This window comes from Protomyctophum bolini (assembly GCF_963924005.1).
Source record: "Protomyctophum bolini genome assembly, chromosome: 22".
In the NCBI taxonomy this organism is placed as follows: Eukaryota; Metazoa; Chordata; class Actinopteri; order Myctophiformes; family Myctophidae; genus Protomyctophum; species Protomyctophum bolini.
The window spans coordinates 30,193,470-30,265,558 of NC_137883.1; the positions used below are offsets into that span (position 1 = coordinate 30,193,470).

Below are 72,089 nucleotides of genomic sequence, written 5' to 3' on the forward strand. Positions count from 1 at the left end.
TGTGTGTGTGTGTGTGTGTGTGTGTGTGTGTCGCTCATGCATCTTTAACATCCTTAATCATTTGTTTTTCTTTTTTTACCAAGTATGTGCCAAGTATGCTCGGATTAATGTACTGTAATCTTTTTTCTCCTCTCTCTCTCACCGCTCACTGTCACAGTGATTTCATTTCTTTAACTGAACAACCTGTTGTTGACACAGACGTGGCTGAATGCCAGTGGAGTCAAGTGATCCAGAGACTACAGTCATGATGCCGGGGTGGTATGCAGACCGACTGCTCCAACCAGAGACTACAGTCATGATGCCGGGGTGGTATGCAGACCGACTGCTCCAACCAGAGACTACAGTCATGATGCCGGGGTGGTATGCAGACCGACTGCTCCAACCAGTACGCCTTCCTTCCTTCCCCCCAATCTCATAATGACTTCTGGCTTTGCTTTAGAACCACACTATCCCAAGAGCATCCATTTCCCAGCCCATTGTCATAACGAGACCCGTTGTCCGGCTGTAGAGCACAGAGTCTGTAATGTTGGAAGTTGCGACTATACCAGTTGTCCCCGCGTCAGAGTACCCGTTCCACCCATCTGTCTGTGTCCCTTTTATGCCCATATATGGAGATTTCTGTAACCGTCTCCCTTTATTCCTATATATGGAGTTCTATGTGTCAGGCATGCCCAAATATGAAGTGACGTGATGTCACTGAACAGGCCAGCTCCATATATGGAGATATAGGGGTGATCAGGTCCAGGGCCGGGGCATATTTGTAATATCAGAACAGGCCAGATCCAGATTTTGGGAGGAGGGCTGCCCTAGATGGATGCAGGACGAGGGGGCGCTAAGTGGGCTCCATGCATGTCAAATTGGCTATTTTGTTTTTGTCCAAAATGTTAAAACATTTATTTGAAAAATGGTAATGTAATGTTAAAGTATACATGATTTGAGCTTCTTGTTTTTGCCCCAAATTATTGGATACAGGTCTTGAAGCAATGTGCAGCTATTGTAGAAATATTATCACGTTCTAATCCTGTTTACTTTACATAATACCATTTTGATTATTATTTTAACTTTTTGGACAAAATTCGCCTTCTCTTCCTGTTACCATAGAGAATGCCTGGGGGACCCCAGTCAAGTATACAGGAGTTTAACCCATTTTGACCTGAGGACGATTCTACAAATGTCCAAAAATATATGTAATTGGCCGCCGACCCCCATCTGAAAATATGTTGTTCCAGGGACCCCCCCCCCCCCCCCAAGAAGCAAAGATTTGAGTTAAAAACCTTCGCTCTGAAGGAATATATTCAAACATTTGGGCCATGCACATTTTCACGATTTTTCAAAAAAAGCAGACCTACACAAGCTCGTAGCGCGGCACTCGGTGCCGCGCTACGAGCTTAAATAGCTAAAGTATAACCTAAAGGGGTTCCCGCCCAAAACGTTAACAGTAGAAGATATTGACATTATGTCTTGTTGACTGAACCCCTGGGGGGGACCCCTGCCCTGGGGGGGACCCGCTCAATGGACTTGCATCACAGTTAGAAAGACACATACAATACATAGACCTCCGGTGACCCCCCGGGGGAAAGTCAGGCCGCAGAAGCAGCATATCGGTTAAGAGGTACAGACACAGACTAAGAGAAGATATACACTATTACAGTCATCATGTCTCTTATCATTAGAACGTCACAGAAAGCAATGATGAACAGCTCTTTACGATGGTACACACCCTACAATATACTGTATACTAGTAGTGTAGTGACTATAGTCTGCACTATGCAGAACAGAATACACAGAAAAGTCCGTTTCCAGCTCTAACCAAGTGGTCAGACTTGAGCGCAGGGGAGGAGCAGAGAGGTTACTCATTTACAGTTTAATCATTTATTCCACTCATTGCAGCATCTGCAATTTGGGAGTTTGTTTAAAAAAAATCACACCTGTGTGAACTGAGTGGTGCAGTGTGTCGTGTCCCTCCCCCCCTCTCCTCTCTCTCTCATTAGCAGGCAACAGTGCAGCACTAATACTATCTCTCTCTCTCTCTGTTTCTGGCACAACAGCGCCCCTACTGGTACGGTAGTCATAGTCATACTGGTGCTCATGAACCAACACATACATAGGCACACACATACAGTAGGTGAACACGGACATTGTTGTTCCTTGGAGTGGTTGCACCACTCAAAAAGGAGGGATGAACTGGTGGTGAACATGTTGAAATCCTAAAGTGACACAACATGGTGGAAAACGGAAAAAAAATACGTTTTTAATTAGCCGAACGTGCAACTTACTAGGTTTAAACAAATGTAGTTTTTTTCCCCCCCAGTGCCCGTTTTTTCATGTTAATCTCATGGGACGTTATGTATGCAGAAGGGTACTCAGATGGTGCCCTGAGGTCAGTCAACACCAGTCAGTCAACAGAGATATATCTGTCAATATCCTGTACTGTTAAACATTATTGACTTTGACTCCTCTGCCACGCCGGCCCTGTTTCCGCTCTCCAGGGCGCCTTTGGGCAGACAGGTTGCTGTTTCCCATGCGTTACCTGGTGTGTCAACCAGCGTGTGAATGCTATAGTCTTGTAATGCTACTGTTCTCAAAGGGTTAGTTCAGATTATTGGACTTAAAGCTGTGTAGGAAATATAGTGGTTGCAAAGGTATTAATTGATCCTGTGGTAGGAGTTCTGGTCTGGTTTTAGTGAATATGAAGTAGTTCCGGTCATTTGGTGGGGGACACTGGGGGCCACACATTAAAAAATTGTATTGTTGACCCATTTCTACCGCTTTCATTCAACTTTGACTCCTCTGTCACACGGAACTATATGTTTTTGTGCTGCTGCTGGCATTATGAATGATGTAAAAATAGTTCCATGTAGGCTACATAACCTCTAAAGTGCCGAGTGGTCCACTTCAACAAAGCAGGGACCACCAGTCCCTGAGGACGACGAGAGGTTGGAATTCACTGGGTGAGACCTTGGTGGTGTAGATTAGAAGGGTTGGATTTGCTGTGGGGGATGGGGGGGGGGTAAATCCATTGCCTCTGCTTTTGTTATCCCTTCACTGTTATTCATTTTGAGGGCCGGTGAGGAATGTTTTGGTCCCCTGCTTCTGGTCAGTGAATAAATGGCGTGAAGTGAACGCTAGTCAGCAAACAACAGGGTAAAAAAATGGTCCTGTTGTAAGCCCTTTGCCGAGCCATGTGGCCCACAGGGCAGGAGCCTATCTCCTGTTTCTGTAGCCATGTGGCCCACAGGGCAGGAGCCTATCTCCTGTTTCTGTAGCCATGTGGCCCACAGGCCAGGAGCCTATCTCCTGTTTCTGTAGCCATGTGGCCCACAGGGCAGGAGCCTATCTCCTGTTTCTGTAGCGTGAGGCGCCTTGATGTATAAAGTGCATCCTCCCAGCCATGATGTACACCCGCTGGACATGATGCAGAGAAGCACACCCCCTGGGTGTACTTCATCATTTTTTCGACCGCCGGTCGAGATCACAGATTTCACAACGCCGCGCCAGACTTCCCGGTCCCTTCATTGCCATCCCCAGTTCCTGCCTACTGATGCATATATAAAGTGCCATCCAGCCGTTAATTTCGTCCATGTCTCTCGGAGCCATAGAGTACAAAGTATACACCCCTTGGGCATCGTGTACAAGTACACCCCCTGGACATGACGCTAATAGTATACAGTATGTCGCAGGGACTTCCCTCCAATCCAACCCTTGATGCTGAGTGCCAAGCAGGGAAGCATGGGAGATTTGGGACCCATTCATTCACACAGTCTTTGGTATAATATACTAAAGACTGTGTGAATGAATTCCCGATTCCTCGGCCGGGTCAGGGTCATATTATGACCCTGACCCGGCTGGGGAATGGAACTCTGATCTCAGGCCAGGGCAGACACTCTAACCACCAGACTCAGCTGGTAAAAGACTACTGTGTATTGTAGATAGTGAATTTACCGCTATACAAAGTAACTAGCATCGCAGGTAACTAAGCATCAAACTTAAGACTTGTCTGTCTAAAGTTGACTGCATGGATTCCCAAGGGCTCTACTAGGCCCCCCCCTCTTGTTTTTTTACCCCAAACTAAACCTTTTTCTATGGGTGGTGGGGTTCAAATGATGGCATTCTTCGTATCTCTGGACAACAAGTTAGTAAACAGTACATGTTTCACATGTTCTGTTATGTAAATAAGATATTGTCACTGTCAAGTGACAATCATACAGTAGGATCTCCAAAACGTTTCAGGAAATGTTACAAAAAAAAAGTCAGGTCAGAAAATCTTGTTTTCATTGGTTCAATAATTATAAAAATAGCCGATCTACAGTACACGCTCACAACGAATGTGCCACGGTGAGACGCTGTGTGTGTGTGTGTGTGTGTGTGTGTGTGTGTGTGTGTGTGTGTGTGTGTGTGTGTGTGTGCGTGCGCGCGCAAGACACTAATACGACGACGTAACATAACTCTACAAAGTGTTAGGATTGACCTTGAAAAGGGGCCCGGCTAGGTTCCAGATTTCACTATTGAGCATTATGTAGCCTACTGTATATATTGCGAGGCTAATAATTACATGCATTATGTATGCTTATAATATCTGCCCGTTTGATATCCTCAACGATACAAAATCCAAGAGCAAAAGGTGTCAATCCATACAGAACCATATGGATCTACAAGCTCACAACTTGATTCTTTTGATTTGATTTTTGACACCCCCATCACAAACCATTTTCAAATGGGGGTCCACAGCGAAATATCAATAATTTGAGGTAAAGTTGTGGAACCACTGGTCTACAGTTACTGAATGATGCGATCATCAATTAAAAAAATAAATAAACAATTATAACCATGAATGAATGCAGCAAAAACAAATTTCATATTTGCCAGTTGCCAGACATCTGCTATAGCAGTGTGAAGAAGAATAATAACAACAATGAATACAGTAGTCTACTATAGCTCTTACATCTGCATAAATGAAACATTCAAATCAAACATTTTGACAGTTGGTTGCTTGCCTCCTCCTTCTTTGTCACGACCCACTGTGGCGTGTGTGCGTGTGTGTGTGCGCGCGTGTGTGCGTGTGTGTGTGTGTGTGTGTGTGTGTGTGTGTGTGTGTGTGTGTGTGTGTGTGTGTGTGTGTGCGCTTTTCATGCACCAAAGATAGTGCATGAGTGAAGCACCACCTCGACTGGATGCATTTCAGTACATTTTCATTTGCCATCTGCCTTGTCTGAGGGGGAAAGGGGGGGGGGGGGGGGATGTATCCAAATTGAATGAATCATTCTCGTTTGCCACATGATACACGCGTTGTGTCTCAAAACAGCTGTCACCACCAGCATCTCTTGTTTAGTTTTCAGTTTAATTGCATTTTAAAAACCGCGAAGCCCATGTCACTGACTGAGCAATGTCTTGATCAAATTAGGAGCATTAATAATGACACATCTAGAGACTTGACTGTCTGGAGGGCACACCTGATGCCCCGATCTGCTGCTGCTGGCCATTTAAACTGTGCTGCCATCAACCTCCCATGCACAAGACATTCACACTCTCTAAACAAACATTGAAGCAAGGCGGAGAGTCTGCCCTTGCATTAATATATCAAAAACAAAGAACACAAAGGCATTGGTTGACTGTGGGAGGCTAAAATAATATGGTTAAATCAAACGTGAACATAAAGTGGGACTACATGGGAGCCTATATCCGTCATAATATATGCTATTCATCGCAATTAGGTGTGTCTGCAAGTCTGACATCCATGGCCATTTCCCACCAATTATGTCTTTAAATTGATCTAATCAATGTTTATGGTAGTAATAAGTTCTAGGCTATACTGTAGCCCAGTATACACCAGGCTCGTTTTATACATAAACACACCCAGGCTGTTATTGATCATGTTCTAACACTAAACACTCCCCTCCTCTCTGGTCCACCATCGATTCGTGATCAGAAATAAATTAGCCCAGCTTCAGCAGCTATTACAGGCAGGGCTGTAGCAGGGCTATCATTACCATCAGTAATATAATAACATAGCATTACAGTTGCAGCAGTGCGGGTGATAACTCATACCTCTTTGGGTGAAAGTAGGAATTCAATTCTGCCCGCTTTATCCCTCGAACATGACACAGTTTGTGAGAGAGACGCCACGATGTTGGTTCCGTGGAAACCTCCCGACTCCCGTGCGCGTTTTGGGAATATAAAAAGGACCCAAGTCCTCCTTCCTCCTTCCTCGGTTTAAATTCCGATCGATACGAGAGAGAAATATTGAGTGGAGGGAAAGAAAAAGATGAATCTACTTTTTCCTCATACAACGAACGGCTTTAGGCTGGATATTGACTGAGTATATCTTCATCAGATAGATAGGCTAATAATCCACCGCGCGGCTGCTGTGTGCGATCTCTCCTCCACCACCAACGTTCACAGACATCTGCTGCTGTTGCTGCTGTGTGTGAGTGAGTGTGTGAGACGGTCGCTTCCCCCTGCCTAGTGCCTGCCTACTTACTACTAACCACCACTCTTCCCTTGAATTTAATGGGTGCGTTTTTTTTTTTTACAGTGAAGAGAGAGAGGAGGGGGAGGACCATCACCTCTCTGGGATGAAGTGCGGAGGGTGGTGGTTCTCAACCTGTGGTCCGGGGCCCACTGGTGGTGGGGTGGCGTGGGTGGGTCCACCGCGTCCACACCCATTATAATAGGCAAAACGCTAAGATTCGAATGATAAATATAACATGTAACATGTTTATTTTTAATTGATGGCTGCCTATTTTGTCTTTAAAACATCGGAAAAATTACTTTTCATTCTGATGATAGCCGTATTTGATTCATCGTTAAAATGAAGAAACGGTTGCTGAGGCTGTGTGGTTCTCAGATGTTGTCATGTCTGTCTAAGTGCATGTGTGATGATAGATCTATGTAGGCTGTTATTTGGGAGTGGACCCTAATCTGAAAATATTTTGTGCCAGTGATTTGTGTTTAAAAAATATATCAAGATTGTTTTGAAAATAGCAGATCTACAAGCTCACAAAGCATCGCAATGTGACAGAAATATTCAAATGTTTTTTTTTTTTTTTAATATTTCAAATTTGTAAAAAAACAAAACAAAAAAAAAACTGTTATTTTCAAATAGCCAATGTTCTAGCCTATAGGTTTAAAGGGGTTAAACTGATGCGATATCAACTCATTTTCCTGCGCCCCACGCCCCACTTTGAGAGCCACTGGCCTGTTATGATTCAGGTGAATCATCAGGAAGACATCAAGGGCATTCCAGGGCATCCAAGCGACTCAACTGCAGGCGTGTCTACAGCGTACACACACACACAGCACACACACACAGCAGCACGTGGGCCTTTTATAGGTTTATTGGAGGATCCCTGGGGTCCACATAAAAAGAAAAGCACGTGCATGTTTTTAATATAGGCTTAAAGTACAAAGAGTGCTCATACATACACACCTATACAGTAGTTGTGTGTGAGTATAGGCTTCGGCTATACCTCTCTGTTCCTCCCACACATGATGTGCAAATGAGAAATGATTTCACGACTAAAATAGTCTGAAACAAAATTACATTTTATTCAAACGACTATAGAAGTAAAAATCATCAACACTGTCCTCTCTCTGTAAATATTCCTGTTGACGCTATACTGAGCATTCTACCAATATGTACAGTATTGCATTGTATTGTATTGTGAATTCAGTATATGGACCACAATGCAAACAAGACCCCTGTTGTTGTTGCTGTTTAATCCTTTTATAGTATAACCCTTGTGACAGTATTGAGTCAAGGGATTCACATGTCTTAATGACTGTTGGTAGGGCGTTTCACATTTTGGTGGCATAGGAGCGAAAATAATTTAGTCCCTTGTTTGTGCTGAATCTGGGTTGTACATGGTTTGTTGCACTCCCTCTGGTGTTGTGGGTGTGGACTTCGTTAACATTAAGGAAGTATTTAGACAGGTACATGGGTATCTTGGTATAGGCTACCTGTACTATCAATCAATCAATCAATCAATCAATCCCACATGATTCAAGGACCCCCAGTTTGACGGACCCCTAGCCCTGCTCCGGTGCTTACAGCGAGACTCGCTGTAAGCACTGGACCAGGGCTAACGGACCCCCAATACCATCTCTTATCTCTGGGACCCCCATAGTGAAATCCTCTGTGTAAATTTAACTCAGACTATACACTGTTTGAGCTACAGACAGACCCTTATATGGGACCATTTAGTTAGGAACCCCCTCATGATCTTTCGGGGGTCCCGGACCTCACTTTGAGAACCATGGCATTCACTAGCCCTATGGCTAAAATAAGAGAGCATATTGTATATATCATCTGATTTGCTGTATATAGCATCAAAGATACAATCATTTAGATATTAAGCCTGCAATAGTTGTGATTTGCGATAATGATGCAGCTTTAGCCTAATTAGGAGTAGGCCTAGTAATTAGGCTACTGTTTTGATTAGGCTATATACTGTTCCAAAGGCTGCTGCTATTTCTGTTCCATTGAGCCTGCCTTGGCTGGAACTATAGCTGTGGATGTCGAGTCCATCTAGCCTATATTCATTCCCTTTCATACTGAGGTTTTTTGCATCTTAATGGTTTTGGCACTTTTGTGAGAAGAGATTCAGCTTTCTGTTAATTCCAATAAGTTCCTTGTGGGTTTAGCTGAGACTCGTCATTAATATCTGTCAACATGCTCAGATCATCAAAGAGTGAGAAAAACATGTAGGCAGGAGACATGGCAGTGCTTAAGCCTTAAATCATCAATTTCATGACAACAGGGCCCCCTAGTGTACAAAAGGCAATCCTACAGAAAGCAAAGGGAATGGCACTGTGCTTTGCAGTAAGTTACAGTAAGTTTGTTGTTGGTGTAAGTACGCACGCACGCGCGCACACACACACACACACACACACACACACACACACACACACACACACACACACACACACACACACACACACACACACACACACACACTATAGTAGACAGAGTGTGGGGGGAGACAGAGAGAGAGAGATGAACCATTTTGAGAACAAATTAACTAGCAAGTCTAGCATGGTAGGCCTATAACATGGTCCAGTTCTAGGTAAAGTATTTTATTGTCAGTTCACCTTGCACAGGTGTAGTGAACTGAAAATAATACAAAATAAAACATGCTATTTGAACAATGTACAAGCCATGCAGTCTAGAACAAAGTAAAAATGTAAATGATTTTGTTTCTAACTTGTAAAACCAGTGTTATTGAGTGTCAAGATACACAATACAAGAGATATAGGTGGACTGGTGCTCAAATAACAATCACCCCACACAGCCATCACCACCAGACAGACTGGCCCACACTACTAAGTTGACGAATGACGCCACTCACAAGTGTGAAAATCAACCAGCTGTTTTAAACACCGGAAGAGACACCTGGGCTGGGTGTTTTCTTGACGCGCCTCTTGACGTGACTGTGTGGTTAAAGTATCTCATGGCAGCATGTCCATCTGCTCTAGCTGGCTTGTAACCTCTTGCCACTCTCTTGAGAGACAGTGACACAGACTTGCAACACTGAACAGGGACCTGATGACCAGAAGGACACAGAAGGACAGAAAGGCCTCCTAGGAGGGGGATTATAGCAGTGTCCTTTTGAGGACCACACACACAACACTATAGCCCCCCAACTGCCAAGACCTTCCCCCGGCAATGGTTGAAGTGAAGTCAATGGAGGCCTCCGTTTTCTGAGAGTCACAGGGAGGGAGGGGCCGGGCCTACAGGGGTTGGCTGTCAATCTGGGGACTCGCATCGGACCAGGGACGTTCTAAGGCTCTCATCATCATCATTTATTTAAGCTATAGCTGTGCGGTGACCGCACTACCCGCATTTTTTTTAATCAAAAAGTGATTCTGATTATAACATGACAAAAGAATATCATATTGTTTTGTCGTGTAAAATATCACTTTTATTGTCACATCACATGTTTACATGGAAGTGGGTGAAATCCTTTTTTTGTGCAAGTTGAATCGTCAGTAGTTTTCAGGTGGGAGCAAGGAGAAAACAACAAATATATGTACATTTATACATAGGATCATTAAAAGCAGCAGTACATGAGATTATAGACTCCAAACTTGTTCTTGAAAGAACCTTGAGGTTCTGCATTATATCCAAGGAATCACAGTTGCTGGAGGGAAAGTGAAGAGAATAATTCTGACCACATGCAAGCAACATATTTTGGTCGGTCCGATATTTTGCACATAATTGAACAACTGTTTTGGAAAGTGTTTAACGTAGGAAAACAGTATGCCTATGGTGTTGGGAACAAGACAATGTATTTTCTGGATCTTGACTCAGCACTTAAAAGGTGTTGGAAGTTGGAACCACCCAGGCACTGACAGATGGTTGCTAAAAGTGAAGGATATGTGACCAGGACCATGTCTTCATAAAATGATCTAATATTTAGAATAAGGGGAAACAAATACAATAATAAAAGAAGCTGATCTTTCCCCTTTTTTTCTAATTTCTTTAATTGTTATATTAAAAGATTATTTTATGTGGGATGAATACTGTGTGTGTGTGTGTGTGTGTGTGTGTGTGTGTGTGTGTGTGTGTGTGTGTGTGTGTGTGTACTTGTTGTAGAGTTTTCTCAAGTTTGCGCATCCACTATTGTTTGTGTTCATTTCTTGTAAAATGTGAATACAAATAAAGATGTTAAATGTGTGTGTGTGCGCCTGCGCGCGTGTGAGATGTAGTCTTTCCAGGTCAACTCTGGAAAGACAACATCTCCCACAATCCATTTTTGCAGCGTCAGCTGCGTACTGCGTTAAAACATGGCGGATCACGGTATGAATGTACAACTAAGGAATGGACGCGACAGCTTTGCTTTGAACAAATAATGTTTTTTTAGATTCCCTGCTTCACCAAACGAGACAGTCTTCTGCAGGTATGTTATTAAAAGAACGGTTTATATATAAAAGACAGAGTTACACAGGCACGTACGTGTATTAGTTTATTATCACTGCGTCAAAAAAACAAAAACATTAGCCTGTGGCTAAGCGAACCTAACCTGACTCTGCCAGATGGGGGCGGTATTGATTCATAAGTTGTAAAACAAATGTGAGTCAGGTCACGGGTGTTTAATGATTGATTGATTGAAATATTTATTATCAGTTTGCAGAATTACAGTACATTTCCAGCACAACTCAATACAAAGACTGTTAACTGTGAGTGGACGACCCAATGTAGCATTACAATTGTTTACAAGAGGGTCCACCATTTGTACGTCTCTAAATGTTTTGATTAATTGAACAATTAAGGTGGACTCCGCCTTAATTGTTCAATTCATCGAAACATTTAGAGACGTACAAATATACACTTTATAGCAAAGTGACCCTTGCTCAGGAAGAGAAACGTATTCAAGTACAGTCAGTACTTGAATCTTGTAGGTTTAGTTGCTCCTTTGGTTACTTAACTTTGTTTATTACTTTAATAGACAGACGCACATGTCCCTGACGGCCTGACCCGTCTCCCTGGAACAAACGTCCCTGGCCCATTGCAGGCAGAACTGCAACCTTTTCAGAACCACCCAACATATAAAGCATATTTAAACTGGGGAGTCGGGACCCCACCACCCTGATAATCACGTAGAATTGTAAGAGTTATGAGGCATTACATTTCCACAGATAAATATTGTGAAAATAGCAGATCTACAAGCTCACACCGACCTCACAAAACGTGAGGTGTTGTGAGCTTTTACGTCTGCTCTTTTCAAAATGTTCGCATCCTCATATGTTATTATTACATAATGTAATGTAAAATGCACCAAATTTAGCAAAAATATGCACATTTTCATCTGTGGTCTCCACAATAACGGTCAACAAAACATGATGCATTACAAGAAGAAACACTTAATATACCATTATACAATATATGGTCCAGACAAGTAACAAGTTGCATTACATTTCCATGTCCTCTCAGGTGACAATGCTTCGCAGATCTAGGATCAGTGTCAGGCCAAATGTCCGGCCAAATCCATGCAGCGCAGCAGGCAGAACTGTACCGGCGCAGCCTGTGTCCCAAGATGCACCTGGACCGCAGCCCGTGTCCCAAGACACACCTGTACCCCTCCCTATTTCCCAGGAAATGCCACAGCTAAAACAGGAGGCTCGGTGTGAAATAAACGAGGACCATTCTGTGGCTGTTGTGACAGACGCCGGATCACCTGGGTCTCCGTTAGGGAAAAGCACTGTCCCAAGGTGAGTTATGCCGGAATGCTACCTGGTTGTGCGTGGGTGACGGCGACGCACAACCGAAAATGGGCGATCTACAGTCCTGCCGCGCGTCAGGCTGCGATGCGCTGTGTAGCTTATACATTTTGCTCAGGCTTTGCAAGCTAAATATAAGTGTGTTGTGTCACTATAGTGTCCTCTCATACCATTTGACTTCTAGCTTTTAATGTCTTGAATGGATTCCAATTCTCAGTCACCACAACTGATTACAGTATTATTATTTTTTATAAGAATTAACTTTGAAGAGTTTTAGGTCAAACTAGTATATAATACATGGAAGCAACTGCCATTAAAACTCTTCCTGCTCTTTCACAAATCACAGATTGGAAATAGAATTGTCATGAGATTTGCTTTAGCTTTAATCCCTGTTGTGTCTTGTCTCATTTAGGGATGCAGGTGGCGAAGGCACCTCCCCCTCAGCTGGAAGGAGGAAGCGTTTTTCCATCAAGCCCAAAGTGGCTCTGGCGCTGAACCGCGTTCGAGCCCCAAAGTCTCCGGTCAGGACGGCGGTCCCGGAAGGACCTTGTTCAGACAGCCAGGATGTGACTGCCTCCAGCCAGACTGATGCTACGCTCTCACAGGGAACCACGTCCCCACGCCAGCAGCGGATGCTCTCTGGAGGTCAGTCTGCTGCAAATTAACACATAATTACTCGTAAATCATGTTGCATGACTGTTAGACTTGTTTGCAATAAACAATAAATTCAGAAAATAGAGGAAATGGAAAGTTTGGGAAGTATACAATTAGTATATGACCTGTTTTGGCCAGAGCACATAATTCATTATTTGGAATAATTATTACGTTTGGAATTGGCCATTATCAGTCATTATTTTGTATTTTTAAGTGAATTGTCATATCTGCGATATCTGCTGAAAGACAAACATAAATGTAAACATACCAAATTCATTAATCGTGACAGGCCTCTCTGGAGGTGACACACGGCCCACAACACCCTTAGTTCCTGCAGAAGACGATAATTCAACAAACAGTTGGCTTGGAAAAAGCCAACTGTTGGAACTTTCGCCAACAAGTCAAGCCAAAGACGTTCCTCGCAAACCACCGAATCGATCATGTCCCTCAGACAAGGAGGCCATAGAGATGTCAGAGAAGGCCAAGACTCTGGTGTCAAGAACTGCTAAAGGTGGACAGCCTCCACCGCAAGACCAGTTCAGCTTAAGCAGCCTCCTGAATGATTCGTCAGACCTGCAGAAGTTGGAAAAGGCCCGCAAACTAAAAAAACTGCTCAAAAAGGAGATGAACAAGGATAAGGTTAAGGTAATGAACATTGAACATTTTGTTGGTGAAACGGTTAATTTTATATTTCATCCACCCGAAATACATTTTTGTTTATTAATTATTACCAGCTGCTGCGTATGTATGTACAGCTGGTCTATGTTCTATCTGCTTGGCTTTCACGCCCACTCGACCAATCTTTCTCATTGGCTGCCGTATTGACTGCCTATCGTCCTGATTGGCTGCCTCGTCTCTAGGCAACCAGACACTTTTCCTCTAGCCAACCTCTCAGCCAATGGGATAGCATTGCAGCAAGCAACAGCGTGCGTGCGTGCAGCTGGTAAAATATGACTACGTCATATTTATTTTAGTATTTTAATTGGTCAAACTAGCAAAAGAATATTCAATACATGTTCAGAAGCATATTCCATAAAACAGATCATTCATAAATGCAAAGGTTGGCTGCATGTAGAACAACAAGAACATACTGTAGGTTTAGATTAGAACAATATTATTAAGACATAATTTTAAATATTGTGCAAATTATTTTCATGCTGTTTCATCACAGATTAGGTCTTGGTCTAACAAACATTTTGAGATTGTATTTCACTTTAATCCACATGAAACCATGCGCCGACCAAGAGCCGAGCTGCTCGGGAGCAGTTAGTGGTTCAGTGTCTTGCTCAAGGACACTTCGACAGTAACCTGGGGGAGCCCGGGAGCAAACCAGAACCTTCTGATTTCCAAGCAGCTCCTCTATAGAGCGTCACAGTCCCTCCCCCTTTCAGAACGACGAGTGGCCAAGGAAATTATTCTCCATTCATTTTCTCCATAGGCTTTTCAAAACGTATTTATTTAAAGACCTGTTAAGCGTCGTACGAAGCCAACTCTTGTCGTGACAAATCATGACAACACACACAATATGTTGGACCAAACAAATAATTACAAAGAAGAAAAACAACAAAAAAGTGTTTTTTTCTACTTTCTAATTCTTTGTTTGCCCCGAAAAAATGTGTTTGTTGTCATGATTTGTCACGACAAGAGTTGGCTTTGTCCGCGGCGTAAACGTCTTTAAATAAATACTTTCTGAAAGGTTTATGAGGAAAATGAACGGGGATTTCTTTTCTGGATCTCTCGAGGGGGCGGGACTGCGACGCTCTTATTACCTGACTGAGCCACTGCTGCCCCCCAGAAGAAGTGAATTCAATAATAGGTTCAGTGATGCATCATGTAAAAAATTCAAAATATGTGTTATATATACAATAATGAATAGTTGCTGGGTAAACAACTGAAGTGATTTCAGGATGTCTGTTTGCGTTTACATGACCTCTGATTTAGCGTAATCATCTTGTAGTTTATTACATTATTCCAATCTACTGTACTTTATTACTGTCTACTGTATCATTCTAAACAAATTGTCATCTTGTATGTATCATCTTTGATTTTGTAGAAGAAAATGAAAAACATGACGTCAAAGTCAAAATATACCCCGGATCCTGCCAAAATGACCATGAGAGACCTCATCTACTATTTACCAGACTCTAACCCCATGAGGTAAGTGTCCAGACTGTCCACTATGGAATTATTTTTATCATGCTTCACTGCTTGCTTCTAGAAAATGTATTTCTTGAACACCGTCTTCCTGACTTGTAATTATTTGCTCTTTCTTATTTCTATCTCCAGCTCTTATTTAGCAGAGTCACAGTCAAAGAATGAGGATGAGATGGTGGTTCAACCGTAAGACCTTCTAATTTTGTCGAAGCTCAATGATTGAAACATAGGGCCGATTCATACTGCGCACGCACGCACGCACGCACGCACGCACGCACGCACGCACGCACGCACGCACACACACAAACAGACATCACACACTCACTATAAAGTCGGGTCGGGGGCCCTTCCCGAACCACCTTTATTTCTGCAACTAAATAGGACTATGAATAGGCCCATACTTCTGAAGTAAGTATAGACAACCGTAAGACTGTCAGTGCTATATCTTACCCCTTATCCCCCATTTTCTTTACTATTTTGAAATACATTTTAAAATAGCCAACATGTTTCGACTCCAAAAGAGTCTTCATCAGGGCAGGTAGGACATTTAAACCTTTACATAAGCCTGCAAGGTTGTCAAGACGGATGCCAGGTTCAATATTTGACTGGTGTACTAGTTTGTTTTTGAGGCACTGCATTGTTCTCTCTGCGCTCTACATAATTTATGTCATGTGACTAGAGCTCATGCTTACTCTGCTTTGGCACTCTTAAGAGCCCCTTCTAAATGTCTAAATTGTAACCACTTAATTACACTTAGTTGACCGGGGGGGCCCCAGGGCTCCGTACTAGTATTTCCCTTTACACCAATCTCTTTGCTAACATTGAAACTAAATCCTCCTGGATTCCGCAGGTCACCCAAGAGGGCCCCGAGCCCGGCGCTGTCGTCTCGCCAGGTGGGCGAGGACGACGACGGAGATGACGAACAGGAAGGAGAGGACGATGGAGAGGACGACGACCAGATGATGGTTCCCAGGGTGAAAGTGGCCGAGGACGGCTCGCTGATTATCGACGAGGAGAGGTCAGTGAGGTTCAATCATTGATTATATGAGTAGAACACACTGGACCAGGCTGTCTATGATGTGAGAGGAAGGGGGGCACGGTGGCACAGTCGGTAGTGCTGTCGCCTCACAGCTAGAAGGTCCTGGGTTCGATTCCCGCTGGGGGCGTGTTCCCTCCTCCATCAGTGCCCATACCCGAGGTGGGGTTGGTGAAAGGGCCTTTCTGTGTGGAGTTTGCATGTTCCCCCCTGTGTCCCCTAGGGTAGATAGTAGATCAAACATGCAGTAATCCTGGTCTCTAAACTACCTCCCCCTGGCCAAACTCTCCCCTGTCAGGAGACAAGAAGCAGCTTGGACTTCTCATGCATAGAAGGAAGCATGAGGTCAGTCCCCAGGTTGGCAGAGGAAGTGTAGCGCCCAGGATTAGATAATTGACACTGGGTGAAAAAATGGGTTACAAAATCGTGGGATGAAATGTATACATTAAAACATCCTGCTACCCCTAATAGACAGGGGGTACATAAGCACATGGCTGTTTATCCAAAATCTTTCTCCGACCGAACCACACTTTCACCACACATCTCTATATGCAAAATAAATTCGGCACGCTCCCAGAATATACATAGGCTATTTTCCAGCCGTTCAAGTGTCTTATTTACTGTTTAAATATTACTTTTGTCAAACACGCTATTCTTGCTCAACCTCAACAGCCTACGTCAAAATCGTCATGTTGGCGTCTACTACGCCAACTACGTTCACTTAACACATTGAGTACGCCAACGTGCATCAAAATAAAGGCCGCTATAGTGCCAGAGTAGTCTGATCGCTTTTACTCTGAAAGCCATGAACCGGAAATACTTTCTTAAAAAAATTGACTTGACAAAGTGAGCTCATAATCCCCGATCATCTTAATATATTTATATAAACTCCAAAAAGCGTTCATATTTTGCGGGAGAGACGGATGAGGAGCAGAAATGCAGCGCCAGCATATCGATCCATTCATCACCACGGAGAGCGCCCTGGATGAGGAGATACGAGTCATTCTTTCCGCCGCGCTAACATGGGAGTCAATGACAAGCTAATATTTGCACAGAGCGTTAGCATACGGCAAGCGAAAAGCGAAATGCCAAAAAAAAAAAAAGGAATAATTCTGAATATTATTATCTCGCCCCGCGTCGTTTGGACGTCGCTAGGACGTCCACAGACGTCTAAGGTATTACTCGTTTCTGATCCTTATGACGTTTCCAGACGTGTTTTGTACAGAATGTGTTAATGGGGCCAGTCCTTCACAGTGACACACGCGTTGGTTAGATGAACCACGCGACCGGGATGGTTTCTACCCCTCAATGTCGTGAATTTGCTGCGCCCTTCTAATGCTGCGCCACGCCTACTCTATACTGCTCCATACAGAGCGACTCGAAGTCGAACAGCAGCAGCAGCTCCGTCACAAAGCCCACAGCACTGCACAGCCCCACACCCAAATGAATCGAATGAATGAATAAGGCGCTTATATCGCCTTTGCTCAGTGGATGGGACATTTACATTAAAAGCTATCGGATGGACGCGTGGATAACGGCATGGTTGTGTGCAATCGGAGGGAAAGGTTCCATAATCCATATAACTTCCATGCTACTAGCTGCTTCAGACACAGGGGAGGGGATGGAGATGGCCCGGGTCACGGGACTCCAGTGCGAAATAGCGCTTATGCAACAATTACCCTAAAAACACAAACACCTCAACTCAATGTCATTGTCAATAAGAATTTCGAGCGAAAACATATTTTTTGGAAGGACACTTTCACCCAGTATGAAGCTAAATGTGGAAGCTGTGTGTGTCACACCAAAACTGGTGACCTATAGAATCCTGTAACGTCCTCTCGCACTGCCTGCGAGTTGGCTCCGTCTAATTAGCAAATTTAGAACTTCCTGTTTGAGAGCTATCTAATTTAAGACATCCGGTTGCCTTCAGAATAAAATAAGGTTATTTAATAATAAAGGTAATTTACATTATTAGTATTATTGTTACATTACAGTTATTGTAAAGACACACATTATGTTCCTGTGTAAAAATAAGTAATTAAATATATCTAAATGGATAAATGCTATTCACTAGAGTGCATGGACTTTATAAAGTGGAAATATTCACACTACTTTTGGATTTGCAGGCCTGGCGCCACGGGGGGGGGGGGGGAGGGGTGTTTTCCCCCCTAAATCAACCTCTCTGCCCCCTTAGATCAAAAGTGGAAAAAACTCTACAGTTACAGACAAAACAATGGTACATTTCCAGGCATTCAATTAAATTCCCTTGCTTGAAAGGAAGGAAGTAAGGATGCATCTTAATACAGGATCCAGCAGCATCTTAATGATCTCCCATCTAGAACTGGAAAAACAACATTCCTCACCTATAGGCCATCCTTGGGGTGGGGAGGGGTGCTAATGTAATTGTTGCAGTGGTCAGGGTGCTTAAGTGGGCAGCTACTGCAACTAGCCAGGGGTGCTAATGTCATTGTGCTGGGTGTGGTCAAGGTGCTTAAGTGGGCAGCTTAGCTACTGTAAAAGATGTGATCACCTGTAAACTCACTCATTTACAAACAAGCTCACATCACAACAATAATCCATGTAATAATCACAATAACAATACTAATAATAATAATCATAATAATAATAACAATAAGCTTCTTTGTAAACTCACTCATTTACAAACAAGCTCACATCAGAACAATAATGCATGTAATAATAATAACGATAATAATAATAATCATTATAAGAAAAACAACAATAACACTAACAACAGTACAGTACAGTACAGTAAAGACGTACAGTAAAGTACAGTACAGTACAGAGGACAACATTACAGTACAGTGCAATACTAAGGAGTGCATATTATATTATAATAATTTATAACCCATCCGTTACTACATGTGCAGGGCACACTACTGAGTTTAAAAACACAGCTGAAACATGAAGTGGAGTCTGTCAACTCCCGCAATTTCCTTCTTCCCATATTGCGCTGCAACGTAACTAGGATGAGCCCCCGAAGGGCGGCGAAATTCTAGTATATATAATGTGCGACGATGAGGGGAAACCCAAAGGCTTGTTTGTTTAGTGACTCTCTGCAAACTTGTGTCTCAGTTTGACAGTGGAGGTCAAAAAGGCGAAAGGACCGAACCCAGCGGATGGCAAAGACCCCGTCTTTGAACGTGGCTCCACCACCACTTACTCCAGCTTCAGGAAAGGCCACCACACTAAACCCTGGTCCACTGAAGGTACGTGCTGATTGTACTAGAATATGTTTAGGTGCACATCCACCTGCTGCTGTTATGGGTGCAACTGTCCATTGTTTTCTTGCTGATTATTCAATATTCTAGTTGTTATGGTTGCTGTGGGTTTGTCAAAATAATTCAGAAGAACAAGTCGATGGTGTCATGTTAAAATAGCTGAACTATAGTCAAGCTCACAGTGGGTTCCGTGATGTTGTGAGCAAATAGGGATAGTGTTGCAGCCGGATTGGATTTAAAAAAAGGAATGAAAATGAATCCACACCAGACTTTAACATTGTTATTTTCTTTCCATCAGAGACAGAAATGTTCTTCCTGGCGATCAGCATGGTGGGGACGGACTTTTCCATGATCTGCCAGTTGTTTCCTCACAGAGATCGAAAACAGATAAAGGTCAGTGGAGATCTGAACAATAAACGTGCCTGGATTTCTAGTGATTTTTCACCTACCTTTGAAAAATCACAGAATATTTTGCCTCTCTCCGTCATGATATCACGGATGTCATAGAATCGGAAAATAATCATGGTCTATACGCGTCAATCCCTTTGAACAATACAATGAAGCTGTGATTGAGAAGCTGTGATTGAGAACCTGCTCTGCACACATTGCCACCAATTCTTAGGTAGCATTGCGTTCATTTGAGTTTTTAACCTTTCAGCACAAGTTCAAGAAAGAGAAAAAGGAAAATTCCTGGAGGCTTGACAAGGTGTTCAGTAAGTATCTGAATCGACTGAATGTCAGACGTGCTTTTGCAACTCTTATCTCGTTCTGTTGTGGCAGGGATTTTTGTCTACGTATGCAACGTACGTATGAACCATAATTTATGTCAATGGTTTCCCAACCGGGCATCCCTATTTTGGCACAAAATGTGTTGAGCTTGTAGATCAGCTACTTTCGCTATTTGTTTTACTACTAGAAACATATTGTGTGTCTGTTAACGCCTTTAACACTATGCTGTAACGTTTCCTGTAGAAGAGACGCGTAAACTGGATATAGAGGTCTTCTCTAAGCTCCTAGACAGGGTCCTTCGAGTGCAGAAATGCAAGAAACTCAACGAGAATAAGACCTTTCCCCGCCAATGCAAGAAACCCAAGTCCTCGCCCAGCGAGGTGAAGACCACGAGGAAACGCAGCAGGAAGACCAAAGGTAACGGAAACAGTTCAACGTCACGGCACAAGTGTAAAATGGTGTAAAATGGTTTGGATTTAATTCAGTTAGGTTGTTGTTCAGATTTACAATATATGTATTTGAGTTGGAGCGAAATACTGCATGTCGTTGCAGTTTGGTTGAATAAGTATGTCCAAACTGTTAATTTTCAGGAAAGACGGCGAAGAAGAAAATGAGCGACGTAGAAGAGGAGGAGGAGGAAGAAGAGGAGAATGGAGGGGCTGACATGGAGGAGGTGGAGGGAGAGAAGGAAGTCGTCTCTGACGAGAGAGCAGCTCCTGCTTCTCCGCCAAGGACAAGGAAATGCAAGAAGGAAGACGATGACGAGTCAACCGAGAAACCCAAGGAGAATAAGACCTTTCCCCGCCAATGCAAGAAACCCAAGTCTTCGCCCAGAGAGGAAAAGACGACGAAGAAACGCAGCAGTAAGACAAAAGGTAACGGAACTAGTTGTCCACTAAGACGACGTGTGAAATGGTTTGGATTGAATTCAGTTAGGTTGGTGTTGAGATTTACAATATATCTCTGCTGTCAGGAGGAAACCTCATAACTCCAAAATGTTCATTTTTCAGGAAATGAAAAATATACATTTTTCAGGAAATGAAAAATATACATTTTTCAGGAAATTAAGAAAACCTTATATTTTTAAAACAAAGCAATACAGCCTCATCAAAGTTGGTGTTGTAACTTTATATATTGTCAATTACTTCCATGAGAGAGGGAGAGGTGGTGGAGTTGGTTTCTTTAGCAGACATTTTGATGGTCCAATGGAGTTAAGAGGTTTTGTCCAAAGCACTTTTTACTACTTTCCATTGGTTCAATATTTTTGAAACAACACGCAGACGTAAAGGGTGTTCAATAGCACTGATTTATGCCAAAAAATGAAAAACCTCAGAAATGGAGTTATGAGGTTTCCTCCCAATAGCAACAATATGTTTGTTAGTTGGAGTGAAATACTGCATGTCGTTGCAGTTTGGTTGAATAAGTCTTTTATGTCCAAACTGTTAATTTTCAGGAAAGACGGCGGAGAAGAAAATGAGCGACGTAGAAGAGGAGAATGGAGGGGCTGACATGGAGGAGGTGGAGGGAGAGAAGGAAGTCGTCTCTGACGAGAGAGCAGCTCCTGCTTCCCCGCCAAGGACAAGGAAATGCAAGAAGGAAGTCGATGACGAGTCAACCGAGAAACCCAACGAGAATAAGACCTTTCCCCGCCAATGGTTGGGGTCGTCTGTCAACCTGGGCGAGAATAAGACCTTTCCCCGCCAATGGTTGGGGTTGTATGTCAACCTGGGGACTCGCATTCAACCCGGGACGTTCTAGCTGTGAGGTGACAGCGCTACCGACTGCGCCACCTTGCCCCCCGCATTTCTTAAATCATATTGTTTTGTCATGTTACAATCATTTTTATTGATTTTATTATTGATTTGATTTTTATCACATGTTTACATGGAAGTTCTTTTTTTGTGCAAGTTGTTTTCAGGTGGGAGCAATTAAGGAGAAAACATAGGCAAGAAACGGGTCAAAGGAAAAATGTCATTAAAAGTAGCAGTATACATTAGATTATATGACTTAATTTTTTTTTTTAAAGAACCTTGTCGTTCCTGTCTTACAGCTGACTTTAGTGGTTCTACATTATATCCAAAGGATCACAGTTGCCAAGGCACTTCACCTTGATCCCGAGGATCTGTACCTCGCTTTGAATCTGGGCTGCCCGTGCGGTCCAGTCCTCCTGGGTCGTGGCCTGAGTCTCCGTCAGCTTGCGACGCTCCACATTCGACGCGGTGAGCTTGCAGCTCACGTCTCTCATCTGGAGAGAGAGAGAGAGGTCACCATTCTCGCTGCCCAGCTGCAACTCGTCAATTCTGCTCCCTATTCAGCTTGTCCAGCAGCTGATGCTTCAGTTTCTTGATTTCATGCTCTTTTTGAGCAAGCGGATCCTGGGTAGCAGCATGCTCTCTCCTCAAGGCATCCACCGTCCATAGAATCCTGGTCTTGGACAGCACCTTTCTAGCCTGATTATCATGCAGTCAACTCAGAGAGTGGGCGGGATCTTTGGGCTGGATCCAGGCTAGCACCTTTCTGCATGAGAGCTACACTATTATATACCATAATGACACAACAAAGCCTTATCTTTCCCCTTTTTCTAATTTCTTTCCTTGTCATAAGATTGTGTGTGTTAGGTTGGCGGAGGGTGTGTAGAGCACAGGATCACATTTAGATAATTGACACAGGGGTGAAAAATGGGTTACAAAATCGTGGGATTAAAATTATAATAAAATAATAAAAAGATTGTGTGTGTGTGCTCGCGCCTCGCGGCCTCGCGCACAACGCTTGTGGACGCCAGTGTTTGTTTTAACATCTAACACAACCTGTGTTAATGTAGTGGTGTAAGATCTAGAACGCATTTTGCAATTCTGTGGATACGTGTTTGATGATCACATCAACAGGGGAGGATTAGGCACTACTCTCACTCAAATGCTACAGACGCTACCTGACTGTCCCTCCCGTGAACAGTGGGTGGGTGGACGTCCAGGCCCATGAGAGCGGCACGGGCGATTTGTCGCCAGGCAACAACGTGGAGCGACCTCCCTGAGGGCTATCTGTCTGCTGTTGGAGCAGCGGTGAGTGGACTTCCAGGGGGGAGGGTGGGTGCTTTAGCTTTGTCACCCAGACAACGGTATGAGAGACTGGGAACTTTGCTTGATTTGGTGGTCCTCCCGCCTGGGACACCCACTGACTGGTTGTTGGGAGGGTTTCGGATGTTTGGGATGTCCAGAGGCGAAGTTTTGTATGGTCTGCTACGTTTGATGGCCGCCAATATGGTGGAGACGCTGAGTGACATTTACAATCGTGAAGACAAGACCATATGTTCCATGACTGTGTGATGCAATCTAAACTGCACCTATAATGTTTTATGTTCTTATGCATTTTATGTTCTTATAGTGTTGTGGACATGAATAAATTGTCTCACATGCAAAATGTTATATTTATTACCTGTTATCACCTGTGTGAACTGATCAGGCAGTTCAACAACACTTTAGCAGCTGTTCGTACTCCAGACAGACATACAGACGGCCAGTATGGCACCGCTCAAAAATCCTCTTAAACCCCCTTTGTATTCCTTTAACGGACGACTTCACCATTTTTCAAGCGATCTTCATATATACTGTAATTGGTCCTCTCATGATAAAATACTATTTTGTTTTACTAATTCTGTGTCTCGTGACGACATCGATGGGGAATCCAAGCTAATAAAAACAGCAGGCTTTTTATTCCTGAAAGGTTGCAATACGATAATGGAAGCCATCATTCTCACGATAATACAAATCTAAATATATAGACTATATATATTTTAAATCTGCCTAACGATGTCACTGGAAGACAGGTTTCTGAACTGCCCACAGCCGCCCTCCTATGATACACAGACCGAGTGAGGACCAAATATAATATAATTGCTCCATATTATGATTAAGATAGTTTGAATAGTGGTGAAGTGGTCCTTTAATAGCTTTTAGTTTAACACAGTTTGACTTCTTGAGAGTTTTACTTTGTTTTCATGAGTTTAGTTTTAGTGTTTGTATCCATTCAATAGTTTTTAAATGTGCTCTTAAAGTTGGATTGGATTGAGGCGACAGGATTAAATAATATTCTGCCCGCAGAGTAATATTTAAAACGGAACGTTCCACAGGTACTGTGGAAACTGGAAAGCGGTCGGAATGTATATTATATCATCTCGCGTTGCCAGACTGTTCCAAATGGGCTTCTGTCTGGCCAGAGCAATATAGTAAGAGAGTGGCGACACTAGCGTTAACAATGGAATGCGAAAGTGCTCACTCTATCTCAATGGGATAGTTCCAGTGTCGCTACTCCTACTCTACACTCTGTCTGGCCAGCAACAGGAAGTCCTTCTCGCGCCTGAAAGACTACATGTCCCACAATCCCTTTTCTTGCGTCAGTTTGTTAAAACATGGCGGATCAGTGTATGTCCGCCGTGGACCTTACAGTTTTGCCTTGAACAAATTATATTTTTTGGATTCCCTGCTTCACCAAACGAGCCGGTCTTCTGCGGGTAAGTTACTAACGGAGCGGTTTATAGATAGAAGAGAGAGTTACACAGGCACGTGCGTTTAGTAGCTTATTATCACTGCGTCGAAAAACAAAAACATGTCGCGACTCTGTTGCCTGTGGCTAAGAAGCGACCCTTGCTCAAGAAGAGAAACGTATCCAAATTCCAAAGTACTGCTATTTTCTCCCCCCACCACCCCGATTTCAGTTTTGCGTATTTTGTCAAATATATTCTACACTTCATAGTATTATATTTCTATTCTGGGTTGTCCAGGTACTTCACATATCATTAATGTCAGTTCGGTGGTGAGTGACCCCTGTCATTTGCATAGATAAGCAAATAGTTGAGGACCCTCCTCCCTAAAGCAGCCGCTATTAAAACTTTTTTAATAGCGCCTGCTAACTCTGAGAGTGAACAAATGGTTCCATTTGTATCTCTATCTCAGTTACATTCCTGGGTTCTCCTAGAGATGGGATCCCGTCCACTTGGAACTCCCCCAGGGACCCCACTTTTAGAACCACTGTTCATTTTTCAAATGAAAGTAGTTTCGTTATGATGATGAAGATGACAGAATGTACTGAGTTTGAGTGTGAATGGCTTCACCAGGCAGGCTGGCACCCGTTTTAACCGTCCATCTGTCTGTCCCATATGGATATCTCTGTATCTGTCTGTCTGCCTGAGTCTAAAGAGTGCAAACTGAATGTGAAAAGTGGACTGGTTAAGTTACAAGTAATCAAATGGCAGGTGTGGGATTGCCATGACAAACATTTGACTGAGGCAGAGGCTGGGAATTGTACAGGTGACTTTGGGTCGATTCATACTCCTATTTTAGAGCCGAATAAAAGTCGGTTCGGCTCTGTAGAGCCTACAATGTGACGACATTTGAGGTTCGGGGGGGGGGGCAGGTACCGTGCTAAAGTCGTCTCTTTGGTGCTACTGAAAATGTCTGACGAGCCAAAATCATTTCGGCACTACAGCGCCGAAACAGCGGTAAAATAGGAGTATGAATCGGCCCTTAGGCTTATTAAGTCCAGTACTGACTGGCAAAGCCTGACCACCAGAGCCTTTTGTGGTGTTTCTGGACAACGGTGCATTCCACAGACTCTAGGCCGGGCACTGCACTCCCTGTGGTGGTGTGGACTGTGGAACGTGTGTCAAATTTGAAGTTTGGTGGGGCAAACGGTTCTCGAGTTACGTGGATTACAGACGTACACGACACGTACAGAGACGTACATTTATAGTAGGATGTTATGCTAGGTTCATTCATTGTTTATCTCTCTATCTAGTTTATATATACTATAGTGTATATTGTTGTTTTTAGACTGAGCACTACACTGTCTCTTTGCCTTCTATGTGACTTATCTTGCTTATTGTAAGTTGCTCCGGTTAATGGCGCCTGCCCAATGCCCTACATTGTAAATTATAGTTGTAATGTTGGCTTTCACCTCATAATGGTGGTTTGTTTGTTGGTAGTTTTTTGGGTTGCTATGGTTGCCAATATCGCTGCTGTCCTGACAGCATGAGCAACTCCATACTTCCATCTGGAGCTCAAATATGGGCTGACATCATCATCATGATGATGCGAGCGTGAAACTCCATATATGGATATAGCTGACTCGACGTGACATCAGTGAGACCGTCGGGAGCATTCTTTACATAATGCCTGGCTGGGTTTTAAAGGGTTGCATTCACACCGTTGGCACAGAATGATACCTACCGTCAGTGTTTTCACTGAATCCCCAACTGTCTATACAATATGACTCGACTCGTATTTTATAATAGTACATAATGTAATGTAAATACACCGGATTTAGCTAAATATGGACATTGTTTTATCCGTAGTCCCCCCAATAGCAGACTAACACAGGCAACAAAACATGATGCAATATATGGTCCAGACGAGTAACATCGCATTACACTTCCATGTCCTCTCAGGTGACAATGCTTCGCAGATCTAGGATCAGTGTTCGGCCAAATGTCCGGCCAGCAGGCAGATCTGTACCGGCGCAGCCTGTGTCCCAAGATGCACCTGTATCGCAGCCCATGTCCCAAGATGCACCTGTACTGCAAGATGCACCTCTACCGCAGCCCGTGTCCCAAGACGCACCTGTACCGCAAGATGCACCTGTATCGCAGCCCGTGTCCCAAGACGACGCACCTGGACCCCTCCCTATTTCCCAGGAAACGCCACAGCGTGAAATAAACGAGGACCATTCTGTGGCTGTTGTGACAGACGGAACGCCTGTGTCTCCGTTAGGGAAAAGCACTGTCCCAAGGTGAGTTCTGCCTGAATGAAAAGCACTGTCCCAAGGTGAGTTCTGCCTGAATGAAAAGCACTGTCCCAAGGTGAGTTCTGCCTGAATGAAAAGCACTGTCCCAAGGTGAGTTCTGCCTGAATGAAAAGCACTGTCCCAAGGTGAGTTCTGCCTGAATGAAAAGCACTGTCCCAAGGTGAGTTCTGCCGGAATGCTACTTGGTTATGCGTGGGTGACGGCGGCGACGCACAACCGAAAATGGCCGATCTACTAGCTCACCGCGCGTCAGGCTGCGATGCGCAGTGAGCTTGTGTAGCTTTAATTAAGCTTATACATTTTGCTCAGGCTTTGCAAGCTGAAGATAAATGCGTTGTGTCCTCTCATACCGATTGACTTTTTGCTTTCAATGTCTTGAATGGCTTGAATCCATTCTCAGTCACCACAACTGATTACGGTCATTTTTGATAAGATTGAAGAGCATTGGGTCAAAACTAGTAATAGAATACAGCAGCTTCCATTAAAACTCATTTTGGGCGGAAACCTCTTTTGGTGTTATTGAAAAATAGCAGATCTACAAGCTCATAGCGCGCCACCGAGTGGCGCGCTACGAGCTTTTCGGTCTGCTATTTTCGAAAAATCGAAGAACGATTGACAATAGAAACATAGCTTTTTCCGAAAACTGTCAGGATGTAGAAGACATTTTTAGAATCTGATCTCGGGTCAAAATGGGTTAAAAACTCTTTCATGCTGTTCACAGATTAGGAATTGACATGACAAAAATCTTCAGTCACGAGAGCTGCTTTTGCCTGCGTTGTGTCTTGTCTCATTTAGGGACGCCAGTGATGCGGGTGGCGAAGGCACCTCCCCCTCAGCTGCGCTCCAGAGGAGGAAGCGTTTTGCCATCAAGCCCAAAGTTGCTCCGGCGCTGAACCGAGCTCGAGCCCCAAAGTCTCCGGTCAGGACGGTGGTCCCGGAAGGACCTTGTTCAGACAGCCAGGATGTGACTGCCTCCAGCCAGACTGATGCTACGCTCTCACAGGGAACCACGTCCCCACGCCAGCAGCGGATGCTCTCTGGAGGTCAGTCTGCTGCAAATTAACACATAATAATTGTTACTTAGACTTGTTTCCATTAAAAATAAATTGAGAAAATAGACTGATAAGCCTGTCGAGCGTGTGTGAGTTAGAAAGTTTGTGTATATGACCTGTATATACGTGACCTGTTTTGGCTTGAGCACATATTTATTTTGATTATTAGAATTGGCCATTATCAGGCATTCATTTGTCTATTGAATCGTCATATCTGCCGAAAGGCAAATGTAAATGATATACAAAATGAATTCATCACAATTTTGTGTATGACAACTAATGAACTTAAAATGTCATGATCCTGACAGGCTTCTCTGGAGGTGACACACGGCCCACAACACCCTTAGTTCCGGCAGAAGACGACATTTCAACAGAAGCGACCCTTGAAAAAAGCCAACCGTTGGAACTGTCGCCAATAAGTCAAGCCAAAGACGTTCCTCCCAAACCACCAGACAAACCATGTCTGTCAGACAAGGAGGCCATAGAGATGTCAGAGAAGGCCAAGACTCTGGTGTCAAGATCTGAATCTAAAGGTGGACAGCGTCGGCCGCAAGACGAGTTCAGCTTAAGCAGCCTCCTGAATGATTCGTCAGACCTGCAGAGGTTGGCAAAGGCCCGCAAACTCAGAGAAATGCTCAAAAAGGAGATGAACAAGGATAAGGCTAAGGTAATAATATATCATCTTTTTGAACATTTTGTTGGTGAAACGGTTCATTTTATGAATGAAACATGGTGCATTTATAGCGCCTTCATCCAAAGTGCTTTTACAGTTTACTGTTCAGAAGCGTCTTCCATAAAACTCAATTAAGAAATGCAAAAGTTAAAGCCAATTTCCTCAACAGGTTGGCTTGCATGTAGAACAAAAAGAACATAGGTTTAGATTATTACGGGGCACGGTGGCACAGTTGGTAGTGTTGTCGCCTCACAGCTAGAAGGTCCTGGGTTCGATTCCCGCTCGGGACGCTGTGGGTGCTGGCGGCGTGTTTCCTCCTCCGCGTCATCAGTGCCCATACCCGAAGGCGGGGTTGGCGAAAGGGCCTTTCTGTGTGGAGACTCAGGCATGAAGGAAGCATGAGTTCAAGTCTGTTGCTCTCCCCTTGTCCCCCATATATGGGGACTAGGTTGGTGGAGGGTGTGTAGAGCCCAGGATCACATTAGATGATTGACACAGGGGTGAAAAATGGGTTACAAAATCGTGGGATAAGAAATATATTATAAAAAAAAAAAAGTTTAGATTATTATTACAATATTATTAAAGCCAATTTCCTCAACAGGTTGGCTGCATGTAGAACAACAAGAACATGGGTTTAGATTATTACAATTATTAACAAGAATTTGCTGTTTCATCACAGATTAGGAACAAACATTTTAAGATTGTATTTGGCTTTAATCCATGACACCATTCAAAGCGCCAACCTGCTCATCGGGAGTAGTTAGGGGTTCAGTTTCTGTTCGACACTAACTCTGGGGGAGCCCGGGATCAATCCGGACCCTTCCGATCCCCAACCAGCTCCTCTATTACCTGACTGAGCCACTGCCGCCCCCCAGAATAATTTAATTCAATAATGGGTTTAGTGATGCATCATGTAAAAATGTCAAAATATGTGTTGTTATTATCATTATTAACTATAAATAATGAATAGTTGCTGGGTAAACAACTGAAGTGATTTCAGGATGTCTGTTTGGGTTCACATGGCCTCTGATTAGCATTTACTAATCACGTTAAGTGCTTTATTACGTTATTCATTTCTATTGTACTTTATTGCTGTCTACTGTACCTTCTAAACACATTGGCATCTTGCATTTATCATCTTCAATTGTGTTTCACTCTTTGATTTTGTAGAAATGCATGAAAAATTCCACGTCAAAATCTCGTGTGAAGGAATACACTCCGGACCCTGCCAAAATGACCATGAGAGACCTCATCTACTATTTACCGGTCTCTAACCCCATGAGGTGAGTGTCCACTATGGAATTATTTATATCATGTGACACTGCTTGCCTCTAGAAAATGTATTTATTTAAAATGGATTATTATTACCGTCTTCCTGACTTGTAATTATTTGCTCTTTCTTATTTTTTTTTAATCTCCAGCTCTTATTTAGCACAGGAGTCACAGGGAAAGAACGACGAGGAGATTGTGGTCCCACCTTCTCCAGTTAGACAACCGTAAGACTCTGTGCACCAGGGCTCCAATCGCTCCATAATAGTATTTCCCTTTTTACACCAAATCTCTTTGCCGAAAATAGCCTACCTCACTGGTTCCCGAACACTGGATCGGGACCCATTTGTGGGTCGCGGACACATTTATTTATTATTATTTTTTATGATATTTTGTTGTCTTTTTCTGCCTTTATTGATGAAAGTAGACTGACAGGAAATGGGGGGGAAGACACGTGGCCGTCGGGATCGGGAGTCGAACCCGCGGCACGCCGTCAGGCTGGCTCAGCAGCCTGGGTGCCCAGACGGTTCAGCTAACCGTCTGGGCCGCGGACACATTTTCATGGGTCCCACAATTTTTTTGTTTCCTACATGTTTTTTTATTATTCTTTCAAGACATTACAAAAAAAAAAACATCCTCAAAAAAGCTAAACGTTTCTTGTATTGATACCATGAGAAATTCCATAAATTAGAAACAAATGTTTAAGAAGTAGTGAAAAGAGTCGATCTTCAAGCTCACAACGTTAGCGACACGTTGTGAGCTTGTACATAGGCTCTTTAACCCATTCTGATCTGGAACCCATTTTGGTGATAGCATCATGTTATGCTTTAGCTATTGAAAAATAGCAGACCTACAAGCTCATAGCGCGCCACCGAGTGGCGCGCTACGAGCTTGTAGGTCTGCTATTTTAGAAAAATCGAAGAATGACTGACATTTTTAGAATCTGATCTCAGGTCAGAATGGGTTAATCAGACCAGTGTGTGTCCAGTGGAAACCTTGTATGAATCTGATCTCAGGTCAGAATGGTTTAACACTCAAGCGAGTGATCCTCAACAAAACTCCTGAATTCCGCAGGTCACCCGAGAGGGTCCCGACTCCTCCCACTCCCCCGAGCCCAGCGCCGTCGTCTCACCAGGCGGGCGAGGACGACGGCGATGACGAACAGGAAGAAGAAGCGGACGCCGACGACTGTGAAGCGGACGACGAGCAGCTGATGGTTCCCAGGGTGAAAGTGGCCGAGGACGGCACGCTGATTATCGACGAGTCCAGGTCAGTGATGTTCAGTCATTCATTATTCTTTCGCCTACACATGGCATGCGTCACGTTTCATTCAGGACGTGGTCTGCGCCTTTTTGAAATCAACGCTAAACAGTCAGTTGAGACCGTGAGAAGCAGTGCAGAAGTCGTCAAATGTCTGTTTTTTTGGTGAATTCCTAGTTTTCGTGGTTCGTGGGTTTTTTTTATCGACTTTTCGGTTTACTTTGAAGGGCTCGTGCCAAGCGTGTTAGCTCGGTATAAACAAAGGTTGGTGTTCTATGTTGGTCTACAGATCCACCCTGTGGACAGCAGACGTTACTGAACCTTCTCTCCGGTTCCTTGTCGTGGCTGTGGAACAAGGAAAAAGTCAATTTGAGCGTTCCGTTTTGATCTCTTATGTTGCTGCTGTAGTCGAGTTAATTAAACAGTTAATGCCAGGTATCTATATATATATATATAATGTGTGAGACAAAACACAAAGGCTTGTTTGTTTTAGTGACGCTCGGCAAACTTGTGTCTCAGTTTGACAGTGGAGGTCAAGAGGGCGAAAGGACCAAACCCAGCGGATGGCAAAGACCCCATCTTTGAACGTGGCTCCACCACCACTTACTCCAGCTTCAGGAAAGGGAACTATACTAAACCCTGGTCCACTGAAGGTACGTGCTGATTGTACTATATGTTTAGGTGGACATCTTGCTGCTGTTAGGGGTGCAACTGTCCATTGTTTTCTTGCTGATTATTCAAAGTGTAGTTGTTATGGTTGCTGTGGGTTTCTCAAAATAATTCAGAAGAACAAGTTGTACGACGTTGTGTCATGCTAAAATAGCTGATCTCCAAGCTCACAGTTGTGTTCCGATCCGTCGAAGCTGTGTAGCTTGTGGATTTGGTATTTTTTTAATGTATTTAATGTAAAACCGTTGTCTTTAATAAAATGCCCACATAGGGATAGTGTTGTAGCCCCATTGGATTAAAAAAATGTAAATTAATCCACACCAGACTTTGACTTTAACGTTCTTATTTTCTTTCCATCAGAGACAGAAATGTTCTTCCTGGCGATCAGCATGGTGGGGACAGACTTTTCCATGATCTGCCAGTTGTTTCCTCACAGAGGTCGGTCACAGATAAAGGTCAGTGGAGATCTGAACCAATGCTATGAACGTATTTAATTAACACTGTTAAAGTGTCTACAAGACTAAATATACATTGACGCACATTCGTACGTAGCGTTGCATTCATTGAGTTTTTAACCTTTTCAGCACAAGTTCAAGAGGGAGGAACGGGGCAATTCCTGGAGGGTCGACAAGGCTTTCAGTAAGTATTTGAATGTCAGACGTTGCTTTTGCAACTCTTATCTCGTTTTGTTGTCTTATCGTGTTCTGTTGTGGCAGGGATTTGTTTATGTCTACGTATGCAACTTTTCTGCTTTAGAGAGATTGGTTTAGGGAATTAGGGCAGGCGCGTTGGTTACAAGAAATGTTATCTATCGCTTTATCGAGAGATAATATGGGCAAATATTGAACCAATATGTTTCCCAACCTTGGCATCAAGATCACAATGCGTTGAGCTTGTAGATCAGTTATTTTCGCTATTTGTTTTACTACGGGAACCATGTTGTGTAATGTGTGTGCACTCCACTGCCTTATTCAATAGAGCTGATCTATCGAGTGGCCTTTAACACTATCCTGTAACGTTTCCTATAGAAGAGAAGCGTAAGTTGGACATCGAGTTCTTCTCTAAGCTCCTGGAGAAGATCCTTGAGGTGCAGAAATGCAAGAAGCCCAGAGCCCCCAGGCAGAGGAAGCCCAAGTCGCCCGACGAGAAAAAGACCACGAGGAAACCCAGCAGGAAGACAAAAGGTAACGGAAACGGTTCAACATCACTGCACTCCACTAAGACCAGGTGTAAAATGGTTTGGATTGAATTCAGTTAGGCTGGTGTTAGAGATTTATGTTTTCCTTGAGTTGGAGCGAAATACTGCATATCGTCGCAGTTGGGTTGAAGAAGTCTTGTATGTCCAAACTGTTAACTTTCAGTAAATGTATGTACCTTGTGCTTTCAGGAATTAAGAGTGCGGAGACGATACTGAGCGACGTAGAAGAGGAGGAGGAGGAGGAAGAGGAGGATGGAGGGGCTGACATGGTGGAGGGAGAGAAGGAGAACGAGGACGTCTCTAACGAGAGAGGAGATCCTGCTTCCCCGCAAAGGAAAGGGAAACGCAAGAAGAAAGACAATGACGAGTCAACTTTCTCAGTTGACTCGTCGTCACCCAGTGAGAAGAAGAAGAAGAAAAAGAAGAAAACAGATGAAGAACAATCCAGTGAGCAACAAGGTACAGGAGTTCCTTTCCTTTCCCCAGTGTCATTATTGACTACATGCACTGTTTTACAAAGTGTGGGGCGGCCGGGCCCTCTCTAGAGCCCTGCACGGGTCCAAAACCCCAGTCCTAGCCTTGAGAACGACAAAACATTTAGTTTTGTAACGGGTGATGTTCGAGTGACTGGCACACCTACGTCCTTCCATGAACACGGCCCTGGCCCTTGGTGTTCGAGCCCCGCCCGGTTCGGCACCAGCCCAACGAGGGTCTGCAATTTATTAGCCCGAGCCCGACCCTAAGGCTTACAAGTAATGCTCAAGTGTGTTTTAAAAAAGCATTGAAGGAAAAATAAATGCAATTCTTGCAGTATGTAGTCCTGTATGTAGTCCTGTAACTGTAACTGTAGGAAATTAATTGGTCTTGTGTCTTGTAGCGTCTCAATCTTTATTTTTTTATCCCACGATTTTGTAACTCATTTTTCACCCCTGTGTCAATTATCTAATGTGATCCTGGGCTCTACACACCCTCCGCCAACCTGGGGAGAGCAACGGACTTGAACTCATGCATCCTTCATGCATGAGTGTCCAAGTCGCTCCTTTACACCTGACGGGGGGAGTTTCCCTGGTTGGACGTAGCACGTGGAAGGAACACGTTATTCCAACCAGTTCCATTCCCCTCCATCAGGCGCCCCGGCTGACCAGGGGGAGGCAGTTTAGAGAACAGGATTCTTTCTATAATGGGGGTCATATTTCTTTCCCTAGTCAAAGGGTGACTACAGCTTAAAATGAGTTCTGCATTGGACTTCAGTCATTGAGTTTCTTTGTTTTTGTACATCCAGTCGAGGCATGTCTGCCTGAAGCTGGGGATGCAGCAGCGCTGCCCGAGGACCAGGCGCCTATGGACAGGTACCGACGCACCGCCTGCACTTAGAAACACCACCAACTCTTGCTTTCACCTCGTTTTTTTTTTCCAGCAGCATTTTTGCTAAAATACATTATCCCTTCCATGTACATGTACAGTTCTAGTAAGACTGAAGAATCTGTGACGACGGCGGCCGTCAAGAGCGCCGTTGTGATCAAACCGGCGCTGCTGTCGCGAGGCCGAGCAGCGAAGCCACTCGTACCGCTGGGCCGTAAGTGGGGCAAGAAAGGACCGGCGCCGTCCACCAAGGACCCCCCGGCCGCAGGAGGAAAGAGCTCGGCTGACGACAAGGTGGTCATTTGTACACACACACGGCCTTTTGGCTCGTACGTAACGTCATATATATATCGTTGCTGTCGGGCGAAAAACCCCTCTTATCTCCATATTTTAATTTCAGTTTATTTTATTTATAGTACAAAATCACCCCAAAGGCGTCTCTTGCTGCACTTCATAGCATTAATACATCAACAAACAAAACAAATCAAAGACTTGATTGTGTTTTCTTTTTGTAAATGAATGCCCTACTTGGTCATAATAAATACAGTGTCACGCAAAAGTAGAAGATCTACAAGCTCGAAATGTGGCGCATAGCAACACGTTCTGAGCTTGTTTTTTCCTTCATTTTAATCCTGAAAAGTAAAAGTTTTGGTTGGACAATAGACGAAAGCTATGACGTAACACCAAAAATGGCCTCCAAGTCATGAATATGGTGAAGCGATAAAGCGGCATAGTCTTACTGAAAGTCACCCGTTTTAGGTCGATGAAGAATCGTCACCTTTGAGGCCAACGGAAGAAAACAAGCAGGATGGGGACGATTCCTGTGAAGGTGAAGACGAGTCTACCGTTTCACCTCCCAAGCGTACCAGGTACAAAACTGAGGCCGATTCTACAAATGCCTTCTAAATCCTGACAGTTTTCTGAAAAACCCATGTTTCTATTTCAGTGATGCTCAACCTTTTTCATGTCAAGGACCCCCAGAATTATATGTATTTGAACGATTTTTCAAAAATAGCAGATCTACAAGCTCATAGCATGGCACTCGGTGCTGCGCTATGAGCTTGTAGATCTGCCATTTTTCAATAGCTAAAGTATAACATAATGCTTAAAACACCAAAGGGGGTTGCCGTCCAGAATGGGTTGAGTGTATGCCCGTTTCCAAATTGCATCGTTGAGTCGAACACCTCAAATCATACCTGTAAAAAATAACTCGTAAACGGCCCACAGTATAATTGCCAGTCTGTGTGTTTTTCTGTAGATATGGGAGACTGCCCAAACCTGTCCAGCACTTGAACTATTCAACCAAAGAGGATGCTGCACTTTCCTCCGCGTCTGACGGGCCGACCCCCGAGTCTGCCTCCAAGCCCAAGCGCCTCGTCAAGAAGGCCAAGGCCAAGTCACGACCCAAGAAGCCACAGCTGGTGACCCTTAGGGCTTCTCAATCAGAGGGCAGTGACGATGACGACGACGACAATGGTAGGGATGCACAATATTGAAATGTTGGCCAGAATCCGTTCACCGATTAGTTTCATGGTCGATTAATTTCTCACTACAACCTGTTATAGATTTTTTTTTAAACTGTATGCTTTATTAACTGATTTATTAGTTCATGGTTAGTTCAAACAACTTAAATATATTATTTTTTACTTTTACTAAAAATGTTCCAACTTGTTGACCCTTTTGAAAGCTTCCCCAGAAAACAAAAATCTTCAGCCCTCATCATCACAATAATTTTCTAGCTTCACATTCAAACCAACTAGTAAGAGAGTGGCGACACGCTTTGATCTCGCCGCAAAGCGGGGTGCCATGGGCTATAGCTCCAAACATTGGAACTATCCCATTGAGACAAAGCGGGGTGCTATGGGCTATAGCTCCAAACATTGGAACTATCCCATTGAGACAAAGCGGGGTGCTATGGGCTATAGCTCCAAACATTGGAACTATCCCATTGAGACAAAGCGGGGTGCTATGGGCTATAGTTCCAAACATTGGAACTATCCCATTGAGACAAAGCGGGGTGCCATGGGCTATAGCTCCAAACATTGGAACTATCCCATTGAGACAAAGCGGGGTGCCATGGGCTATAGCTCCAAACATTGGAACTATCCCATTGAGACAAAGCGGGGTGCCATGGGCTATAGCTCCAAACATTGGAACTATCCCATTGAGACAAAGCGGGGTGCCATGGGCTATAGCTCCAAACATTGGAACTGTCCCATTGAGACAAAGCGGGGTGCCATGGGCTATAGCTCCAAACATTGGAACTGTCCCATTGAGACAAAGCGGGGTGCTATGGGCTATAGTTCCAAACATTGGAACTATCCCATTGAGACAAAGCGGGGTGCTATGGGCTATAGTTCCAAACATTGGAACTATCCCATTGAGACAAAGCGGGGTGCTATGGGCTATAGTTCCAAACATTGGAACTATCCCATTGAGACAAAGCGGGGTGCTATGGGCTATAGTTCCAAACATTGGAACTATCCCATTGAGACAAAGCGGGGTGCTATGGGCTATAGTTCCAAACATTGGAACTATCCCATTGAGACAAAGCGGGGTGCTATGGGCTATAGTTCCAAACATTGGAACTATCCCATTGAGACAAAGCGGGGTGCTATGGGCTATAGTTCCAAACATTGGAACTATCCCATTGAGACAAAGCGGGGTGCTATGGGCTATAGTTCCAAACATTGGAACTGTCCCATTGAGATAGAATGAGCACTTCCGCATTCTATTGTTACATTGGGAGTCAACGCTAGTGTCACCACTCTCTTACTAGATTACTCTGATTCAAACATACATATTATGAAATAATAAATATTGGCATATCGGCTAAAACAAACAGAATATTTAGATATTGGTTGATTCGGTTCGATACCGAAAGCTTTTTTTTTTTTAAGGCCGATATTGCCGATACCGACGTGATGACCTATTAACCGTGCGTCCGTAGGCCTTTGCCTGAGTGAAGTGGACGAAACGGACCAGCAGCATCGTTCCTCCAGCCCGCGTAAGGACAGCAGTGCTCCTGTGTTTGTGCCAGTCGGCCTACGCTCACCACAGCCTGTGGTCTCTGTCCTGGAAGAGACCATGGAAGAGGTACCACATGACATGACCCATGACATGACACGACACTCATCCCATTTTATGTTTATGTTTTGTGCATTTATTTGATGTGCTCGCCCCGTCCTGACACCGTTACCCATCCACAATGTTTATAATATTAGGGCTGGTTGGTGAGGGTCGAAATGGGACAAAATCAAATATCACTATATTTTGGACAAAATAGTCCCGGGTTTCCAGGTGGTGGTATGCCCATTTCTGGGTTCCAGACAGTTCACTTTAGCTTAGTTTGATTGGCTCAGCAGCAGATTTGAACAGGAGGCACATTTCACCATCACGTGTTTTCAGTTCAAATCTGCTGTTGAGCCAATCAAATTAAGCTATAGGAAAATGAACCGGTACAGTGAATAATGTATGCCACACTTGCCACCTTCTGGAAGCCTGGGACTACAGTAACGCATGGAGCCTATATACCTAAATATTATTGTGTCAATAATATTGTATTGCACCGATGAAAAAAAGATTACATCCAGAAAAATACAACATTTGTGTGTACATAGAGTATATCACAATATTACGATATCCAAAATCACAAACTATCGTCTGTTCTAGTCCCATATCACAATATTGATATATTGGCCAGCCCTATTATTTATGATAACCCCCCCCCCCCCCCCCCACCATATTTCATCCAGTATTTGTGTTTATTTGTGTTTTGTTTTGATGCATGGTTGGTTTAAACGCTCCATCTCCTCCACCTCCTCCCTGCTCTCTGTTCCCTTCCTTCCACACACAGCTTGATTTCTCGGTCAATGTGCCAGACGTGCTGGGCTTCTCTCAGGGTGCACTCTGTTCTGATGCCTCGTGTGAGCGGGCACAAGACAGCACGGGCTCAGTCCCCTGTGACCACCAGTTGGACCTCCTAGTTGTAAGTGACATATTATTAGTGACCTAATTAACTGAAGCCACTTAAAGTAAGAGTGAGGGATATTTTTGTTTTGAATACGGTAGTTTGGATATCTCCAACTTGAAAATGGAGAGATCTGGAGAAACGAGGGTAACTCTGTTACCGAACAAACACTTCTCGTCTCTTAGTCTCTCTTAGTCTTAGATCAGGGGTTCTCAACGTCTCGCGACCCCCGTCCCCCCTCCCCCCTCCCCACCCCCAAAAATAACCTTAATATTAGAGAAAATATATCCTAAATGAATACTGAAACCAGGTGTAATCATTAAGGAAACTTTATGCATGTACTATGTCATTTCCATTCTTTTTTTGGAAAATAATTTGGGGACACCCGGCAGGGTGGGAAATCTGGGTGGGAAAGTGATTTGTCAGCACTCGCCCCACCCCCGCAACACCGCTGAAGTGCCCCTGAGCAAGGCAGTGAACCCCCGGCAGTGGCCAAACAGTATAATCCTGAGGTTGCAATGGTCACCTCCCAGGTTTTCGTGTGTGTTTGTGTGTATCTGTGTGCATCAGATGCAGTATTGCAGCGCAACTCATCAAGTGGCTAATGATGCGTAATGTGCTTGTCTTTCAGGATGTGATTGACTTAATGACGTGCGACCAGGTGGAAGGTAATGTAGGACAATAATCCTCAATATACCTGACATGTCTCATCTTTGTGTAAGAATATCAAAGGTCTTTATTTTTTGGTTTTTGGCTCTCCTGTTTTAGTTTCCTCCGATGAGAGCTACAATGAGGCGGCTCAGACACTGCTGACCATCGGCGCTGTAGCTCACCACTCTCAGTTGGCCCAGCCTCCTGCTTCACCGCAAAGTCATACAGCAGGTTAGAAACGGTGCTAAGACCATTCTTGTATTCATGTATAGTCATACAGCAGGTTCGAAACGGTGCTAAGACCATTCTTGTATTCATGTATAGTCATACAGCAGGTTAGAAACGGTGCTAAGACCATTCTTGTATTCATGTATAGTCATACAGCAGGTTAGAAACGGTGCTAAGACCATTCTTGTATTCATGTATAGTCATACAGCAGGTTAGAAACGGTGCTAAGACCATTCTTGTATTCATGTATAGTCATACAGCAGGTTAGAGAGAGCAGCTAAGACTTCTTGTATTCATGTATAGTCATACAGCAGGTTAGAGAGAGCAGCTAAGACTTCTTGTATTCATGTATAGTCATACAGCAGGTTAGAGAGAGCAGCTAAGACTTCTTGTATTCATATATAGTCATACAGCAGGTTAGAAACGGTGCTAAGACCATTCTTGTATTCATGTATAGTCATACAGCAGGTTAGAGAGAGCAGCTAAGACTTCTTGTATTCATGTATAGTCATACAGCAGGTTAGAGAGAGCAGCTAAGACTTCTTGTATTCATGTATAGTCATACAGCAGGTTAGAGAGAGCAGCTAAGACTTCTTGTATTCATGTATAGTCATACAGCAGGTTAGAGAGAGCAGCTAAGACTTCTTGTATTCATGTATAGTCATACAGCAGGTTAGAAACGGTGCTAAGACCATTCTTGTATTCATGTATAGTCATACAGCAGGTTAGAGAGAGCAGCTAAGACCATTCTTGTATTCGACTTTGTGTGTTAACTTCGGGTGGACACCTTGTAACATATTTAATACATTTTCAGGAAACTGAATCGATCCAATGTAGTTATTATTTAGTATTAACAAGCTCTTGTTAATACTTTTCATTGGTTAGTATTTATTCATACAACCAACAGACATAATGGACCACTTTCACAAATCTTCGGACGTAGGCGATCTACAAGCTTACAATGTGCATGATCGCAACATGTTTGAGCTTGTAGATCGGCTACTTTTTGCACGTCGTCATACGACAAAGTAGGGCGTAAACTAAATAAATATGAAATATGGACATAAAAGGTTTCTGCCCAAGAGCAACGGTATGCGTAAAGGGACATGATATGATGATAAATTAATTGTTCCACTATGTTGTTTTTTTGCAGGAGGACCTTTCAGCCATGGCAATGAGACTAGCAGCCGCGACTTGGAAGAAATGCCCACTGAGATTGTCCCACACACACAAAGCAGTGGCTCTCCTGAGACTGACTGTGTACAAAGCAGTGGCTCTCCTGAGACTGTCCCACACACACAAAGCGGTGGCTCTCCTGAGACTGTCCCACACACACAAAGCGGTGGCTCTCCTGAGACTGTCCCACACACACAAAGCGGTGGCTCTCCTGAGACTGTCCCACACACACAAAGCGGTGGCTCTCCTGAGACTGTCCCACACACACAAAGCGGTGGCTCTCCTGAGACTGTCCCACACACACAAAGCGGTGGCTCTCCTGAGACTGTCCCACACACACAAAGCGGTGGCTCTCCTGAGACTGTCCCACACACACAAAACGGTGGCTCTCCTGAGACTGTCCCACACATACAAAGCGGTGGCTCTCCTGAGACTGTCCCACACACACAAAGCGGTGGCTCTCCTGAGACTGTCCCACACACACAAAGCGGTGGCTCTCCTGAGACTGTCCCACACACACAAAGCGGTGGCTCTCCTGAGACTGTCCCACACACACAAAGCGGTGGCTCTCCTGAGACTGTCACACACGCACAAAGCAGTGGCTCTCCCGTTGCGGGTGTACCCTCTGGACCTGCGTGCACAGAACCGTCACAGACGACTGATGAGGACGTACCAGACATCAGTATCCTAGACGTCTGCGCCGAGATTGGTGACTGGATCAATGAGGAGGCTGCTGAAGGAACGCACAGCGGTCAGAAAACGAACGCTGACGTAGAAGCTGCTCCTGCAGTGGAAACGTGCCAGGGGATGTCCGAGCAGAATTCTCCGCCGGCCAAGAGGCGACGTTTACCCAAGGCCAAACTTAAACCCAACCTTGGCCGAGCCGCTAGGTTTGCTCAGTCACAATCTAATGAAATCGAAGAGACGGCCACCGTGCCTGTCACGCAAATACAACGCGGTGCCGCTCCTGTTGCAGCTGTACCTTCCTGCCCCGTGTCCACAGAATCATCACTACCGGCGACTGATATGAATGAACCAGACAAGCCAATGGAATCATCAAGTGTGACCGTTTCTTCTGAACTAGCGACAGTATCGGAGTCAACACTGTCGGACGTTGTAGCAGCACCCGTAGCTGAGCCTTCTACTGAAACGGTGCTCAGTGTAGACAACATAGGACCTGGTCTTCAGATGGACAGTGTAGACAACATAGGACCTGGTCTTCAGATGGACAGTGTAGACAACATAGGACCTGGTCTTCAGATGGAACTCAGTGTAGACAACATAGGACCTGGTCTTCAAATGGAATTGGGCACAGACATATCTGAGCAGCATTCCCCACAGAACAAGGGAAGCAGCTTCTCTAATGTTGAACACGAAATCATTTTGGGAGAGGCTATCACAAAGTCTATGATCACAAAGTCAGACTCTCATTCCAGTGAAGAAGCACTGCCATCTACTGAGAATAGTTGTACTGCTCATGCTCAAGATGAAACGATAACGTCTGGCATAGCTGCCACGGATGCTCAAGACGAAGCGAGGACTATAGCTGCCACAGAATTGCAAGTAATTAAAGAATCAGTTTTGGACACTATTCTGGGGCAAGACATAAGTGACCGTCCCGCTACTGTTTCATCAATAGGCACGTTGTCAGACAGTCATGGTAGTCGTAATGAAGCTGGATTTGCATCTCAGAATAAAAATAGTTGCTTCTCGGAGCATAAATCTGGAATGTTACCGCCCCAGACCACAGAAGACAAACATCCAGAGTCCACAGAGGACAATAACGGAGATCTAGAGTCCAGTGGAAGCACCTTGTGCACAACTTCAACACCACAGAGGGACACAGCAACACAGTTAGAACCACAACCAGTCGACAATACTCATCAGAAATCACCACAGTCTACCAACATCATTGAACCAATTGCATTTGCGTCGCTATTTAGCCGCTCACTCGCAGAGATCTGTACCCCTGAGGAGAAAAAGACAGATGTCAAACCTACATGTCAAGGAGACTCGAGCTCAGACTCTGGCTCAAAGGGAACCGTACCCCAGCAAAGGAGACCACGCTTCCCCAAACTCAAACCCAACATAGGAGTACCCGCCAGAAAAACACAGTCAAGGTTAGAGCTCCCAGAGGACACTAATAAACAATGCATGGTCAGCTCCTCGAATGTCTGCTCAGAAAAACAACCCGTTGAGCATTTGAAACCACCACAGTCTTCCTCGAACACAGTCGATCACAGGCCAATAAGTCCTCGAGCCACAGGGTCCGAAATGTTATCGGAAAAGAGTGACACTGATCCGGAGATGGTCAGCAAGTCTTTTGGGGTCATTGATGAGCCGTTCACGAACTTCACTGTGACAGAAAACGCTCCTGAATCTCAGAAAGGTCACAAAGTCACAAGTGAAGAGCAACAGAGAAAGGACAGTACTCTGGAGGAGAGGAATCCTTCACACTTGCTATCGGTGGCAGAAAAGGATATCCCACAGAGGAGAGGCCGTGTGGCCCGTGTGGCCCGTGTCACTAAACCAGTCGACAATACTCATCAGAAATCACCACAGTTTGGCAAAAACATTGAACCAAATGCAGTCGAGGTTGACTCTGCTGTTAGCCGCTCACTCGCAGAGATCTGTACCTCTGAGGAGAAAAAGACAGATGTCAAACCTACATGTCAAGGAGACTCGAGCTCAGACTCTGGCTCAAAGGGATCCGTACCCCAGCAAAGGAGACCACGCTTCCCCAAACTCAAACCCAACATAGGAGTACCCGCCAGAAAAACACAGTCAAGGTTAGAGCTCCCAGGGGACACTAATAAACAATGCATGGTCAGCTCCTCGAATGTCTGCTCAGAAAAACAACCCGTTGAGCATTTGAAACCACCACTGTCTTCCTCGAGCACAGTCGATCACAGGCCACAAAGTCCTCGAGCCACAGGGTCCGAAATGCTATCGGAAAAGAGTGACACTGATTTGGAGATGGTCAACGAGTCTTTTTGGGTCATTGACGAGCCGTTCACGGTGACAGGAAACGCTCCTGAAACTCAGAACCGTGACAAAGTCACAAGTGAAGAGCCACAGAGAAAGGACAGTATTCCGGATGCCACCGACATGGTTTCTGCTTCACGCTTGCAATCGGTGGCAGAAAAGGATAGCCCACAGAGGAGAGGTCGTGTCACTAAAGTCAAACCCAACCTGCGGCAGGCCACTAGAGCCACACCGTCCAAGCCACAGCTCCCGGTGCAAACCCTCGCCTGCTCTGAATCAGACGGACTGGTCACCGGCACCGGAATACAACCAACCCGGGATTTAGATATTCGTTCGGATGTGCAAATACTAGAAGATTGGAGCAAGGATACATCATCACAACAACAGTCTCTCTTCATCCCAAAACATTCGGGGTCTTTGAAAGAACCAGGCGCTCTTCCAGCGATGCCAAGCTCGCCTTTGGTAACTTTGGGAAGCAGCAGTTTAGCAGCCGACGTCCTAAATGAAGACGACGTTATTGTGGATGAGACGTCATGGTTTATGGAGAATCCGTTTGAAGGGACAGACTGTGTCCCTGAAACTCAGATCGCCGACATGCCCACTAGTAATACACATCTACCCGCAGAGGAGCCTTCTGCCAGTCAACACAAGATGGTTCCCACCAGTGAACCTCTATCCGCAGAGGAGCCTTCTGCCAGTCAACACAAGATGGTTCCCACCAGTGAACCTCTATCCACAGAGGAGCCTTCTACCAGTCAACACAAGATGGTTCCCACCAGTGAACCTCTATCCGCAGAGGAGCCTTCTGCCAGTCAACACAAGATGGTTCCCACCAGTGAACCTCTATCCGCAGAGGAGCCTTCTGCCAGTCAACACAAGATGGTTCCCACCAGTGAACCTCTATCCGCAGAGGAGCCTTCTGCCAGTCAACACAAGATGGTTCCCACCAGTGAACCTCTATCCACAGAGGAGCCGTGTACCAGCCAGCTGAAGATAAAAAGAAAATCTCTTCCAAAGAGGGGCGACAGAGTCACACAGGCCAGAAAAGGCAAAGTAAGTGAACCGCAGCCCACAGAAGATGCAACTACCACTGGAGTTGCTCCCCCAGAGGAGGAAGATGCCGGGGAGGAGAACAGGGTCGTAGAAGAATCAAGAGAAACAGTCTCAAAACGGACCAGGACGGGCCCTTCTACCGCGGATAAGACCTCTGTGAAACCCAGACGAGGCACCAGAGCCACAAGATCTAAACCACAATCCACAGAAACTATCTGTGCCGGCTCGGAGCCAGAGACTGTCAGCGAAGCATCGCTCCCTACTGTGGGCACCGACTCCACCCCAACAAAACCAGCTCACGGTTCCATTATGCAGTCGTCACTGTCGCGGTCTGCCCAGCACTCGGAACGTCAAAATCCAGTAACTGGAGAAATCGGCGGTGAGATTATGACCTCCCCTGAATATACCATAGATAGTGAAGTAGCCTGGCTTATCGAAGATCCTTTTTCGATTAGTAACACGGAGGCCATGGAGTCGTCTCCTGAACCCGCTGCGCCATCTACTAGTCTGGCAATGGAAGCTGGATCTGTAACGCAAAGTGGCTTCACCCTGAGGCCTTCCACAGAAGCCAAAGAGCTGAAACCTCAGGCCAGGACAGATGCAGCTTCTACTTCGGAACGCCAGTCTGCAGAAGATGCCTCCTCCGCTCAGTCTAAACGTGGACAGACCACTAGAGCAAGCAGGAAACGAGAGCCAACGCAGATCAACCCTGATCCTCACCCATGGACTGGTGTGTCTGACTCGGACCAGGACGTTGGAGATCATACCGTTGTCCAGGAAGGCCTTTCTGAATCCTGCACACAACGGTAAGATATAGTCGTCACTCATGGCTACAACTATTGATTATATTCCTTAAATTATATTCTATCATTTACGGTTTTGATTAATCTAACAATTGAAAAGCAATTAATTTTTTTAATTTCAATTTCTGTGACTGAACCGATTAGTCTGACCACTTGAACCCTATTTTATAATTTGCTGTATAACGGTGTCGCACAGAAATATCCAATATATATATATATAATGTATTGTTGCTGTCGGGAGGAAACTCCATTTTTTAGGTTTTTGATTTTTTTTCAGCATAAATCAGTGCTATTGAACACCCTTTACGTCTGTGTTTTGAAAATATTTAACCAATGGAAAGTAGTAAAGTGCTTTGGACAAAACCTCCTAACTCCATTGGACCCTCAAAATGTCTGCTAAAACAGCTAACTCCAGCACCACTCCCCCTCTCATGGAAGTCATTGACAATATATAAAGTAACACCAACTTTGATGAGGCTGTATTGCTTTGTTTTAAAAATATAAGGTTTTCTTAATTTCCTGAAAAATGTATAAGTTTCATTTCCTGAAAAATGAACATTTTTGAGTTAGTTGTGATGGGAGATTAATCTGCAAACACGTCGGTATCGGCCGATTCTAGTTGTTTTTAGATTAATCGGTATTAGTTTGATTAATCAATAAGACCAATTAATGAATCGGTCCGATTAATCGATCTGTCTTTACAGATAAACAAGCCCAAAGTAACAGCTTGGACAGATCTACAAGCTCACAATATTAAATATAAAGGTATTGAAGTTAAATCTGACTCGCCTAAGCCTAAAACACCCTGTTACATGTATTTTTCAGAATGGACAAAATTATTATAATTTTTCAATACAGAATGAGATCATATCGACATCGGTAATATCGGTTATCGGACATAACAATTAATTATATCGGATATCGATATCGCCAAAAATGTCTCATCGGCACATCCCTATGAGGCTTCCTACCGACAGCAGAGATATACAACTTGAGCGTGTAAAGAAAATTACATTTCTTTTGTATTGATTACCCCAAATCAATAATTTTAATCAAATCATATATACACACAATTGTTGATTAAAGCGATTAGTTTGATTCATTGTTTCACCTCTAGTGAATATTGTTATTAGCAAGTAGTTGTGGAAATGTTACGATGAACTTTGTAGCTATGAATTATTTCTGCAAACGCGTACAGGCCATTTGAAGACGAGATGTGCACGGTAACATTACGAGCGACAAACCCGACATTTCTTTGTCTCCTCCCACAGTGTCGACGACACCTCGTCGGGGACGTTTGAGCGTGAGAAGACTTCAACGAAGGCAGAAACCGTCTCAAAGAGGACCAGGACGGGCCCTTCTACTGCGGATAAGACCTCTGTGAACCCCAGACGAGGCACCAGAGCCACAAGATCTAAACCACAACCCACAGAAACTATCTGTGCCGGCTCGGAGCCAGAGACTGTCAGCGAAGCATCGCTCCCTACTGTGGGCACCGACTCCACCCCAACAAAACCAGCTCACGGTTCCATTATGCAGTCGTCACTGTCGCGGTCTGCCCAGCACTCGGAACGTCAAAATCCAGTAACTGGAGAAATCGGCGGTGAGATTATGACCTCCCCTGAATATACAGTGATATATAGTGAAGTAGCCTGGCTTATCGAAGATCCTTTTTCGATTAGTAACACGGAGGCCTTCGAGTTATCTATTGAACCCGCTGCGCCATCTACTAGTCTGGCAATGGAAGCTGGATCTGTACCGCAAAGTGGCTTCACCCTGAGGCCTTCCACAGAAGCCAAAGAGCTGAAACCTCAGGCCAGGACAGATGCAGCTTCTACTTTGGAACTCCAGTCTGCAGCAGATGCCTCCTCCGCTCAGTCTAAACGTGGACAGACCACTAGAGCAAGCAGAAAACGAGAGCCAACACAGATCAACTCTGATCCTCACCCATGGACTGGTGTGATCCACGTCTCTGACTCGGACCAGGACGTTGGAGATCATACCGTTGTCCAGGAAGGCCTTTCTGAGTCCGGCACCTCTGAGCCGACAGCCAAGGATGGTCTGCAAGATTTACAACAGTAAGATATATATATAGTCATCACTCATCAGTTTCGGTTTTGATGAATCTAACATTATTGAGAAGAAATTATTTGTTTTAATATGTCAACAAATCAAATTAAAACATTATTTCTAACTGATGTTTTTTTTAATAAGCGACTGAACCGATTTGTCTGACCATTTGAATCCTATTTTATAATTTGCTGTACAACGGTGTCGCACAGGATTTTTTTAATAAGAAATCTATTGATTATCCTGCGAACACGTGCAGGCCATTTGAAGAGGAGAGGTAACATTACAAACCGGACATTTCTTTTTGTCTCCTCCCTCAGTGCCGATGGCGCCTCGTCTGGGACGTGTGAGCATGAGGAGACGTCAACGAAGGCTCCGCCCACTCGCAGGGCCAGGCTCCCTAAACCCAGACCTCGCCTGGGCACACGCACGCCGCCAGTCCTGCAACCAACACCAGGTTTGAGAAACTTCAACTTCATTGGCTGCGGTTACATGAGGGCCTTTTCATTCTAAATGAAAACTTCAGAATTAATCAATTCAGAAGTATGTTTTTTTGCTGCGTGTTTACATGGGAAATGGTCAATCCGAAATGAGTGTTTACATGGACAATACTTTTAAATTCCATTATTTCATTCCGCTTCAGGTTTGGGGCTGGGAAGGCTTCTGATTGGATAGGGGGTGGGGCGGATATGTTTACGTCCAGTGGTGGAAAGTAAATAAGTATCTACTTTAGTACTCTACTAAAGTAAAGATTGAGGTATTTCTACTTTACTTGAGTATTTCCAATTTCCAATACTTTTACTTCTACTTCTACTGCCATATTACTTTATATTTGATGTATCCTGTAGCCTATGAGAGGTTGCTCTCATAGGCAAGAATTAAACAATGTCTAGTTTCTTATAATTAATCGCAAAACAAGAGCATAATATAGCCATACCAATTACATGGAAACAAGCATGCACAGAAAGACCAGAATGAACTTAAATCCGAATGAGTGTTTACATGAGTCCACAATAGGTGGAAATCAATAGGATTTAAAAATGGAATAAACCCGTCAGTTACAGCAGATCTAAGTTTAAATCAGATTGGCCATTTCCATTCCGATTTAAGTTTTTGTAGGTGTTTACATGACGACTTTTAATAGGATTTAACTTTTATTCTGAATGAAAAGGGGATTTAACTGTCCGTGTAAACGTAGCCACTGTCTCATGACAGATGTACAAAGAAAAGAAAAAACACAATTTCACCCACTTCTTTACAGGTTTTTATCATTTGTAGTACCCTAGTTTGCTTGATGATGAGCAGTGTTGTTTTTGGCAGCAAATTTTGATTTTAGTTTTAGTCACAGTCTCTTCAATAGTTTTCGTTTAGTTTCAGTCACATTTTAGTCACCTGGAATGTTTTAGTGTTAGTCTAGTTTTAGTCGACTAAGTGTCATGCAATTTGTATTTTGGCGGGCCTTGATGCCGTCGTAATGACAGATTGCTGAAAATACAATCTACAAGCTCACTGCGCGTCGCGCTGCGATCAGCTATTTTCAGCGCGCAACCAAGTGTAAAATGACTTAGGCCCAATCCCAATTCGTTTTTTAACCCTACCCCTCAGCCCTTGCCCCTTCCCCTTGTCCCTACATAATGAGTGTCAAGGGGTAGGGAGATAAATCATCCCCCTAGGAATTGGAACGTCCCTAAATATTGAAGGTCCCTTGTAGATATTGATATACAACCTGTTCTCAGAAAATAGCTGATCTGCAAGCTCACTACCAGTACTTTGATGGCATTTCTGTCTCTAGGACCCCCAATTTATATTGTAATATCAATGTCAATTAACTCTGAGTGTACAAACTATCATTTAGCCCATAACCCACTTTTGAAACTGCTTTCCATTTGATTTAAGCTGTAGAGATGGAACGTAAATATAACATTGCTGTGGTTATGATGAAATAAATATATTGTAATTTTGTCTCATGTTGGTAGCCCACCATGCAGAATGTAATTCAGCTAGATATAGCTCATTCTGACACCGGCTCAACAGTTGTACCTGATTAATTGATTATTGTAATAACAGTTTGTATAGCATGGGTACAGATATAGGGTTAGAAAAAGGAAAAACTATTTACAGTATATAAAGAAGGGGCTGTGGTCACTGGTCATTGTTTTTAATATCATTAAGAACAGAGTAACTTTCTATCAATGAAAATGTGATTCGTGATTCATCTCCATTCAATGTACAGTCTGCACAGCAGCTTGCAATCTGTTCCATAGCTGGTTTGCCTGGGGGAAAAAACAACAAGCATTGCTAATTAGTTATGTAAGTTTTGCAACTTGTGGGGATTAGCTTAACATTGGTCATGATAAAACCATAGCTATCACTGCAGCGAGTAGCCAACGTTATGCAGCGTCAGTGTTATGTAGGTACAGTAGGCTATTTCACGGCTTTTAAGAGCTGAAAATGTTAACATATCGTGGTCTGGGGGGTCGGACTGATGCCTGCTAATAAGCTAGCTTGCATCCGAGTTGTATCACTGGCGCACCGGCGATAAATAAAAAGGAATAAAGCGCTGATGCGGTGCCAAATGGGTAACGTTGTATGAATGCAACGCCGTATCATATCGTTAGTTCACGTGAGGTAACGTTAACCTTTGCTAGAGATTGCGATATTTTTGGCGATGCAGATTGTTAATACATTCAAATAATATTGGTTATTATAATATTTTTCCATAATAAAGGACATAAAAGGCTTCTTACCTCGTCCGCCTTTCAGCCCTCAGTGATGTTGCTCCGTTTTAAGTCCCGTCGAGACATCCCTTCAAACGAAGGGGATTCTACCCCTCGCCCTCGGCCCTACCCCTCCATCCAAAGACAATTGAGATAACACTTCCCCCTCACGTGAACGCGCATAAGCAAGGGCAAGGGCTAAGGGCCAGGACGAAGGGAGGAATTGGGATTGGGCCTTATACTGGATCTCTTGTCCAGTTGTCCACTAGTCTCTTCCTAGCGTTTTAGTAATTGTCAATACATTTAGTCTTAGTTTTAGTCAGCATGGTTTAGTTTTTATTTAGTTTCCATTTAGTTTTCATCAGTGGAAAAAGGTAGTCGATGAACATTTTTCGTCTTAATTTTAGTCGACGAAATCAACACTGATGCAGATGCACTTTCTTCTTTTCCAGCAGCTTCCAGTTCTGCTCAGAAGGCAGCAGTGTCTGCTGGTGCTGTGGACACTCTGGAGCACTCAATACCCTGCCCCGACACCCAGCCACCAGTAGAGGGTGCTACCGTAGAGGAATACAAACATGGCAGTCCTTCCAGTCAGGCTGTCTGTAGTACTGTGGCCAGCCCCAATCGACCTAGGATTTCAGCTGTCTGTACTCTGGCCAGCCCGACTCTGACCAGCCCGACTCGACCTAGGATTTCGGCTGTCTGTACTTTGGCCAGCCCGACTCGGCCCGTGATTTCGGCTGTGTGTAATCTGGCCAGCCCGGCTCGACCTAGGATTTCGGCTGTCTGTAGCCTGGCCAGCCCGACTCGAAGACCTGCGATTTCTGTCCTGGTAAGAATCAGTGGTGGCCAAAGCACTCCCAACAACGCCCAGTACTTAAAATACAACACCAGTGCTTGAGTCAAAGTAATAGATACTCCTGGTCAAATATTGCTAAGTGAAAGTTACTGTCAAATTTGTACTCGAGTTAAAAGTACTGGAGACTAGTATTTGCTTTTGAAAATACTTAGAAGTATTGAAAGGTACAAATCACATCACATCATGTAAATATTCTTTCTAGTATTGATGCATTGCTGTATTGAAATATGTAATAATGAGGGACGATTTATGTACTAACTTAAATATACAAAGAATGACCGATGGGTAGCAATAATCCAAATGAGTACTGTACTGTACTGTACTGTACTGTCATGGCCACAAGCCATATGTTGTCTATTGGATGGTACTTACACCCACCTTCTAATGAGAGCGCAAAATCTGTCTTGGAAGAGCCACCCATCGACTAATCTATCTATATACGGCCACCTTCCCCCCCGTGTTTCTGCACTAGTCCGATCCAGAAGAACACAGTTTGCTGGCCACAATGATGTTATATCTTCCCTTCTTCTCTGGAGTCCTGCCTCAAAGTAGACCAGAGGTAGAAAACTGTCGTTCCCTGATGTCATCGCTAAAAGGGACACGGGCATCAGTAAGCAGGAACTGGGAATGGCAATGAAGGACCGGGAAGTCTGGCGTGATATTGTGAAATCCACGATCTCCACCGCGGTCGAAAAGTTATGATGTCCAAAGCTGATTTTTAGGATTCAAATTCAAAAGTAGCAGATCTCCAAGCTCAAAATGCATTACTTTGCTTCACGTTTCGAGCTTGCAGATCTGTAGGGCGTTACTTTTTTAATTAAAACGTTCTCTGCCCTGCTACAGCAACGATATATTTAACCTTATACATTCAAAATGTTTCTAAAAGTTTGAATTTGGAAGTAACCACCAATGGTCTGGGATATTTCATAGAAGCAAAGGCTCAATCTGCCATTTCTTCAACTGTAATGTAGAACATGTAGGTTTAGAAGAATATGAACAAAACGTCACACCCTCCGCCAACCTAGTCCCCATATATGGGGGACATGGGGAGAGCAACGGACTTGAACTCATGCTTCCTTCATGCCTGAGTGTCCAAGTTGCTCCTTTTACACCTGACAGGGGGGAGTTTCCCTGGTTGGACGTAGCGCGTGGAAGAAACACGTTATTCCAACCAGTTCCTTTCCCCTCCATCAGGCGCCCCGGCTGGCCAGGGGGAGGCAGTTTAGAGTCCAGGATTACTGCATGTTTTTTGTGAGGTTGGGGGAAAACGTCACACTTCTACATATTATGCTAACTGTGTTAGTGTGGCAGGGCTCCTTTCACAATTCACATGCAGATTGGGACTTGGCCTAGCAAACGTTTTCAGTCAAGAGCTCTTATTTAGCTTCAAACCATGTGTAATAACTGTGACGCGCCCGTGTGTACTGATGTGTTCATGTGATCTTTTTTAGGACACTGGTGGTGCGGCGAGTGGCCAAAGTTACCCGGCGGTCACGGCACATCCAGAAGGTACGTAGGGCTGATAACACTGTAGCCTCGGAAACCCAGACGTTTTTATTTCCAGGGAGAAAAAGAAAGTCTGGGTCCGAGTCCACTTCAATTCGGCATAGAGTAGCGCAAACATCGCTCACTCTCTGCTGATTTATGATCGTCTGCACCTTTGTTAAATTGACACACACACACCCGTACACACACACACTCCTCTCTCTCTCTGTCGCTCTAAGTAATTAGTCTCCTTTTGCGCAGCTGCACATAGTTTCTCCCGGCGGATCCTGCCGGGAGCTGCCTATGCCATAGAAAGCATAGGTGAGTTCCAGGCTAATAACACTGTGGTTCTCAAACATTTTCATGTTCAACGACTGCCCAAAACGTTGTATTTGACAGCGAACCCCCGTCTGAAAATACTTTGTGCCATGGACCCGATTTTCTCCTAAAACGTTTTCAAAAATTCAAAGATGTTCCAACATTTTCAAGGTTAAGATATAAATGGTCCAAGCCGGGTGCGATCGTAGTGAAGATGAATATTCAAGCAAATTTGATACAGGCAATTCAATTCAGTTCAATTCAGCAATTCAACAATGAATAGTACATTTTCACAGTGGCTGACATGTCCACCAGAATAATTAATTTGCTCGCTTATTATGTATTTATTCCCGTTTTATATAAAGTAGACGCTCAGTACCTGGCTCGTCATGCATGTTTCCAGCACAGCGTAAAATACCCTTCACTCCCACAATTCAAAACATACGCTGGCTCAAGGAGAGAGGGGGGAAAAAAGCTGTCTGTGGTTGATAAATAAATACATGAAATGATGTAAATCATGCAGTATAACGCTTCTCTTTGGTTTGCCAGGTCTGTTGGAGCAGGTCCCTTCAGACAATGAAGAGCCCTTCTTCATCCTGTCTCTCACGGAGGTCCCGTTTCTCCAGGATTCACAGAGGTCAGTGTCTGAAGACGGCCATGATCCTAGTCAAAGACACTCTGTAACCAGGGCTGCAGCGTGCGCGCGCGTCGTCAAAATGTTAAATGCGCTGTCAATCAAGCGACGGGAAGCGCTTCTGCGTACCAACAGCCGGGGCCGCCTAGAATGATTATTATGGCCAGAATACTAGTCAATTCTGTGGCGAGAGCATTTTCCACCGACTGCCACTCAAAGTGGCTACTGGCCAATCACAGCACAGTCTTGCACAAGTGCACTGGCCATTGTGGCCAATCACAGCGCGTCACTGCTGGTAGGAGGGCGGTTGACAGAAGGACACTACTGAGAAAACCTGACACAAATAGTTTCGTCTTCTCCGTTTCAGATAACAAACTACCGTAGTCCCCGGTGTAAAAGGGCATGCTTTGGATGCTTTGCACTCTTCCCATTTGCCGCTGTGCTTGTGTTTGTTTTCCGGGTGCTGGAGCAGCATGGTTGCTCGTGTGCGATGCCGTCTCTCACAGCCTAGGCACCGGCCACCGACCTTTTACGGGTACTAAGGTTTTAGTTCCGACATAGTGGAGTGGGAAGAGTTTAAAGCATTGCGGACTGGCACTGCTGCTGCCCAACATGAACACCGTGTCTCGACATACTGTCCCTTATTATCGTAAAGTCGGGTAGTGTACACTGTTTATTTTTGCACCGAGGAGCCATGTGTGTCTGTCTGACTATCTGACCTGTACGTCGCCTCAGCTAAAAACAAAAGGGAACCCTGATGTATGCTTCGCCGTACGATGTGTCGCATGTTTAAAAAAATAGCTGATCTGCAAGCTCACAACGTGTTGCAACACGTTGTGGGCTAGTAGATTGGTTATTTAAATACAAAATAATAAAAAATCTAAATATAGCTTTGATGCTCATATTGTCCTTAGGAAGTATTAAGTTGTTTTTATTAGAATATGCATTCCATAGGGCTGGACCACACCTAGATTTTAGCAAATTTAGATTTTTTTAATAATGGGATGAATCTACAACAAGAGCCATTCTAGGGCAATACCCTCCATTGACTCCCCACTCATCAATACCCTCCATTGACTCCCCACTCATCAATACCCTCCATTGACTCCCCACTCATCAATACCCTCCATTGACTCCCCACTCATCAATACCCTCCATTGACTCCCCACTCATCAATACCCTCCATTGACTCCCCACTCATCCAATAAATATCGTTTTGCTATAAGTTATTCATCCCTCTTTTATCCATCCGGCGAGACGGGTCGCTGCATTTTAGGAGCACCAAGAAACTCCTCCAGGTGCTCCTCTGAGTACTAGACCAAGTAACTCCTCCAGGTGCTCCTCTGAGTACTAGACCAAGTAACTCCTCCAGGTGCTCCTCTGAGTACTAGACCAAGTAACTCCTCCACGTGCTCCTCTGAGTACTAGACCAAGTAACTCCTCCACGTGCTCCTCTGAGTACTAGACCAAGTAACTCCTCCAGGTGCTCCTCTGAGTACTAGACCAAGTAACTCCTCCAGGTGCTCCCCTGAGTACTAGACCAAGTAACTCCTCCAGGTGCTCCTCTGAGTACTAGACCAAGTAACTCCTCCAGGTGCTCCTCTGAGTACTAGACCAGGTAACTCCTCCAGGTGCTCCTCTGAGTACTAGACCAAAAAAGTTGTGTGCAGCCCTGTCTATAACTGTAGTAGTAAGAGAGGACAGTCCTTGTCTTCTTTTTAATCACCACTAGATGGTGCATCACTCCAAGATGGCGGCCGTAATACTGATATTCTGAATTAATGTTAATGTGACATCTCTCAAACACCCACGAAAACATGTGCATGCATACATGTATGTGCACCCTGAAATTCTGAATGAATATGTTACTAATTTCGGCTTTGATCCATTCATCATAAATGATAAATATATGAGTAAGTATAGTAGCATGGATATTTTTAATACTTTTTCACTGTTAAAACAGGCCAGTTCTGTAGAAGCGTTAACTATATGATGGTAGAATAGAATAAAAACTAGTTTTTGTTTGTACAAGACACTTTTTAATGTTTTTTTTGTTTTGTTTTAAGCAACAGGACGTTCAGTTAATGGCAGTGTCGTCTCTTCTTACAGAATGTCTTTGTCCTAGTCTTTGGGATGCATTTTATCAATTTTCTTAGATCGTCTTTTCTTTGTTTTAGTTTTTCGCCATGCGACACCGTCTTAGAACAAAGTATATAAAAAGAGCTTTAGTGAATCTCAATTTGACATTTTCACCTTCCCAGCAGCAGTGGTGGTTTCCCTTCCTCGGGGGACAGTTTGCACAGTTTGACGCTCTGCGATGTGCCTCCTGTACCCGTGAGCGGAGGAGAGGCAGGACCTGACGGAACCTCCCAGACGTATTACGATCCCACCCCAGGACCGGAGCCCGTCTGCCCCCCAGAACCGGAGCCCGTCTGCCCTCCAGCTCGACCGCAAACCATGCAGCCAGCAGCAGCACGAGACACCCTTAGAGAATCGTCCCACATAGAGGTGGAACAGAAAGAACCGGGCCATGTGGGCCAAAGTGGCTCGGCAGTAGAACCGGGCCATGTGGGCCACAGCGGCTCGGCAGTAGAACCGGGCCATGTGGGCCACAGCGGCTCGGCAGTAGAACCGGGCCATGTGGGCCACAGCGGCTCGGCAGTAGAACCGGGCCATGTGGGCCACAGCGGCTCGGCAGTAGAACTTCCTCCTGACACCAGTACCCCTCTGAAGAGGTGAGTTGACTGTAAACATTCAAACATATTTGTAACAATGAACTTTTATCTTCATCGCCATGTTTAATGTCAATTACATCACTGAGTTATCTGCCTCTTTTTTAGTTTCAAGGACCTCCAGTTTGATAAAGATGTGCCGTGATTGAGTACTTATTATGTGTCCATCTATGGAGTTAACATGACTTTAATAGATCTAATAGAATTGAACAGTGGTTAGAATATTGAAATATGTCTTCCCTGTGTATTTTTGGTTTCTTCCTGAAAGCTGAAAGCCTGTCATTTAGCTGGGCGTTCCTGGACACCACGTTGACAACCAGCCATTTGCATACACATGTTCATGCCATTTATTATCTCCCATTTTCCAAGGCCTGGCAGAAAACCCAAGGGATTCCTCTCTTTCCTGTCCGACAAGTCCAGCGCCTCCTCTCCGTCCCGCCCGGCCAGAGCGCCGTCCCAGGCGCCTCAGCTCAGCGCCTCGCGCACAGGAAGGAGACGAGCTGCCCCCCCGACGGCCTCCGCGACAACAATACCGCCGCGCGTCGTCGACGAGAAGCCCTCGACGTCCACCGCTCCCCCAAACCCCACGACGACACCACGAGCCGGGAAGGATTTTAAACGGAGCTGCCATGACACGAGCCAGATGGACCCGGAACCCAATGCCTCCCACTACCCGGCGCCAGAACCCAGTTCCTCTCAATACCCGGACCTAGAACCCAGTACCTCCGGTACTGTAGACAGGACAGCAAACGTTTCCTTACATACGACACAACCGTCTGCTCCATTACAGGTGATGTCTACTGTTGATGATGGCTCTCGTTCCATGCTGGGGGAGGAGGAGCTTCAGGACTTTGTGGAAGACGTGGAGGAGGAGCCTACCAACGTAACGCAGTTCTTCTTAAATGACATTTTCACAGATATGGACGAACAATGACAGCAACTGGGGGACACAGAGGAATAACTAGATTTTTATTTTTATTTTATAATTCACAGACATTAACGTAGAATGCTGGCTTTGGGGACATTCACTACGTGATTCACTACGCTTAGTCATATCGGTGTATTAGTGAATGCATTTTCAGTTGGGATGAAGTTAGTCTAGCAGAGATCTCTGCCTACCGATATGTCTGGTGAGTGACATCTTAAAACTACATTTTACTTGGGAATAACACTTGGTGGAAACGATACAGATTAAAAAAATTGCATTATTCCAGAACAAATGCTTAGACTTTGAGGCAGTCCTTCATATTGGGACTCCTATTGGGAATTGTTTTTCAAAGCAGTTTGTGTAGGTTTGTTGGCAGAGGTTTCTCTGCCGTACTGGCCTTACATTGAAATCAGATTAGGGCTGATACTAGGCATGCCCCGATCACGTTTTCTCGCTCCCGAATCCGATTCCGATCATTACATTTTGAATATCTGCCGATACCGATTTCCCCGATCCGATATTTATATTTTTATAGAACGCTCCAGCAATGTTTTTGCTCCCAATCCGATTTCCGATCATTTGAAAGTGATGAGGACCGGACAACCCTAGCTGAAACTATCGATTCATTTATTTTGATTACTTTTTCAGGTATTATTTTTCTTTCTGTATATATGGTATTTCTTATGTTATAATCAGCAGATTATAACAAGCATTTTGAATAGATTTTTTTTATAATAGACTAAATCGTAAGTCTTAAGCCCTGTGTTATACTTTGCCGTACAACAGTGTCTTGTACGGCAAAACAGCTGATCTTCTAGCTCAAACGCACTACTTTCTGTATTGCCCCACAAACGCACTACTTTCTGTATTGCCCCACAAACGCACTACTTTCTGTATTTCATTTACAGAAAGTGTAAAATAATACAAAACATATATATATTATTTCCCTATTAATACCCTAATTGATTGAATTGGTTTATTCAATTATAACCGTTGCACCCCTAATTTAGCTCAGACGGGTCAGCAGACAGAGGGGACTACCCTTTCCGCAGAGCCTGGGAGTCAATAGGCGCTGATGGGGGCGTTTGTTTTACAGCGCCGGCAGAAAACGTCATTCTGGCAGCCAGCTCGGTGGCCGTGCCTCGCTGGTCATTAGACTCCCGACCCACACCACCTGGGTTCGAATCCCACTGCCTCCACTATTTGTCCAACAACCACAGACTTTTTTTTTGGCCGATAAAGTTAGGGTTAAGGTTAGGCTTTGTATTATATCGTTTGTGAGGTTAGGTTTCTGGTTAACCCTTAACCATTAAGGTTAGGTTTAAGCATAGTTTTTGTGAGGTTAAGGTTACTAGGTTTAGGCATAGTTGTTGGTTAGAGTTGGGGTTAAAGGAGAATTCCATGCTAGAAGGCTTTCTTTGTAGTTGTTGCGTCTCCACCAAAGCGGTCCAGGTGTTATTTTGTGAAAAAGTGCATTATTGGCCTATTTCCCCTAATATAAGCCCTCAATGGGGGTTGGGTTTTTGTGCTAATTCGCTTATTTCCATCGACATAAGTAGTAAAGTGTGCCGCTTGGGATACTATTTACATTATGAAGAGAGGATATATACAAAAAATAATTCATTTTTGAGTGCTGGAAATAAGCAAATTAGCACAACACCCCAATGACCCATTCAATGCAATTCAATTAGGGGAAATAGCCAATAATGTGCTTTTTCACAAAATAACACCTGGACCTCTTTGTTGGGGGACGTAACAACTACAAATAAATGTAAGAAAGCCTTCTAGCATGGAATTCTCCTTTAAGGTCAGGTTTAAGCATAGTTTTTGTGAGGTTATATAACCACTTGCGTGCCCGTCCAAATGAAGCGCTCCCTACCCCACTGCACTGACGACCCGGGCCGGCCGGGTAAAACAAAACAAGCGCCCCCTCAACGCCCATAGACTCCTAGGCTCTGCGAAAACAAAAGGTAGTTCCGTAGGCAGAGATCTCTGGTCTACACACGAGACCTTAAGTGTTCATTTGACCTGCAGTTGAGTTACAGTTTTGTCTCATGAAGGTTCCTTAAATGTCTGTAACATAATGTGAATATTTTGTTAATTGTACTCTTGTTTCGATTTTGTTTTTGTGGTGTGTATTGATATTGAAAACAAAAATAGAATTATCCAATTCAGACCCATCTGACTTCTCGTATATTTGCGTGATTTATATCACTGGGGTCAAAGGAAACTCTTCTGCTTCCATACCAGTCAGTACTCGTTTTACTTAAGTATGGATACTTCAATGTAGATTATACTCTGTTAAAAGTTAAGGTTGATGTTGATGTGGTAAGTGACACGAAAAAAGTACAAAGACATGCACATCTACATCCAATCCAAACTTGGGCAGGGGCTGAGCGGTGAGCAGTATACAAAGACGCTCGCACACTGTGGACTCCAATGCTGTGATAAGTGCCAATTTATTTGCACAATAAGATGACTGTGACGTTTCGAGCACAATGCTCTTCCTCAGACTCAGTCTCATCACACCTTCACATGTGTTTCCAGTTCCAAGCTGCAGCTAAAAAATAAACAGGAGAATTGTGTACTGTACTTTCTGAAAACCTAGGACTACATTTATGCGACTATTCCATTTGAGAATTGAACTGACTGTGCCCACTTTGGCGGAGACATTATTTTGTACTAGTGGACGTGTCTTCGTAATTTAATGATCTTTGCCAGTGATGTGCCACAGCACCCATTATTCATTTTATTAGCATGGGGAAATGCAGCTTTTTTTTCGCGCAAATCAGCAAATGGCAACAAATTGCACAACACAACATGGTGCACTTTGTGAGCTTATGTACTTTATGTCTAAATCTAAATCTGCAGAGAATAATAATAGGTTGTATTCTTCTCTTTCAGCCTGCTTTCAACAACCCCAACTTTGGAGGAGAATCCGATACCTAAACCCTCAATCACCTTTTGTATATTGGTTTAATTTTAATTTCTAAATTATCCGATGTTTGAGATATACTGCATATACATCATGATGAATGACAAATAATTTGTTGTACAACCAATTGACATGAAGTGGTTTGGATGTTTCATAAGGTTTAGCTTAAATTAAGCCATGCTTATGTTGTAAAGAATTTAAAGAATCCACTTCAAAACACTCCTCACCACTTACAAAGCACTAAACAACCTGGCTCCCCCATACCTCTGTGACCTCCTCAAACGTCATGCCCCCTCACGCTCCCTCAGGTCTAGTGATGCAAACCTCCTCGACGTCCCCAAAACCAAACTCTGTATTTGGGGTGACAGAGCTTTTGCCTTTGCTGCCCCAACCCTGTGGAAGGCACTCAGAGATGCCCCCACCCTCCAAACTTTCAAAACCGCCCTCAAGACCCACCTCTTCAATATTGCCTTCCCTAGCTAAACCTTCTCACTGTCTTTTTAATGTTTTCTAGCTTTAACTGTTTTTAAAGTTGTTTTATTTTGTTGTTACCTCTGTAAAGCCCCCCCATGTAAACCGTCTTTGGGTACTCAGAAAAGCGCTATATAAGTTTGAGATATTATTATTACTGTATATACATAATAATTATTTCCTTAAAACCTTCCGCATGTTGGACGGTCTGTGTGGTATTGTGTATTGGTAAAATGGGTCACTGGACTAAGCTCAAGAACTTGTTTACAGCCAGGCCCTGCTCATAGAACATTTCATGGTAGGGGTTCAATGCCTTGCTCAAGGGCACTTCAGTAAGTCTTGGATTCCAAAATTTTACTTGAGTAAAATTACAAAAGTATTAGCATCAAAATAGAGGATATGTGAAGTTATGTGGGAACGCCTATACTCCCTACTGAGTGTCAAAAAACGACTTTCTGGCCGTGACAGCCCATACATCCAAACAGAAAGGTCCTGTCTGATTGCATTAAACAACGTTATACAATGTTAAACTCACTTTGCCCATTCACCTTGCCACTTACTATTCACTTTATGCATGCGCATACCCTCTATATATATTAAAAGTAAAAGTACTCTATAGGCCTATGATAAAAATGCAGGTCTCTAAACTACCCCCCCCCCCCCTCCACTAACTCCCCCCTGTCAGGTGAAAAGAAGCAGCTTGGACTCCTCATGCATAGAAGAAAGCATGAGGTCAGACCTATGAGGCAGCGGTGGCCGAACGGTTTGCGGAGCGGTCTTGATATCGAAAAAGTCGCTAGTTCGTATCCCCAGACCGGCACGTTAAAATTAAGTTAAATGAAGTGCTCTTGGACAAGGCATTGAACCCCTACCATGAAATGTTCTATGAGCAGGGCCTGGCTGTAAACAAGTTCTTGAGCTTATAGTCCAGTTACCCTGGGTAAACATGGTTCCTTTCCTTTCCTTTCCGCTGCCTCCCCAGGTTGGCAGAGGAAGTGTAGTGCCCAGGATTACATGATTAGATAATTGACACTGGGGTGAAAAAAATGGGTTGTAAAATCGTGGGATAACATTTTTTTGAAGTAAATGGACTTAGTTTAATACTTTCCACCACTTGTGATTAGGCAGCTGCATGCAGTGCAGACACATTATTGGACAGCCCCAGCTGTACAGCTGTGCAGAGGCTGAGCTCTGACGCAACATCATCTGATGCAACATCGTGGCAAGACATCCTGCCCTAACATGCTGAACTTATCTCCGTTATCTCTAGTCAAAAGCGACACATTTCTTCATGTCTCTTTCCCCGCCTATAGCCTCTTCCTCATTTCATCTGAACTGATGATCAATAGTAGGATTTCATGTACGTTTAAAGCAGTGGTTCCCAAACTCTTCCATGTCAAGGGGACCCCCCCAAAATGACACTCAATAGCATGCAGACCCACCCGTTAAAAAATATATGCCAGGGAGTAGGGACCCCCATAAGAGAAAGATTTGCAGTGATTTTCATACATTTTCATTTCAAGGGCCCCCCGGGTTTGACCTCAATTAGGCTACCGTCATTTGGTTCCATTGTTACAGACCCATAAAGGGTCCATTTGGTTCCAAACTATCATTTTAGCTGGGGGACCCCCTGGAACTCCCTCAAGGACCCCTGGGGGTCCCCGGACCCCACTTTGAGAACCACTGCTTTAAAGTGAAGTGTTGTAAATGTATGGTGGCTTGATATTAATGTAAACTGACTTTTCCCCCCCCATTGAGTCTGGGTGTTGACTTTTCACCTCTGAAGTTGCATGTGCATACTGCCCTCTGGTGTTACTAAAAGCACATTGCATTGCACTTGGCATCAACATGATGCGTTATAAACAAGTTAATTATAATACGTACATATTTACGTACCGGTATATTAAATGACTATTTTAATAATTGATTATGTTTGTAATAGATTCAATCTCTGAGTTCAATTTACTGCTGCACCACTAACACTTTGTACAACATTTACAGACAGATGTATTTTGCCATCCGGAATTCTCACAGGGTTTGCATATGATCTAGACTTCAGACCTAGTAGGACATGAGTCACATGACATGAGGTTTAGAGGTTGGATTGGGAATGGCCTCTCTGCATATTGTACTCTTTTAAAACAGGGTAATGTTATGAGCTTCCAGGACCTGAAAGACACATTTAATTTACAGAATCAGGACCTCTTTAGGTAGCCTACCTACAAATCAGAGACTATTAAGCAGATAAGATACTAACATGCAGGATAGTGAGATCATTGAGCTTCTCCAAAATGCGTATGCAAACTTATACCTATCAAAAGATTAAGATAGTTTCAAATATATGTTCTTCAAAACTTGAAAAGTAATTGCTGTAGCTGTAGCCCTATTTACTACAGCAATCAGCAAAGAACCTTCACAATTGTTTTAGTTGGCTAAATGTCCAATAATTAATAATTGTAATTTTGGCTATTGGTTGCCAGCCTGCCATGTATTCATTTTGGAAAAATATAAAAACTAAATGTGACTGATGGCAGTAGGAAGATAGGACCTTAGGACCTGGGAGCCTCCGCCTAAAGCAGACAGAGCTCTAAGCTCTCGTGAGATCAGCATGAACTAGCGTTTGTTCTCGTTGTCACCTGGATGCGAGCGTCGCTCGCCAGGGTAACAATGCAAACCAACTTTACAAGGTATGTTATAATGTTACAAAAAGGCTTACACATTGCAGGTTATGTTTAATGTGTTTAGAGACTTACTGGTGTTTACTGTGCTTTTAGAAACTTGGTGCTGGCAATGTACAGAGCAGACTACACGTGGACCCAGAGCACAGACCAGATCGAGGTATGAGTCTCACACTGTTTGTAAAGTGTAGTTTGTTTGTTTATGAGAAAACTGAAGCTCCAGTGCCTGTTGAATCCTGCAGGTATGTTTGTTAGCCAGCATTTCAAACTTTCTTCCCGTTTTAATTCGGATGCAAATCCTGCCTCTTACCATTTTTACAACATTGGGTGAAGCCAGTTTAAAACGGGTTATTCTTTAATAGTTTAATTTACATTTCCTGTTGCTCGTCAAGATACAAGCAGCGTTGTTGCAATGTTTGTAAAGCTGTTTAAGTAGTTGGCTACATCAAGCTTGTCATTGATGAGGGTGTCATTCGATTTGATGTTTGTTTGTAAAACTGGTTTTTAGTTTCTGACCACAGCCTATTGATTGTTTAGTAGCTTCCAGAGCTCCCGAGGATTGTTTTAGTTTTCCTCGGCTTTATCATTGATAAAGTTACCTTTAGCGGATTTAGTTATGGTAGTTACAATGTTTCTAGCCCTGATACATGACTGCCATGATTATCATGAATTATCTCGTATGAATACGAGAGTCAACCCGGGCTACAATGTTTCTAGCTTGTTTTGTTGGGTTTTTAGGATGCCCACATTGCCCAGTTGGGTTTGGAGATCATTGTCAAAGGTAATCGACTGTTTCGGTAATTAGCTGTTTCATTGCTACAATTGCCAGCAATCATGTGTTCGCCTTCGTTCGCCCTACAGTAAATCCGTATGGAAAGCCTGTTGACGCAAAGTTACAGTAACTGAAACATGCACCCACAATTAGGCGTGATTACCTTCAGTCGAATCAGCTGCTTTGCCTGCCAAACCTGCTTCACCAAACTGCTGTTAAAGAAACTAAAGTATAGCGCCTGCAGCATTGTGGGTTTGATTCTCATTTGGCCCTGCTAAGCTCTGGTCTGGAGTCTGGACCGTCCTATTTGACTGTAGCCTACTCATTAAACCAGGGGTACCAACATTGGCACAAAGGAGGCATAAGTGTGTGTGTGAGAGAAAGGACTTGATTTATATAAACTATTTTTAAAAACTATTTAATAAACTATTTTAAAAAGAACTCAGTGGTGCAACTCCCCTCTCCCCCCTCCCCTCCTCTCTGACTTACTTACATCCTAGATGGCTCCAGCTTATAATTAGTTGTGAACTGAGATGGACATTTCACATAACACAACTGATGTACATTATTCTGCACACTAGCATTGTAAGGAAGGCTTTCTCTCACCTTCACCTCATATGGGTTGGTTATTTGTTATACTGTAGGTTGACAATAGTTACCCACTGAATATTATATTGGTACTCCATATGGAGCTATCTGACATATCTTACTAACCTATCCAAACCCCATATTTGGACGTGGTTGACCTAGAGCTCCATAGAGCCATCAGATTCAGATCTAGTACTGACATCATAAGGTAAAATTCCTGTGGATAGGTGCAGACTCATCATCGTAGCATCACTATAATGCCAGTGATGTCACAAGCATCCAGCTAAGCACTTTATAAAGGGTTTTGTAACAAATTTGACCAGCTCTCACCGAAAAGACTCCAACACCATCAGTACAAGTCAGGATATTTGGCCTTACAACCCAGATATGGCTGCATTATACAGAGTCTTCAGAACCACTCTTAATCATCAGGGTTGACATCTCGTTAAGTTCTTACACCACACCACTGCCGCAGGTCCTATACTTGGACAACCCGTCCTTTTGAGTAGTATTTTCTTACTGTTATCTCAAATGGTAAACACAAATAATGAATTAATGGTTTGAATTATTATTCCACACATCCCAATGGAAGAACTAGCATCACTGAATGGATACTTTTGGAATATAGATTTACATAAATTGGTATTAAAAAATGTTCACAAATTAGAATTTATTCTGTATTACAGGCAATTGGCAGGTCCAATCTAGAGATGCAACGATACTGATTTTTCAATTCCGATCCGATATATTAATTTTTAAATTTCCCGATATCCGATATATATTTGCTGATCCGATATTTGCTGTAGGCTACATAGCAAAACAAATAAATACAAAAAAATGCATTAACTTTCAATAAGCCATTTATTAATTGTACAAATGCCTTGCATTTAAATTCAAAGAGGGGATGTTTATGGTTAAGTGTTTAACCTGTAAAAATAAGAATAAGAAGTGTTTAACCTGTAAACCTTAAGGAAATGGCAACCTGTTAATTAATACTATGGTTTATTATTATGTGCAAAGGTACATTTTTACCCTTAAAGTGATGCCTGCATGTAACCTGTTAATACTATGGTACTATTATTAATAATAATAGTAATTATTATTATTGCTATATACACGTGGTACCTTTTTACCCGTAATGTGATTCCTGGAATCAGCTGCGCTATCATGTGACAAAAGCCTTGAGCCTTACCGACAGAACTCGGGGAGAAAATAAATACCTCAGGACGTTTGATATGGCGCTGGTGTTGTGTTGCTACTTTAGTTTGCAAACTCTGTCTTTGTCTTAAGAATTGCACTAAACTTACAATCTGAATCAATATTTGAGCTTCTGACAACAATGTCATGGTTTGATAACTGAGCCAAATATATAAAGACGGATTTAACCGCCACGACGACGCACGCTTATTCTTCATCATCATCATCGTCACAGCAGCATTTTTTTCAATGGCAATAATAAAGTTACAAATATTTAATCACACGCTAAACAGCACGTGTGTGCAGTTAATATATAATAGAATAATGGATTACAAGAGCAATCTCATCATCAATGTCAGAACGCAGCTGCTATAGGTGATAGGCTCCACCACAAACTGCGGATTGACTGATCCGTGCGACGACGGGTAAACTTTATACTTTTAATACTGTTAAGTCTGTAAGTGATTCCATTCTCTTGCATATTGCACCTTAGTGGGGCTTTTTTCTATAAACTGTTTGCAGTCTGTACGTACTGGAGGTTGGATTCGCTCACTGCACTGTAGTAAACATGTGTCCCCTCCTGTATCGGAGCGTGTATCGGTGGCGTCAAATCCGATCTCCGATACATTCATTAAGCTGGATCGGAGGCCGATCCCGATATCGGATCGGTTGCATCTCTAGTCCAATCATGAACAGACTGTAGAGAAGATCTCTGACAAAACAGTTGCTGTCTCTCTCAAGCATGGACACAATTAATGCACTGTAATGTGACGTTGCTGATTTTTCTTTTTGACAGGTCATTGCTTTGGATGACAAAGTGAGAAAATGGAGGCCAACCATAGGTATTACAGTATAGCTATTTTATTTGGAGACAAATGGTCAATTGTTACAATTTACATGAACAAAATAATTGGGTTCTGGGTCAGCTTAAATTAAATGGTGCAAAAAGACTAATGTTCTGACTGAAGGTGTTTTCATCAGTCAAGGACAAGACTTGACACATTATCTTAATAGCCTAATTTCAATCAGTTTGGTTGGTGAAATGCACACATTATATTATCTTGTTGAATAATGATGAATACAGTACAGAATATATAACCATTAACCAATATGCTTTTCTTTTCCAGCAACGTCCTCAATTATGAGAAAGATGCCGCTGGACAGGGAGACATGTCCAAAGCACAACAACATTATGAGAGCGAAGATGATGGATTTGACAGCATCGGTGAGCCGCCAGTGTTCACAGACCTGTATGACCAGCCGATAGATGCAGCTTCATTCCTGTACGCAAGTATTTCTCACATAATGGCTTTCCATGTTTTTTTGAAATATTTAACTTTAATCATTTTGTCATTGGGGCTGCTCTGATTGGACTGAAATATTGCCGATAGATAAACGGTACTGCATTCCTGTAGTCTTTTTATGCCACATTAATGTTTACCATTTTCAAACTTATCTTCAAATAATTGATCTTCACCAATTCTCATAATAAGCTGGTTCCGTCTACTCACACTTGGGGTCTCTCTTAATTTTTGAGTTGACTTTTATTGTATGTTCACAAACTTTGTCCTACACAAACAATTCCCAAGATTTATACATTGAGTGAGCAAGTGGTCGTCATACTAGTACTCATCCATACTATTGGACCATACTTACATCCTAGATGGCTCCAGCTTATAATTAGTTGTGAACTGAGATGGACATTTCACATAACACAACTGATGTACATTATTCTGCACACTAGCATTGTAAGGAAGGCTTTCTCTCACCTTCACCTCATATGGGTTGGTTATTTGTTATACTGTAGGTTGACAATAGTTACCCACTGAATATTGGTACTCCATATGGAGCACGAGGACCAATGCGACGACCACCCAGAGGACGAGCGGAATAGCCCGCCCAAACAGCGGGGGAGGCGGGGGCGGCCCCCGAAGAACGCCACGTCCAGCCAGGACACCACGCCTGCCACGCCCAAAGGGAAGCGGGGGCGCAAGAAGGTGGCTCCGCCCCCCGAGGAGGAGGAGGAGGGAGGAGAGGAGGAAGCGGCAGAGGGTCGTCCGGCCCGGACTCCACGGAGACAACCGCCAAGGTAACTTTTTCCATCTACTCACTCACACACTCATTCAGTTGTTCATTGAAATGTAGGGTTAAAGCTCTAGACTAGAGTTTCCCTTGTTTAATCTGTATTCTGACATGATCTTTTTCTGATTAATAAAGAGACGGAGAGACTCCTGTCAATGATTACTATCAGAAAAGGACGTCGGGAACCCATTTTGGGGTTTTTACCATTTTCAAAACGGGAACCCATTTTTTGGTTGTTGTTGCTATATACATATATTAGCAACATAATTATTTTGTAATTTTTTAATAAATAAAACTTTGGAAAACGTAGGTCAGGATTTAGAAGGTGTTTTTAGAATCTAAATGGGGTAACACTTAGGGCCGATTCATACTCCTATTTTACCGCTGTTTCGGCGCTGTAGTGCTCAAGTCTACACCGACCAGAGTCCAGCGGGAGCTTTTTAACTTTACTTGTGTACTCTTTTTTTTTTTTTTTTTTTTTTTTTTCAGCCATCCCCCCCCCCCCTTCAAAAACTGGGGACCCACACAGGCCAGGCCTCTGGTCAGCCAACCAGCCAGGATCTGGCCTGGGTCCCCCCCCTTCCTAACCACTAGGACAATCAGGGATTGGCCGTACTGCAGCTACAAGACACCTCCCCCTTTAAGAGTCATGGGCGTGGCCACAGAGCTCTTCGCTACACCTGGCAGAGGCAAGGAACACCTGCCCGCGCACCGCCGTCCAATCGCAGAGTGAGTTCCACAAACTGCTCAAATCAGAATATTTATCAGATTCAAAACTGCTTTCAAGTTAAAAGTATTGCTCATTCACAATGCATTTATGGTGGAGAGAGCCCTCCATCAGATGGCGCTGTGGCGCTGGATGAGTCAAGTATACACCGTAAGACGCCCTGAGGGCGAGAAGCAACCTGTTGTGACATGTTAGAACAGGTCAGCTCCATATATGGAGATCTAAGGGTTAGAGGTGAGATAGAGTTGCTGACAGGCTCCATATATGCAGCCTTTCAAAGACTGGTCAAACCATATGGGCTTCCACTGGAAATGCATTGGAGCGGCCATTAAACACAGACACAAGACAAACGCAACACGGGTGTCTTGAATTTGTTAATGCAGCCCAGTAAGGGCATATGTCGACCCCGCCCGCTCACCTCCGCCCCACCCCCTCCTGGTGCTGTCTACATAGCATGTTATGTGGACAGCACTAGAATTGCATTGTATATAGTCATAGAACGCCATAGTACATATGTATAGTTTCATTATATAGATATTCATTCCACTGTTACTTTCTTAGCTTACGCATGTTTCATGATAAATGCTTTCATGTGATGTATTCCCATGCTTTTGTTCTTGCTTAATGTAAGTCGCTCTGGATTAAGAGCGTCTGCTAAATGCCTAAATTGTAAAATTGTAAATTGTCGGATGTTCCCCGAGCGGCGTCAGGGCCAGGACATCAAGGTAGTTATCAGTGTTGAATTTGACACCACATTTTGATGTAGTTTTAGTCAGTCTTTTGAATAAAAGTCATATTTTAGTTGACTAAATAATACCATAATTTTTTAGAATGGGCATAGCAATGGCAGATTGTACACTTGGTTGCATGCTGAAAATTGCCGATTTACAAGCTCACAATCTTGAAGATCTGCTATATTCAGAACACAACAGCTGAGCGCAACCAAACATAAAATGACTTACTTTTAGTGCTACTGGATCTCTTATCCACTAGTCCCTCTCTAACATTTTAGTCTAGTTTTATATTTATTGACGAAATCAATATATTTACTCTTAGTTTTAGTCACCAAAGGTTAAAAGCCTCAATCTGAAATGTCTTCACCTGGTTGGATGTAGAAAGAGAGAACATAGTTTTAAGAACGTGATAATACCTTATTCTACATATTGTTCTATATTGTTTAGAAACTGATCACTAGTGGGGAGCTCCTTTCATGCTGTTTCACAAATGGCAGATTACATTTTCCCTCATGAGGTTTGATTTAGCTTAATTCTATGAGCTCTGATGTCAACTAATTTCTCTACTATTCCTCCTCCAGGTTCTCTGTACGACGGGGTGGAGAGGATCGCAGAGCTGCAGGCAAGGAACAAGACTCGGCTAATTCACCTCCAGTGCACCTCCAGTACCCTCTGGAGCCCCAGGTGAGTGAAGACCTGGATCTCTAACCTTTTCAAGGACATACATGGAGGAGCCACGTCCGAAAATATTTGGTTAAATGTTTTAAATGTCTTCAAAAGTTTACACAAAGGAAATATTTTTGTCCGTATTATTTGATCAAATAATTGTGTCCAGGCTTGGATCAATGGAACTAACATGAAAGAGTTTAAAGAAAAAAAATGCCATTGTCTTTTATTTTTACACTAAAATCTTTAGAGGTTTGACAAATTGTTTTGGGACCCTCTCAGGGCTCGAAATTAACTTTTTTACTTGGTAGCACTGGTGCTCCCAAATTCAGAATGAAGGAGCACCAGAAAACAATTAGGAGCACCCACCAAAATTTTACGAGCACCAATATGTAATCGATTTTTTACATTCATTATTATTACACTTGTAGCCTACAGCAGTGGTTCCCAACATTTTTCATGTCAAGCACCCTCAAATTGACACTCATTAGCCCACGGACCCCCATTTGAAAATATATGCCAGGGACCCCCATATGAGAAGATTTTTACGGCTCTAGCAGTGATTTTCAGTTATTTACATTTCAAGGACCCCCAGTTTGACCTGAATTAGGCTACCGTTCCCCATTTCTATCTCTGGGACCCATAAAATCAAAGTTAATTTAACTGAGTGTACAAATGTACAGTGAAATTGGTTTACCCATAGTATGTAGTACACTCTCAGAGTTTCAGACCCATAAGGGTCCATTTGGTTCCTAACTATCATTTAACCGAGGACCCCTAGGGATCCCCGGACCCCACTTTGGGAACCACTGGCCTACAAGCCAGTTGGTATGAGATGCTATTTTTGTGGCAATAAACCAGTTGAAAATATAATTAAATTCTAAATACTGTCTCTGCTATAATTTCTGAATTTGTAAATGGCTACAAAACCCTTTGTTTTATGTAGGCCTGCTTTTTGATTGAAGTAAAAAAAAATATATATATATATATATATATATATATAGGCCTACTGTATATATTTATGAGAAGTTATTTTCATAACGTCATCATAAATGTGTGTGTGTGACTCCACACATTCCATTCAATTGAGCCCTTTTGTTGTCTCTCACAGCTGAGGACCTCAGGTCCAGCTGATGTTGATCACCCAATCAGTCCACGGACTGACGGGAGGTTAGAGGAAGTAGAAGAAGCCAAGGAGATATTTCTTTAAACAATCATAACTCTGGACAGGAATGGACTAGGAACTTACTTTTTTTTTTACATGCTCAGATCTTTATGCTCTACAAGTTTAAATCATCTCGCGGGAGGGAACCGGCCCGCGACATTTTCGGTCGCGATCGTTTTGGTCGCACTACAGTAATTATATGCAGTAGCACTGGTGCGCCCAGTTATATTTTGAGATCGCACAGATTAAAATTCAGGCGCATTTGCGACCAAAATGGTCGCTATTTCGAGCCCTGGACCCTCTTGCTAAACTCCACCCCACCCCGGCCCGCTCGTTTTTTTATCCCTTTAGTTAAACCCAGTTTTTGTTTTTCTCTTCCCCTCCAGCCCAGCCTCGGTCAAGACTTTACAGTCTCGGACGAGGAGCTTCGCACGGGAGACCCTCTGGAGATGAGGCGGGCGACCCTGATGCCAGGCTAGCTGCAGGACCCCCCTGACCTCCCACATGGGACCTCCTAGCGCCCTGATGCCAGACCAGCTGTAGGACCCCCTGGTCTCCCACATGGGACCTCCTAGCGCCAGTGCTGCTGCTTCCTCTCACCAGGAGATCCCCAGAGGCCCTAAGCGGCCTGCCGTCACCGTGCCCCAGCTTTCTCCTGAGGTAACATTACCTTCATAATTCATATTAATTATTAATTTCCTGTGAATTACAAAAAAAGGTCAAACTTTCATATACCGGTACCTATTCTAGAATATATTCTTTGCACAAAGTGCAACATGGGTAAATATTAGTTTTTCAGAAAACTAAAGGGTTAGGATTTAGAAGGCCTTTTTAGAATCTGCCTGGACCACCTCACCCATTTTGAACCTGTCAACCAAATAATTGGTACCAGTCTCCTTGTTCTATTGTTTAAACTCAAGAACAGTGGCTTCTATTTCAGCACGCTAACTTTCCAAATATAAAACATTTGAATTATGCTTCAAGTAGCATGTGACATTAGTGGTTAGTGGTTCTATTCTATAGGTACCTGTACCCCACTGATAAATGACCCTCCCCTCCCCAGGCTGTGGTTCTATTCTATAGGTACCTGTACCCCACTGATAAATGACCCTCCCCTCCCCAGGCTGTGGTTCTATTCTATATGTACCTGTACCCCACT

The 72,089-nt window shown here is 43.7% G+C and overlaps 4 protein-coding genes across 6 annotated transcripts in view; 3 read left to right on the top strand and 1 right to left on the bottom strand.

The window, feature by feature from the left end:
* enc1 (ectodermal-neural cortex 1) overlaps positions 1-6,421 on the bottom strand; it is a 22,949-nt gene extending 16,528 nt beyond the window's left edge. Inside the window, exon 1 of the mRNA XM_080756580.1 lies at positions 6,046-6,421. The gene's annotated coding sequence lies outside the window, so the exon portion shown is untranslated. The remainder of the gene's footprint in view (positions 1-6,045) is intronic.
* Positions 6,422-10,784: 4,363 nt separating this feature from the next.
* LOC308310252 (uncharacterized protein) lies at positions 10,785-22,543 on the top strand. Its single transcript, XM_080756512.1, has 13 exons — positions 10,785-10,895; positions 11,930-12,207; positions 12,629-12,861; positions 13,160-13,515; positions 14,924-15,027; positions 15,157-15,210; positions 15,875-16,042; positions 19,154-19,287; positions 19,598-19,692; positions 19,958-20,012; positions 20,272-20,445; positions 20,619-20,903; positions 21,482-22,543. Exons 2-13 carry the CDS (start codon positions 11,936-11,938, stop codon positions 21,784-21,786), a joined length of 2,235 nt encoding a protein of 744 aa, XP_080612638.1. The 5' UTR covers positions 10,785-10,895; positions 11,930-11,935; the 3' UTR covers positions 21,787-22,543.
* A 1,898-nt stretch (positions 22,544-24,441) lies between these two features.
* LOC308309766 (uncharacterized protein) lies at positions 24,442-40,762 on the top strand (the record flags this gene model as incomplete). Its single annotated transcript, XM_080755683.1, has 22 exons — positions 24,442-24,535; positions 26,468-26,808; positions 27,619-27,866; positions 28,184-28,542; positions 29,719-29,831; positions 29,970-30,044; positions 30,892-31,086; positions 31,597-31,730; positions 32,107-32,201; positions 32,331-32,385; positions 32,775-32,930; positions 33,134-33,403; positions 34,227-34,293; positions 34,408-34,600; positions 35,066-35,175; positions 35,565-35,782; positions 37,257-37,402; positions 38,163-38,294; positions 38,908-38,944; positions 39,045-39,158; positions 40,309-40,550; positions 40,748-40,762. Exons 2-22 carry the CDS (start codon positions 26,474-26,476, stop codon positions 40,760-40,762), a joined length of 3,309 nt encoding a protein of 1,102 aa, XP_080611809.1. The 5' UTR covers positions 24,442-24,535; positions 26,468-26,473.
* A 976-nt stretch (positions 40,763-41,738) lies between these two features.
* On the top strand, positions 41,739-59,091 carry LOC308310338 (uncharacterized protein; the record flags this gene model as incomplete). 3 transcript variants are annotated; one of them, XM_080756650.1, is made up of 8 exons in its annotated part: positions 41,739-45,175; positions 46,444-47,250; positions 47,563-47,699; positions 50,412-50,791; positions 52,270-52,327; positions 53,171-53,258; positions 55,517-55,990; positions 56,357-59,091. In XM_080756650.1, 8 exons carry the CDS (start codon positions 41,739-41,741, stop codon positions 56,919-56,921), a joined length of 5,946 nt encoding a protein of 1,981 aa, XP_080612776.1. In that variant the 3' UTR covers positions 56,922-59,091. The 3 variants fall into 3 exon arrangements, with proteins under 3 accessions (XP_080612776.1, XP_080612777.1, XP_080612778.1); XM_080756651.1 differs by having other exon boundaries at positions 55,520-55,990; XM_080756652.1 differs by having other exon boundaries at positions 50,415-50,791.
* Positions 59,092-72,089: the final 12,998 nt, after the last annotated feature.

Coding starts and splice junctions, on each gene's coding strand:
- LOC308310252 (XM_080756512.1), top strand. CDS start 11,936: ATGCTTCGCAGATCTAGGATCAGTGTCAGGCCAAATGTCCGGCCAAAT. Junction 13,516..14,923: donor TGAACAAGGATAAGGTTAAG/GTAATGAACATT, acceptor TTGATTTTGTAG/AAGAAAATGAAAAACATGAC. Junction 19,288..19,597: donor TAAACCCTGGTCCACTGAAG/GTACGTGCTGAT, acceptor TCTTTCCATCAG/AGACAGAAATGTTCTTCCTG.